This window comes from Calliopsis andreniformis, unplaced genomic scaffold (genome assembly GCF_051401765.1).
Source record: "Calliopsis andreniformis isolate RMS-2024a unplaced genomic scaffold, iyCalAndr_principal scaffold0240, whole genome shotgun sequence".
NCBI classification, from domain to species: domain Eukaryota; kingdom Metazoa; phylum Arthropoda; class Insecta; order Hymenoptera; family Andrenidae; genus Calliopsis; species Calliopsis andreniformis.
The window spans coordinates 524,082-596,170 of record NW_027480649.1 but is presented as its reverse complement, the minus strand read 5'-3'; positions in this window follow the sequence as shown (position 1 = coordinate 596,170).

The window sequence follows — 72,089 nt, the reverse complement described above, 5'->3', positions numbered from 1 at the left end:
TTGAGGACTGGGGATTGAGGATTGAGGATTGAGGATTGAGGACTGAGGATTGAAGATTGAGGATTGGGTATTGAGGATTGAACATTGAGGATTGAGGTATGAGGATTGAGGATTGAGGATTGAGGATTGAAGATAGAATATTGATGATTGAAGATTGAGGATTGAGGATTGAGGGTTGTGGATTGATTAATGAAGATTGAGTATTGAGGATTTAAGGTTGAGGATTGAGGATTGAGGATTCAGGATTGAGGGTTGAGGACTGAGGACGAGGACTGACGTTTGAGGATTGAGGTTTGAGGATTGAGAATTGAGGATTGAGGATTGAGGATTGAAGATTCAGTATTGAGTATTGAAGATTGAGAGTTGAGGATTGAGGATTGAACATTGAGGACTGAGTGTAGAGGGTTGAGTGATGAGAATTGATGTCTGTGGATAGAGGTTTGAAGGTTGCAGATTGAGTATTGAGTATTGAAAACTGTGAATTGAGGATATTCTATTGAGGATTGAGGATTGACAACGGATTGTTGAGGACTGAGGGCTGAAGATTGAGGATTCAGGATTGAGGATTCAGAATTGAGGTTTGAGGACTCAGGATTGAGGATTGAAGATTGAGTATTGATCATTGAAGGTTGAGGATTGAGGATTGAGAGATGAGGATCGAGGATGAGGGCTGAGAGTTGAGGACTGACGTTAGAGGACTGAGGACTGTGGATTGAGGGTTGAGAATTGAGGATTGAGGAATGAGGATTGAAGATTGAGGATTGTGTATTGAGGATTGAAGAATGAGGATTGGGGATTGAGGATTGAGTATTAAGGATTGAGGATTGAAGGTTGTGTATTGAGGATGAAGATTGACGATTGAGGATTGACAATTGAGGATTGAGGATTGAGGATTAAGCACTGAATACTGAGTATTGAGGATTCAAGGTTGAGGATTGTGGATTGAGGATTGAGAATTGAGGATTGAATATTGAGGAATGGGGACTGAGTGTTGAGGGTTGAGTGATGAGAATTGATGTTTGTGGATAGAGATTTGAAGATTGCAGATTGAGTATTGAGTAATGAAAACTGTGAATTGATGATATTCTAATGAGGATTGATGATTGACAACTTATTGTTGAGGAGTGAAGGCTGAAGATTGAGGATTCAGGATTGAGGATTAAGGATTGAGGTTTGAGGACCGAGGATTGAGGATTGAGGACAGAGTATTGAGGATTGAGAATTGAGGATTGAGGATTGAGGGTTGAAGATTGAGGATTGGGTATTGAGGGTTGAAGAATGAGGATTGAGGATTTGGGACTGAGGATCGAAGATTGAGGATTGAAGATTGAGGACTGAGGATTGAGGATTGAGGATTGAGGATTGAAGGTTGAGGATTGGGTATTGAGGATTGAAGAATGAGGATTGAGGATTGAGGATTGAGGATTGGGGATTGAAGATTGAGTATTGAGGATTGAAGGTTGACGGTTGAGGATTGAGGATTGAGGATTGAGGATTGAAGATTGATGATTGGGGATTGAGGATTGACGATTGAGGATTGAGGGTTGAGGATACAAGATTGAGTATTGAGGATTGAAGATTGAGGACTGAGGATTGAGGATTGAGGATTGAGGATTGAAGATTGAGGGTTTGGGATTGAGGATTGACGATTGAGGATTGAGTATTGAGGATTGAGAATTGAGGATTGATTATTGAAGATTGAGTATTGAGGATTTAAGGTTGAGGATTGAGGATTGAGGATTGAGGGTTGAGGGTTGAGGACTGAGGACGAGGACTGACGGTTGGGGATTGAGGTTTGAGGATTGAGGATTGAGGGTTGTGGATTGAGGACGAGTACTGAGTGTTGAGTATTGATGATTGAGGTCTGAGGATCGAGGATTGAGGATTGAGGATTGAAGGTTGAGTATTGAGGATTGAAGGTTGACGATTGAATATTGAGGATTGAGGTTTGAAGATTGAGGATTGGGGACTGAGTATTGAGTGTTGAGTGATGAGAATTGATGTTTGTGGATAGAGATCTCAAGATTGCAGATTGAGTAGTCAGTAATGAAAACTGTGAATTGAGGATATACTATTGAGAATTGAGGATTGACAACTGATTGTTGAGGACTGAGGTCCGTATATTGAGAATTCAGGATTGAGGATTCAGAATTGGGGTTTGAGGACTGAGGATTGAGGATTGAGGATTGGGTATTGAGGATTGAAGAATGAGGATTGAGGATTGAGGATTGAGGACTGAGGATTGAAGATTGCGTATTGAGGATTGAAGATTGAGTGTTGAGGATTGAAGATTCAGGATTGAGGATTGAGGATTGAGGATTGAGGATGAGGGCTGAGGGTTGATGATTGAGGTTCGAGGATTGAGAATTGAGGATTGAGGATTGAGGATTGAAGATTGAGAATTGGGTATTGAGGATTGAGGAATGAGGATTGCGGATTGAGGATTGAGAATTGAGGATTGAAGATTGCGCATTGAGGATTGAAGATTGACGATTGAGGATTGAGGATTGAGGATTGATGATTGAATATTGAGGACTGAGTGTTGAGGGTTGAGAACTGATGTTTGTGGATAGAGATTTGAGGATTGCAGATTGAGTATTGCGTATTGAAAACTCTGAAGTGAGGATATTCTATTGAGGATTGAGGATTGACAATTGATTGTTGAGGACTGAGGGCCGAAGATTGAGGATTCAGGATTGAGGATTCAGGATTGAGGTTTGAGGACTGAGGACTGAGGATTGAGGATTGAGAATTGAGGATTGAGTATTGAAGATTGAGTATTGAGGATTGAATGCTGACGATTGAGGATTGAGGATTGAGGATTGAGTATTGAGGATTGAGGATTGAGGATTGAAGATTGAGTATTGAGGATTGAAGATTGAGGATTGAGGTTTGGGGACTGAGGATTGAGGATTGAGGATTGTAGATTGAGGATTGAGGTTTGAGGATTGAGGACTGAAGATTGTATATTGATGATTGAATATTGAGGATTGAGGATTGAGGGTTGAGGATTGAGGACGAGGACTGAGGGTTGAGTATTGATGTTTGAGGTCTGAGGATCGAGGATTGAGGATTGAGGATTGAGGATTGAAGGTTGAAAATTGAGGATTGAAGATTAAGGATTGAAGATTGAGGATTGAGGTTTGAAGATTGAGGATTGGGGACTGAGTATTGAGGGTTGAGTGATGAGAATTGATGTTTGTGGTTAGAGATCTCAAGATTGCAGATTGAGTATTGAGTATTGAATGCTGTGAATTGAGGATATTCTATTGAGGATTGAGGATTGACAACTGATCGCTGAGGACTCTGGCTGAAGGTTGAGGATTCAGGATTGAGGATTCAGGATTGAGGTTTGAGGACTGAGGACTGAGCATTGAGGATTGAGGATTGAGAATTGAGGATTGAGGATTGAGGATTGAAGATTGAGTATTGGGTATTGAGGATTCAAGAATGAGGATTGAAGATTGAGGATTGAGGATTGAGAATTGAGGATTGAGGATTGATGATTGAAGATTGAGGATTGGGTATTGAGGATTGAAGAATGAGGATTGAGGATTGAGGATTGAGGACTGAGGATTGAAGATTGCGTATTGAGGATTGAAGATTGACGATTGAGGATTGAGGATTGAGGATTGAGGATTGAATATTGATTACCGAGTGTGGAGGGTTGAGTGATGAGAATTGATGTTTGTGGATAGAGGTTTGAAGATTGCAGATTGAGTATTGAGTATTGAAAACTGTGAATTGAGGATATTCTATTGATGATTGAGGATTGACATGTGATTATTGAGGGCTGAGGGCCGTAGACTGAGAATTCAGGATTGAGGATTCAGAATTGAGGTTTGAGGACTGAGGATTGAAGATTGAGGATTGAGGATTGAGGATTGAGGATTGAGGATAAGGGCTGAGGGTTGAGGATTCAGGTTTGAGGACTGAGGACTGAGGATTGAGGATTGGGAATTGAGAATTGAGGATTGAGGATTGAAGATTGAGGATTGGGTATTGAGGATTGAAGAATGTGGATTGAAGATTGAGGATTGAGGACTGAGGAATGAAGATTGAGGGTTGAGGATTGAGGATTAAGGATTGAACATTGAGTATTGAGGATTGAAGATTGAGGATTGAGGATTGAGGATCGAGGATTGACGATTGAAGATTGAGGATTCGGGACTGAGTGTTGAGGGTTGAGTGATGAGAATTGATGTTTGTGGATAGAGATTTGAGTATTGCAGATTGAGTATTGCGTATTGAAAACTCTGAACTGAGAATATTCTATTGAGGATTGAGGGTTGACAATTGATTGTTGAGGACTGAGGGCCGAGGATTGAGGATTCAGGATTGAGGATTCAGGATTGAGGTTGGTGGACTGAGTATTGAGGATTGAGGATTGAGAATTGAGGATTGAGTATTGAGGATTGAGTATTGAGGATTGAAGATTGAGTATTGGGGATTGAAGAATGAGGATTGGGTATTGAGGATTGAAGAATGAGGAATGAAGATTCAGGATTGAGGATTGAGGAATGAAGATTGAGGGTTGAGGATTGAGGATTGAGGATTGAACATTGAGTATTGAGGATTGAAGATTGAGGATTGAGGATTGAGGATCGAGTATTGACGATTGAAGATTGAGGATTCGGGACTGAGTGTTGAGGGTTGAGTGATGAGAATTGATGTTTGTGGATAGAGATTTGAGTATTGCAGATTGAGTATTGCGTATTGAAAACTCTGAACTGAGAATATTCTATTGAGGATGGAGGGTTGACAATTAATTGTTGAGGACTGAGGGCCGAGGATTGAGGATTCAGGATTGAGGATTCAGGATTGAGGTTGGTGGACTGAGTATTGAGGATTGAGGATTGAGAATTGAGGATTGAGTATTGAGGATTGAGTATTGAGGATTGAAGATTGAGGATTGAGCACTGAGGATTGAGGATTGAAGAATGAGGATTGATGATTGAGGATCGAGGATTGGGTATTGAGGATTGAAGAATGAGGATTGCGGATTGAGGATTGAGGATTGAGGATTGAAGATTGCGCATTGAGGATTGAAGATTGACGATTGAGGATTGAGGATTGATGATTGATGATTGAATATTGAGGACTGAGCGTTGAGGGTTGAGTGATGAGAACTGATGTTTGTGGATAGAGGTTTGAAGATTGCAGATTGAGTATTGAGTATTGAAAACTGTGATTTGAGGGTATTCTATTGAGGATTGAGTATTGTCAACTGATTGTTGAGGACTTAGGGCCGGAGATTGAGGATTCAGGATTGAGGATTCAGAATTGAGGCTTGAGAACTGAGGATTGAGGATTGAAGATTGAGTATTGAGGATTGAAGATTGAGGATTGAGGATTGAAGATTGAGGATTGGGTATTGAGGATTGAAGAATGAGGATTGGGTATTGAGGATTGAAGAATGAGGAATGAAGATTCAGGATTGAGGATTGAGGAATGCAGATTGAGGGTTGAGGATTGAGGATTGAGGATTGAACATTGAGTATTGTGGATTGAAGATTGAGGATTGAGGATTGAGGATCGAGGATTGACGATTGAAGATTGAGGATTCGGGACTGAGTGTTGAGGGTTGAGTGATGAGAATTGATGTTTGTGGATAGAGATTTGAGGATTGCAGATTGAGTATTGCGTATTGAAAACTCTGAACTGAGAATATTCTATTGAGGATTGTGGATTGACAATTGATTGTTGAGGACTGAGGGCCGAAGATTGAGGATTCAGGATTGAGGATTCAGGATTGAGGTTTGAGGACTGAGTATTGAGGATTGAGGATTGAGAATTGAGGATTGAGTATTGAAGATTGAGTATTGAGGATTGAAGATTGAGGATTGAGGACTGAGGATTGAGGATTGACGATGAGGTCTGAGGGTTGAGGATTGAGGTTTGAGGACTGTGGACTGAGGATTGAGGATTGAGAATTGAGGATTGAGGATTGAGGATTGAAGATTGAGTATTGGGTACTGAGGATTGAAGATTGCGTATTGCGGATTGAAGATTGACGATTGAGGATTGAGGATTGAGGGTTGAATATTGACGACTGAGTGTTGAGGGTTGAGTGATGAGAATCGATGTTTGTGGATAAAGGTTTGAAGATTGCAGAATGAGTATTGAGTATTGAAAACTGTGAATTGAGGATATTCTATTGAGGATTGAGGATTGACAACTGATTGTTCAGGACTGAGGGCCGTAGATTGAGAATTCGGCATTGAGGATTCAGAATTGGGGTTTGAGGACTGAGGATTGAGGATTGAAGATTGAGTATTGAGGATTGAAGATTGAGGATTGAGGATTGAGGATTGAGGATTGAGGATGAGGGCTGAGGGTTGATGATTGAAGTTTGAGGACTGAGGACTGAGGATTGAGGGTCGAGAATTGAGAATTGAGGATTGAGGATTGAAGATTGAGGATTGGGTATTGAGGATTGAAGGATGAGGATTGAGGATTGACGATTGAGGATTGAGGATTGAAGATTGAGTATTGAGGATTGAAGACTGGCGATTGAGGATTGAGGATTGAGGATTGAGTATTGAGGATTGAGGATTGAAGATTGAGTATTGAGGATTGAAGACTGAGGATTGAAGTTTGGGGACTGGGGATTGAGGATTGAGGATTGAGGATTGAGGATTGAGGATTGAAGATTGAGGATTGGGTATTGAGGATTGAACATTGAGGATTGAGGTATGAGGATTGAGGATTGAGGATTGAGGATTGAAGATAGAATATTGATGATTGAAGATTGAGGATTGAGGATTGAGTGTTGTGGATTGAGGACTGACGATTGAGTATTGAAGATTGAGGATTGGGGATTGAGGATTGAAGATTGATGATTGAGGATTGATGGTTGTGGATTGAGGACGAGGACTGAGGGTTGAGTATTGATGTTTGAAGTATGAGGATTGTGGATTCAGGACTGACAATTGAGGATTGAGGATTGAGGATTGAAGATTGAGGGTTCGGTATTGAGGATTGAAGAATGAGGATTGAGGATTGAGGATTGAGGATTGCAGATTGAGGATTGAAGATTGAGCGTTGAGGATTGAGAATTGAGGATTGAAGATTGACTATTGAGGATTGAGGATGATGGCTGAGGGTTGAGGATTCAGGTTTGAGGTCTGAGGACTGAGGATTGAGGATTGAGAATTGAGGATTGAGGATTGAGGATTGAGGATTGAGGATTGGGTATTGAGGATTGAAGAATGAGGATTGAGGATTGAGAATGGAGGATTGAGGATTGAGGATTGAAGATTGAGTATTGAGGATTGAAGACTGACGGTTGAGGATTGAGGATTGAGGATTGAGGATTCAGAATTGAGGATTGAGGATTGAAGATTGAGTATTGAGGATTGAAGATTGAGGATTGAGGACTGAGGATTGACGATGAGGGCTGAGGGTTGAGGATTGAAGTTTGAGGACTGAGGACTGAGGATTGAAGATTGAGGTTTGAGGCTTGAGAATTGAGGATTGAGGATTGAGGATTGAAGATTGAGTATTGGGTATTGAGGATTGAAGAATGAGGATTGAAGATTGAGGATTGAGGATTGAGAATTGAGGATTGAGGATCGAGATTTGAAGATTGAGGACTGGGGACTGAGTGTTGAGGGTTGAGTGATGAGAATTGATGTTTGTGGATAGAGATTTGAAGATTGCAGGTTGAGTATTGAGTATTGAAAACTGTGAATTGATGATATTCTATTGAGGATTGGGGATTGACAACTGATTGTTGAGGACTGTGGGCTGAAGATTGAGGATTCAGGATTGAGGATTCAGGATTGAGGTTTGATGTCTGAGGATTGAGGATTGAGGATTGAGGATTGAGGATTGAGGATTGAAGATTGAGGATTGGGTATTGCGGATTGAACATTGAGGGTTGAGGTATGAGGATTGAGGATTGAGGATTGAGGATTGAAGATTGAATGTTGATGATTGAAGATTGAGGACTGAGGATTGAAGGTTGTGGATTGAGGACGAGTACTGAGGGTTGAGTGTTGATGTTTGAGGTCTGAGGATTGAGCATTGAGGATTGAGAATTGAGGATTGAGGATTCAGGATTGAAGATTGAGGATTGGGTATTGATGATTGAAGAATGAGTATTGAGGATTGAGGACTGAGTGTTGAGGGTTGTGTGATGAGAACTGATGATTGTGGATAGAGGTTTGAAGATTGCAGATTGAGTATTGAGTATCAAAAACAGTGATTTGAGGATATTCTATTGAGGATTGAGTATTGACAACTGATTGTTGAGGATTTAGGGCCGGAGATTGGGGATTCAGGATTGAGGATTCAGAATTGAGGTTTGAGAACTCAGGATTGAGGATTGAAGATTGAGTATTGAGGATTGAAGATTGAGGATTGAGGATTGAAGATTGAGGATTGAGGATTGAAGATTGAGGATTGGGTATAGAGGATTGAAGAATGAGGATTGAGCAATGAGGATTGAGGATTGAGGATTGAGTATTGAAGATTGAGTATTGAGGATTGAATGCTGACGATTGAGGATTGAGGATTGAGGATTGAGGATTGAGGATTGGGGATTGAGGATTGAGGATTGAGGATTGAGGATTGAGGATTGAGGATTGGGTATCGCGGATTCAACATTGAGGATTGAGGATTGAGGATTGAGTATTGAGGGTTGAGGACTGAAGATTGTATATTGATGATTGAAGATTGAGGATTGAGGATTGAGGGTTGTGGATTGAGGACGAGGACTGAGGATTGAGTATTGACGATTGAGGTTTGAGGACTGGGGATTGAGGATTGAGGATTGAGGATTGAGGACTGAGGATTGAAGATTGAGGATTGGGTATTGAGGATTGAACATTGAGGATTGAGGTATGAGGATTGAGGATTGAGGATTGAGGATTGAAGATAGAATATTGATGATTGAAGATTGAGGATTGAGGATTGAGGGTTGTGGATTGAGGACTGAGGATTGAGGATTGAAGATTGAGGATTGGGGATTGAGGATTGAAGATTGATGATTGAGGATTGATGGTTGTGGATTGAGGACGAGGACTGAGGGTTGAGTATTGATGTTTGAAGTATGAGGATTGTGGATTCAGGACTGATAATTGAGGATTGAGGATTGAGGATTGAAGATTGAGGATTCGGTATTGAGGATTGAAGAATGAGTATTGAGGATTGAGGATTGAGGATTGAGGATTGCAGATTGAGGATTGAAGATTGAGCGTTGAGGATTGAGAATTGAGGATTGAAGATTGAGTTTTGAGGGTTGAGGATGAGGGCTGAGGGTTGAGGATTGAGGTTTGAGGTCTGAGGACTGAGGATTGATGATTGAGAATTGAGGATTGAGGATTGAGGATTGAGGATTGAGGATTGGGCATTGAGGATTGAAGAATGAGGATTGAGGATTGAGAATGGAGGATTGAGGATTTAGGATTGAAGATTGAGTATTGAGGATTGAAGACTGACGATTGAGGATTGAGGATTGAGGATTGAGGATTGAGGATTCAGAATTGAGGATTGAGGATTGAAGATTGAGGCTTGAGAATTGAGGATTGAGGACTGAGGATTGAAGATTGAGTATTGGGTATTGAGGATTGAAGAATGAGGATTGAAGATTGAGGATTGAGGATTGAGAATTGAGGATTGAGGATCGAGATTTGAAGATTGAGGACTGGGGACTGAGTGTTGAGGGTTGAGTGATGAGAATTGATGTTTGTGGATAGAGATTTGAAGATTGCAGGTTGAGTATTGAGTATTGAAAACTGTGAATTGATGATATTCTATTGAGGATTGGGGATTGACAACTGATTGTTGAGGACTGTGGGCTGAAGATTGAGGATTCAGGATTGAGGATTCAGGATTGAGGTTAGATGTCCGAGGATTGAGGTTTGAGGATTGAGTATTGAGGATTGAGGATTGAGGATTGAGGATTGGGTATTGAGGATTGGAGAATGAGGATTGAGGTTTGAGGATTGAAGATTGAGGATTGAAGATAGAGTATTTAGGATTGAGGATTGATGGTTGAGGATTGAGGGTTGAAGATTGAAGAATGAGGATTGGGGCTTGAGGATTGAGGATTGAGGATTGAAGATTGAGTATTGAGGATTGAAGATTGACGATTGAGGATTGACGATTGAGGATTGAGAATTGATGATTGAGGACTGAGGATTGAGGGTTGAGGTTTGAAGATTGAGGATTGGGGACTGTGTATTGAGGGTTGAGTGATGAGAATTGATGTTTGTGGATAGAGATCTGAAGATTGCAGGTTGAGTATTGAGTATTGAAAACTGTGAATTGAGGATATTCTATTGAGGATTGAGGATTGACAACTGATCGCTGAGGGCTCAGGCTGAAGGTTGAGGATTCAGGTTTGAGGATTCACGATTGAGGTTTGAGGACTGAGGATTGAGGATTGAGGATTGAGGCTTGAGGACCGAGGATTGAAGATTGAGGATTGGGTATTGAGGATTGAACATTGAGGATTGAGGTATGAGGATTGAGGATTGAGGTTTGAGAATTGAGAATTGAGGATTGAGGATTGAAGATTGAGGATTGGGTATTGAGGATTGAAGAATGAGGATTGAGGATTGAGGATTGAGGATTGAGGATTGAGGACTGAACATTGTATATTGATGATTGAAGATTGAGGATTGAGGATTGAGGGTTGTGGATTGAGGACGAGGACTGAGGGTTGACAATTGATGTTTGAGATATGAGGATCGAGGATTGAGGATTGAGAATTGGGGATTAAGGATTGATGATTGAAGATTGAAGATTGGGTATTGAGGATTGAAGAATGAGGATTGAAGATTGAGGATTGAGGATTGAGGAATGAAGATTGAGGGTTGAGGATTGAGGATTGAGGATTGAACTTTGAGTATTGAGGATTGAAGATTGAGTATTGAGGATTGAGTATTGAGGATTGAGGATTGAAGATTGGGGGTTGGGCACTGAGTGTTGAGGGTTGAGTGATGAGAATTGATGTTTGTGGATAGAGATTTGAAGATTGCAGATTGAGCATTGCGTATTGAAAACTCTGAACTGAGGATATTCTATTGAGGATTGAGGATTGACAATTGATTTTTGAGGACTGAGGGTCGAAGATTGAGGATTCAGGATTGAGGATTCAGGATTGAGGTTTGAGGACTGAGGATTGAGGATTGAGGATTGAGGATTGAGGATTGGGGATTGAAGATTGAGGATTGGGTATTGAGTATTGAACATTGAGGATTGAGGGATGAGGATTGAGTATTGAGGATTGAGGATTGAAGATTGAATATTGATGACTGAAGTCTGAGTATTGAGGATTGAGGGTTGTGGATTGAGGACGAGGACTGGGGGTTGAGTATTGACGTTTGAAGTATGAGGATTCAGGATTCAGGATTGAGAATTGAGGATTGAGGATTGAGTATTGAAGATTGAGGATTCGGTATTGAGGATTGAAGAATGAGGATTGAGGATTGAGGATAGAGGATTGAGGATTGCAGATAGAGTATTGAGGATTGAGGATTGAGGATTGAGGATTGGGGATTCAGGATTGAGGATTGAGAATTGGGGATTGAGGATTGAAGATTGATTATTGGGGATTGAAGGTTGAGGATTGAGGATTGAGGACTGAGGATTGACGATGAGGGCTGAGGGTTGAGGACTGATGTTTGAGGACTATGGACTGAGGATTGAGGATTGAGAATTGGGGATTGAGGGTTGAGGATTGAAGACTGAGTATTGGCTATTGAAGATTGAAGAATGAGGATTGCAGATTGAGGATTGAGGATTGAGAATTGAGGATTGAGGATTGAGGATTGGGTATTGAGTATTGAAGAATGAGGATTGAGGATTGAGGATTGAGGATTGAGGATTGGAGATTGAGTATTGAGGATTGAAGATTTTCGATTGAGGATTGAGGATTGAGGATTGAGGACTGAACATTGAGGACTGAGTGTTGAGGGTTGAGTGATGAGAATTGATGTTTGTGGATAGAGGTTTGAAGATTGCAGATTGAGTATTGAGCATTGAAAACTGTGAATTGAGGATATTCTATTGAGGATTGAGGATTGACAACTGATTGTTGAGGAGTGAGGGCCGAAGATTGAGGATTCAGGATTGAGGATTCAGAATTGAGGTTTGAGGACTGAGGATTGAGGATTCAAGATTGAGCATTGAGGATTGAAGATTGAGGATTGAGGATTGTGTATTGAGGATTCAGGATGAGGGCTGAAGGTTGAGGATTGAGGTTTGAGGACTGAGGACTGAGGATTGAGGATTGAGAATTGAGGAGTGAGGATTGAGGATTGAAGATTGAGGATTGGGTATTGAGGATTGAAGAATGAGGATTGAGGATTGAGGATTGAGGATTGAGGAATGAAGATTGAGTATTGAGGATTGAGTATTGATGATTGAGTGTTGAGAATTGAGGATTGAAGATAGATGATTGAGGTTTGGGGACTAAGGATTGAGGATTGAGGATTGAGGATTGCGGATTGAGGATTGAGGATTGAGGATTGAGGATTGAGGATTGAACATTGAGGATTGGGTATCGCGGATTGAACATTGAGGATTGAGGATTGAGGATCGAGGATTGAGGATTGAGGACTGAAGATTGTATATTGATGATTGAAGGTTGAGGATTGAGGATTGAGCGTTGTGGATTGAGGACGAGGGCTGAGGGTTGAGTATTGATGTTTGAGGTCTGAGGATCGATGATTGAGGATTGAGGATTGAGGACTGAAGATTGAGTATTGAGGATTGAAGGTTGACGATTGAGGATTGAGGATTGAGGATTGAGGATTGATGTTTGAGGATTGAGGATTGAGGGTTGAGGATTGAAGATTGAGTATTGAGGATTGAATGTTGAGGATTGAGGATTGAGGATTGAGGATTGAGGTTTGAATATTGAGGATTGGTGACTGAGTATTGAGGGTTGATTGATGAGAATTGATGTTTGTGGATAGAGGTTTGAAGATTGCAGATTGAGTATTGAGCATTGAAAACTGTGAATTGAGGATATTCTATTGAGGATTGAGGATTGACAACTGATTGTTGAGGACTGAGGGCCGAAGATTGAGGATTCAGGATTGAGGATTCAGAATTGAGGTTTGAGGACTGAGGATTGAGGATTCAAGATTGAGCATTGAGGATTGAAGATTGAGGATTGAGGATTGTGTATTGAGGATTCAGGATGAGGGCTGAGGGTTGAGGATTGAGGTTTGAGGACTGAGGACTGAGGATTGAGGATTGAGAATTGAGGAGTGAGGATTGAGGATTGAAGATTGAGGATTGGGTATTGAGGATTGAAGAATGAGGATTGAGGATTGAGGATTGAGGATTGAGGAATGAAGATTGAGTATTGAGGATTGAGTATTGATGATTGAGTGTTGAGAATTGAGGATTGAAGATAGATGATTGAGGTTTGGGGACCAAGGATTGAGGATTGAGGATTGAGGATTGCGGATTGAGGATTGAGGATTGAGGATTGAGGATTGAGGATTGAACATTGAGGATTGGGTATCGCGGATTGAACATTGAGGATTGAGGATTGAGGATCGAGGATTGAGGATTGAGGACTGAAGATTGTATATTGATGATTGAAGGTTGAGGATTGAGGATTGAGCGTTGTGGATTGAGGACGAGGGCTGAGGGTTGAGTATTGATGTTTGAGGTCTGAGGATCGATGATTGAGGATTGAGGATTGAGGACTGAAGATTGAGTATTGAGGATTGAAGATTGACGATTGAGGATTGAGGATTGAGGATTGAGGATTGATGTTTGAGGATTGAGGATTGAGGGTTGAGGATTGAAGATTGAGTATTGAGGATTGAAGGTTGAGGATTGAGGATTGAGGATTGAGGATTGAGGTTTGAATATTGAGGATTGGTGACTGAGTATTGAGGGTTGATTGATGAGAATTGATGTTTGTGTATAGAGATCTGAAGATTGCAGATTGAGTATTGAGTATTGAAAACTGTGAATTGAGGATATTCTATTGAGGATTGGGGATTGACAACTGATTGTTGAGGACTGAGGGCTGATGATTGAGGATTCTGGATTGAGGATTCGGGATTGAGGTTTGAGGACTGAGGATTGAGGATTGAAGATTGAGTATTGAGGATTGAAGGTTGTGGATTGAGGATTGAGGATTGAGGATTGAGGATTGAAGATTGAGGATTGAGGATTGAGGATTGAGGGTTGAGGGTTGAGGATTGATGATTGAGGATTGGGTATTGCGGATTGAACATTGAGGTTTGAGGATTGAGGATTGAGGATTGAGGATTGAGGATTGAAGATTGAATATTGATGATTGAAGATTGAGGATTGAGGATTGACGGTTGTGGATAGAGGACGAGGACTGAGGGTTGAGTATTGAGGATTGAGAATTGAGGATTGAGGATTGAGGATTGAAGATTGAGGATTGGGTATTGAGGATTGGGGAATGTGGATTGAGGATTGAGGATTGAGGATTGAGGATTGAAGATTGAGTATTGAGGATTGAAGATTGAGGGTTGAGGATTGAGGATTGAAGATTGAGGATTTGGGACTGAGTATTGAAGATTGAGGATCGAGGATTGAGGATTGAGGATTGAGGATTGAGGATTGAGGAACGAGGATTGAAGATTGAGGATTGGGTATTGAGGATTGAAGAATGAGGATTGGGGCTTGAGGATTGAGGGTTGAGGACTGAAGATTGATTATTGAGGATTGAAGATAGACGATTGAGGATTGAGGATTGAGGATTGAGGATAGATGATTGAGGATTGAGGATTGAGGGTTGAGGTTTGAAGATTGAGGATTGGTGACTGAGTATTGAGGGTTGAGTGATGAGAATTGATGTTTGTGTATAGAGATCTGAATATTGCAGATTGAGTATTGAGAATTGAAAGCTGTGAATTGAGGATATTCGATTGAGGATTCAGGATTGACAACTGATTGTTGAGGTCTCAGGGTTGAAGGTTGAGGATACAGGATTGAGGATTCAGGATTGAGGACTCAGGATTGAGGTCTGAGGACTGAGGATTGGGGATTGAGGATTGAGGATTAAAGATTGAGGATTGAAGATTGAGGATTGGGTATTGAGGAATGAACATTGAGGATTGAGGGATGATGATTGAGGATTGAGGATTGACGATTGATTAATGAATATTGATGATTGAAGATTGAGGATTGAGGACTGAGGGTTCTGGATTGAGGACGAGGACTGAGGGTTGAGTATTGATGTTTGAAGTATGAGGATTGAGGATTCAGGATTGAGAATTGAGGATTGAGGATTGAGGATTGAAGATTGAGGATTCGGTATTGAGGATTGAACAATGTGGATTGAGGATTGAGGATTGAGGATTGAGGATTGCAGATTGAGTATTGAGGATTGAAGATTGAGGATTGAGGATTGAGGATTGAGGATTGAGGATGAGGGCTGAGGGTTGAGGATTGAGGTTTGAGGACTGAGGACTGAGGTTTGAGGATTGAGGATTGAGGAGTGAGGATTGAGGATTGAAGATTGAGGATTGGGTATTGAGGATTGAAGAATGAGTATTGAGGGTTGAGGATTGAGGATTGAGAATTGAGGAATGAAGATTGAGTATTGAGGATTGAGTATTGAGGATTGAGAGTTGAGGATTGAGTATTGAAGGTAGAGGATTGAGGTTTGGGGACTAAGGATTGAGGATTGGGTATTGAGGATTGAAGAATGAGGATTGAGGATTGAGGATTGAAGGTTGAGGATTGGGTATTGAGGATTGAAGAATGAGGATTGCGGATTGAGGATTGAGGATTGAGGATTGAAGATTGCGCATTGAGGATTGAAGATTGACGATTGAGGATTGAGGATTGAGGATCGAGGATTGAGAATTGAGGATTGAGGATTGAAGATTGAGTATTGAGGATTGAAGATTGAGGATTGAGGACTGAGGATTGACGATGAGGGCTGAGGGTTGAGGATTGAAGTTTGAGGACTGAGGACAGAGGATTGAAGATTGAGGTTTGAGGCTTGAGAATTGAGGATTGAGGATTGAGGATTGAAGATTGAGTATTGGGTATTGAGGATTGAAGAATGAGGATTGAAGATTGAGGATTGAGGATTGAGAATTGAGGATTGAGGATCGAGATTTGAAGATTGAGGACTGGGGACTGAGTGTTGAGGGTTGAGTGATGAGAATTGATGTTTGTGGATAGAGATTTGAAGATTGCAGGTTGAGTATTGAGTAATGAAAACTGTGAATTGATGATATTCTATTGAGGATTGGGGATTGACAACTGATTGTTGAGGACTGTGGGCTGAAGATTGAGGATTCAGGATTGAGGATTCAGGATTGAGGTTTGATGTCTGAGGATTGAGGATTGAGGATTGAGGATTGAGGATTGCGGATTGAAGATTGAGGATTGGGTATTGCGGATTGAACATTGAGGGTTGAGGTATGAGGATTGAGGATTGAGGATTGAGGATTGAAGATTGAATGTTGATGATTGAAGATTGAGGACTGAGGATTGAAGGTTGTGGATTGAGGACGAGTACTGAGGGTTGAGTGTTGATGTTTGAGGTCTGAGGATTGAGCATTGAGGATTGAGAATTGAGGATTGAGGATTCAGGATTGAAGATTGAGGATTGGGTATTGAGGATTGAAGAATGAGTATTGAGGATTGAGGACTGAGTGTTGAGGGTTGTGTGATGAGAACTGATGTTTGTGGATAGAGGTTTGAAGATTGCAGATTGAGTATTGAGTATCAAAAACAGTGATTTGAGGATATTCTATTGAGGATTGAGTATTGACAACTGATTGTTGAGGATTTAGGGCCGGAGATTGAGGATTCAGGATTGAGGATTCAGAATTGAGGTTTGAGAACTCAGGATTGAGGATTGAAGATTGAGTATTGAGGATTGAAGATTGAGGATTGAGGATTGAAGATTGAGGATTGAGGATTGAAGATTGAGGATTGGGTATAGAGGATTGAAGAATGAGGATTGAGCAATGAGGATTGAGGATTGAGGATTGAGTATTGAAGATTGAGTATTGAGGATTGAATGCTGACGATTGAGGATTGAGGATTGAGGATTGAGGATTGAGGATTGGGGATTGAGGATTGAGGATTGAGTAATTGAGGATTGAGGATTGGGTATCGCGGATTCAACATTGAGGATTGAGGATTGAGGATTGAGTATTGAGGGTTGAGGACTGAAGATTGTATATTGATGATTGAAGATTGAGGATTGAGGATTGAGGGTTGTGGATTGAGGACGAGGACTGAGGGTTGAGTATTGACGATTGAGGTTTGAGGACTGGGGATTGAGGATTGAGGATTGAGGATTGAGCACTGAGGATTGAAGATTGAGGATTGCGTATTGAGGATTGAACATTGAGGATTGAGGTATGAGGATTGAGGATTGAGGATTGAGGATTGAAGATAGAATATTGATGATTGAAGATTGAGGATTGAGGATTGAGGGTTGTGGATTGAGGACTGAGGATTGAGGATTGAAGATTGAGGATTGGGGATTGAGGATTGAATATTGATGATTGAGGATTGATGGTTGTGGATTGAGGACGAGGACTGAGGGTTGAGTATTGATGTTTGAAGTATGAGGATTGTGGATTCAGGACTGATAATTGAGCATTGAGGATTGAGGATTGAAGATTGAGGATTCGGTATTGAGGATTGAAGAATGAGTATTGAGGATTGAGGATTGAGGATTGAGGATTGCAGATTGAGGATTGAAGATTGAGCGTTGAGGATTGAGAATTGAGGATTGAAGATTGAGCTTTGAGGGTTGAGGATGAGGGCTGAGGGTTGAGGATTGAGGTTTGAGGTCTGAGGACTGAGGATTGATGATTGAGAATTGAGGATTGAGGATTGAGGATTGAGGATTGAGGATTGGGCATTGAGGATTGAAGAATGAGGATTGAGGATTGAGAATGGAGGATTGAGGATTTAGGATTGAAGATTGAGTATTGAGGATTGAAGACTGACGATTGAGGATTGAGGATTGAGGATTGAGGATTGAGGATTCAGAATTGAGGATTGAGGATTGAAGATTGAGGCTTGAGAATTGAGGATTGAGGACTGAGGATTGAAGATTGAGTATTGGGTATTGAGGATTGAAGAATGAGGATTGAAGATTGAGGATTGAGGATTGAGAATTGAGGATTGAGGATCGAGATTTGAAGATTGAGGACTGGGGACTGAGTGTTGAGGGTTGAGTGATGAGAATTGATGTTTGTGGATAGAGATTTGAAGATTGCAGGTTGAGTATTGAGTATTGAAAACTGTGAATTGATGATATTCTATTGAGGATTGGGGATGACAACTGATTGTTGAGGACTGTGGGCTGAAGATTGAGGATTCAGGATTGAGGATTCAGGATTGAGGTTAGATGTCCGAGGATTGAGGTTTGAGGATTGAGTATTGAGGATTGAGGATTGAGGATTGAGGATTGGGTATTGAGGATTGGAGAATGAGGATTGATGTTTGAGGATTGAAGATTGAGGATTGAAGATAGAGTATTTAGGATTGAGGATTGATGGTTGAGGATTGAGGGTTGAAGATTGAAGAATGAGGATTGGGGCTTGAGGATTGAGGATTGAGGATTGAAGATTGAGTATTGAGGATTGAAGATTGACGATTGAGGATTGAGGATTGAGGATTGAGAATTGATGATTGAGGACTGAGGATTGAGGGTTGAGGTTTGAAGATTGAGGATTGGGGACTGTGTATTGAGGGTTGAGTGATGAGAATTGATGTTTGTGGATAGAGATCTGAAGATTGCAGGTTGAGTATTGAGTATTGAAAACTGTGAATTGAGGATATTCTATTGAGGATTGAGGATTGACAACTGATCGCTGAGGGCTCAGGCTGAAGGTTGAGGATTCAGGTTTGAGGATTCACGATTGAGGTTTGAGGACTGAGGATTGAGGATTGAGGATTGAGGCTTGAGGACCGAGGATTGAAGATTGAGGATTGGGTATTGAGGATTGAACATTGAGGATTGAGGTATGAGGATTGAGGATTGAGGTTTGAGGATTGAAGATAGAATACTGATGATTGAAGATTGAGGATTGAGGATTGAGGATTGAGGATTGAGGATGAGGGCTGAGGGTTGAGGATTGAGGTTTGAGGACTGAGGACTGAGGATTGAGGATTGAGAATTGAGAATTGAGGATTGAGGATTGAAGATTGAGGATTGGGTATTGAGGATTGAAGAATGAGGATTGAGGATTGAGGATTGAGGATTGAGGATTGAGGACTGAACATTGTATATTGATGATTGAAGATTGAGGATTGAGGATTGAGGGTTGTGGATTGAGGACGAGGACTGAGGGTTGACTATTGATGTTTGAGATATGAGGATCGAGGATTGAGGATTGAGAATTGGGGATTAAGGATTGATGATTGAAGATTGAAGATTGGGTATTGAGGATTGAAGAATGAGGATTGAAGATTGAGGATTGAGGATTGAGGAATGAAGATTGAGGGTTGAGGATTGAGGATTGAGGATTGAACTTTGAGTATTGAGGATTGAAGATTGAGTATTGAGGATTGAGTATTGAGGATTGAGGATTGAAGATTGGGGGTTGGGCACTGAGTGTTGAGGGTTGAGTGATGAGAATTGATGTTTGTGGATAGAGATTTGAAGATTGCAGATTGAGCATTGCGTATTGAAAACTCTGAACTGAGGATATTCTATTGAGGATTGAGGATTGACAATTGATTTTTGAGGACTGAGGGTCGAAGATTGAGGATTCAGGATTGAGGATTCAGGATTGAGGTTTGAGGACTGAGGATTGAGGATTGAGGATTGAGGATTGAGGATTGGGGATTGAAGATTGAGGATTGGGTATTGAGTATTGAACATTGAGGATTGAGGGATGAGGATTGAGGATTGAGGATTGAGGATTGAAGATTGAATATTGATGACTGAAGTCTGAGTATTGAGGATTGAGGGTTGTGGATTGAGGACGAGGACTGGGGGTTGAGTATTGACGTTTGAAGTATGAGGATTCAGGATTCAGGATTGAGAATTGAGGATTGAGGATTGAGTATTGAAGATTGAGGATTCGGTATTGAGGATTGAAGAATGAGGATTGAGGATTGAGGATAGAGGATTGAGGATTGCAGATAGAGTATTGAGGATTGAGGATTGAGGATTGAGGATTGGGGATTGAGGATTGAGGATTGAGGATTGAGGATTGAGGATTGAGGATTAAGAATTGGGGATTGAGGATTGAAGATTGATTATTGGGGATTGAAGGTTGAGGATTGAGGATTGAGGACTGAGGATTGACGATGAGGGCTGAGGGTTGAGGATTGATGTTTGAGGACTATGGACTGAGGATTGAGGATTGAGAATTGGGGATTGAGGGTTGAGGATTGAAGACTGAGTATTGGCTATTGAAGATTGAAGAATGAGGATTGCAGATTGAGGATTGAGGATTGAGAATTGAGGATTGAGGATTGAGGATTGGGTATTGAGTATTGAAGAATGAGGATTGAGGATTGAGGATTGAGGATTGAGGATTGGAGATTGAGTATTGAGGATTGAAGATTTTCGATTGAGGATTGAGGATTGAGGACTGAGGACTGAACATTGAGGACTGAGTGTTGAGGGTTGAGTGATGAGAATTGATGTTTGTGGATAGAGGTTTGAAGATTGCAGATTGAGAATTGAGCATTGAAAACTGTGAATTGAGGATATTCTATTGAGGATTGAGGATTGACAACTGATTGTTGAGGACTGAGGGCCGAAGATTGAGGATTCAGGATTGAGGATTCAGAATTGAGGTTTGAGGACTGAGGATTGAGGATTCAAGATTGAGCATTGAGGATTGAAGATTGAGGATTGAGGATTGTGTATTGAGGATTCAGGATGAGGGCTGAGGGTTGAGGATTGAGGTTTGAGGACTGAGGACTGAGGATTGAGGATTGAGAATTGAGGAGTGAGGAATGAGGATTGAAGATTGAGGATTGGGTATTGAGGATTGAAGAATGAGGATTGAGGATTGAGGATTGAGGATTGAGGATTGAGGAATGAAGATTGAGTATTGAGGATTGAGTATTGATGATTGAGTGTTGAGAATTGAGGATTGAAGATAGATGATTGAGGTTTGGGGACTAAGGATTGAGGATTGAGGATTGAGGATTGCGGATTGAGGATTGAGGATTGAGGATTGAGGATTGAGGATTGAACATTGAGGATTGGGTATCGCGGATTGAACATTGAGGATTGAGGATTGAGGATCGAGGATTGAGGATTGAGGACTGAAGATTGTATATTGATGATTGAAGGTTGAGGATTGAGGATTGAGCGTTGTGGATTGAGGACGAGGGCTGAGGGTTGAGTATTGATGTTTGAGGTCTGAGGATCGATGATTGAGGATTGAGGATTGAGGACTGAAGATTGAGTATTGAGGATTGAAGGTTGACGATTGAGGATTGAGGATTGAGGATTGAGGATTGATGTTTGAGGATTGAGGATTGAGGGTTGAGGATTGAAGATTGAGTATTGAGGATTGAAGGTTGAGGATTGAGGATTGAGGATTGAGGATTGAAGTTTGAATATTGAGGATTGGTGACTGAGTATTGAGGGTTGATTGATGAGAATTGATGTTTGTGGATAGAGGTTTGAAGATTGCAGATTGAGTATTGAGCATTGAAAACTGTGAATTGAGGATATTCTATTGAGGATTGAGGATTGACAACTGATTGTTGAGGACTGAGGGCCGAAGATTGAGGATTCAGGATTGAGGATTCAGAATTGAGGTTTGAGGACTGAGGATTGAGGATTCAAGATTGAGCATTGAGGATTGAAGATTGAGGATTGAGGATTGTGTATTGAGGATTCAGGATGAGGGCTGAGGGTTGAGGATTGAGGTTTGAGGACTGAGGACTGAGGATTGAGGATTGAGAATTGAGGAGTGAGGATTGAGGATTGAAGATTGAGGATTGGGTATTGAGGATTGAAGAATGAGGATTGAGGATTGAGGATTGAGGATTGAGGAATGAAGATTGAGTATTGAGGATTGAGTATTGATGATTGAGTGTTGAGAATTGAGGATTGAAGATAGATGATTGAGGTTTGGGGACTAAGGATTGAGGATTGAGGATTGAGGATTGCGGATTGAGGATTGAGGATTGAGGATTGAGGATTGAGGATTGAACATTGAGGATTGGGTATCGCGGATTGAACATTGAGGATTGAGGATTGAGGATCGAGGATTGAGGATTGAGGACTGAAGATTGTATATTGATGATTGAAGGTTGAGGATTGAGGATTGAGCGTTGTGGATTGAGGACGAGGGCTGAGGGTTGAGTATCGATGTTTGAGGTCTGAGGATCGATGATTGAGGATTGAGGATTGAAGATTGGGGATTGGGTATCGCGGATTGAACATTGAGGATTGAGGATTGAGGATCGAGGATTGAGGATTGAGGACTGAAGATTGTATATTGATGATTGAAGATTGAGTATTGAGGATTGAAGGTTGTGGATTGAGGATTGAGGATTGAGGATTGAGGATTGAAGATTGAGGATTGAGGATTGAGGATTGAGGGTTGAGGGTTGAGGATTGATGATTGAGGATTGGGTATTGCGGATTGAACATTGAGGTTTGAGGATTGAGGATTGAGGATTGAGGATTGAGGATTGAAGATTGAATATTGATGATTGAAGATTGAGGATTGAGGATTGACGGTTGTGGATAGAGGACGAGGACTGAGGGTTGAGTATTGATGTTTGAGGTCTGTGGATTGAGGATTGAGGATTGAGAATTGAGGATTGAGGATTGAGGATTGAAGATTGAGGATTGGGTATTGAGGATTGGGGAATGTGGATTGAGGATTGAGGATTGAGGATTGAGGATTGAAGATTGAGTATTGAGGATTGAAGATTGAGGGTTGAGGATTGAGGATTGAAGATTGAGGATTTGGGACTGAGTATTGAAGATTGAGGATCGAGGATTGAGGATTGAGGATTGAGGATTGAGGATTGAGGAACGAGGATTGAAGATTGAGGATTGGGTATTGAGGATTGAAGAATGAGGATTGGGGCTTGAGGATTGAGGGTTGAGGACTGAAGATTGATTATTGAGGATTGAAGATAGACGATTGAGGATTGAGGATTGAGGATTGAGGATAGATGATTGAGGATTGAGGATTGAGGGTTGAGGTTTGAAGATTGAGGATTGGTGACTGAGTATTGAGGGTTGAGTGATGAGAATTGATGTTTGTGTATAGAGATCTGAATATTGCAGATTGAGTATTGAGAATTGAAAGCTGAGAATTGAGGATATTCGATTGAGGATTCAGGATTGACAACTGATTGTTGAGGTCTCAGGGTTGAAGGTTGAGGATACAGGATTGAGGATTCAGGATTGAGGACTCAGGATTGAGGTCTGAGGACTGAGGATTGGGGATTGAGGATTGAGGATTAAAGATTGAGGATTGAAGATTGAGGATTGGGTATTGAGGAATGAACATTGAGGATTGAGGGATGATGATTGAGGATTGAGGATTGACGATTGATTAATGAATATTGATGATTGAAGATTGAGGATTGAGGACTGAGGGTTCTGGATTGAGGACGAGGACTGAGGGTTCTGGATTGAGGACGAGGACTGAGGGTTGAGTATTGATGTTTGAAGTATGAGGATTGAGGATTCAGGATTGAGAATTGAGGATTGAGGATTGAGGATTGAAGATTGAGGATTCGGTATTGAGGATTGAAGAATGTGGATGGAGGATTGAGGATTGAGGATTGAGGATTGCAGATTGAGTATTGAGGATTGAAGATTGAGGATTGAGGATTGAGGATTGAGGATTGAGGATGAGGGCTGAGGGTTGAGGATTGAGGTTTGAGGACTGAGGACTGAGGTTTGAGGATTGAGGATTGAGGAGTGAGGATTGAGGATTGAAGATTGAGGATTGGGTATTGAGGATTGAAGAATGAGGATTGAGGATTGAGGATTGAGGATTGAGAATTGAGGAATGAAGATTGAGTATTGAGGATTGAGTATTGAGGATTGAGAGTTGAGGATTGAGTATTGAAGGTAGAGGATTGAGGTTTGGGGACTAAGGATTGAGGATTGGGTATTGAGGATTGAAGAATGAGGATTGAGGATTGAGGATTAAGGATTGAGGATTGAAGATTGAGTATTGAGGATTGAAGATTGAGGGTTGAGGATTGAGGATTGAAGATTGACGATTCGGGACTGAGTATTGAAGATTGAGGATCGAGGATTGAGTATTGAGGATTGAGGATTGAGGAACGGGGATAGAAGATTGAGGATTGGGTATTGAGGATTGAAGAATGAGCATTGGGGCTTGAGGATTGAGGATTGAGGATTGAAGATTGATTATTGAGGATTGAAGATTGACGGTTGAGGATTGAGGATTGAGGATTGAGGATAGATGATTGAGGATTGAGGACTGAGGGTTGAGGTTTGAAGATTGAGGATTGGGGACTGAGTATTGAGGGTTGAGCGATGAGAATTAATGTTTGTGGATACAGGTTTGAAGATTGCAGATTGAGTATTGAGTATTGAAAACTGTGAATTGCGGATATTCTATTGAGGATTGAGGATTGACAACAGATTGTTGAGGACTGAGGGCCGAAGATTGAGGATTCAGGTTTGAGTATTCAGAATTGAGGTTTGAGGACTGTGGATTGAGGATTGAAGATTGAGGATTGGGGATTGTGTATTGAGGATTCAGGATGAGGGCTGAGGGTTGAGGATTGAGGTTTGAGGACTGAGGACTGAGGATTGAGGATCGAGAATTGAGGAGTGAGGATTGAGGATTGAGTATTGAGGGTAGAGGATTGCAGATTTAGTATTGAGGATTGAAGGTTGAGGATTGAGGATTGAGGATTGAGGATTGAGGTTTGAATATTGAGGATTGGTGACTGAGTATTGAGGGTTGATTGATGAGAATTGATGTTTGTGGATAGAGATCTGAAGATTGCAGAATGAGTATTGAGTGTTGAAAACTGTGAATTGAGGATGTTCTATTGAGGATTGGGGATTGACATCTGATTGTTGAGGACTGAGGGCTGAAGGTTGAGGATTCAGGATTGAGGATTCCGGAATGAGGTTTGAGGACTGAGGATTGAGGATTGAAGATTGAGTATTGAGGATTGAAGATTGAGGATTGTGGATTGAGGATTGAGAATTGAGGATTGTAGCTAGAGGATTGAGGTAAGGGGACTGACGATTGAGGACTGAGGATTGAGGATTGAGGGTTGAGGTTTGAAGATTGAGGATTGGGGACTGAGTATTGAGGGTTGAGCGATGAGAATTGATGTTTGTGTATAGAGATCTGAAGATTGCAGATTGAGTATTGAGTATTGAAAACTGTGAATTGAGGATATTCTATTGAGGATTGAGGATTGACAACTGATTGTTGAGGTCTCAGGGCTGAAGGTTGAGGATTCAGGATTGAGGATTCAGGATTGAGGTCTGAGGACTGAGGATTCGGGATTGAGGATTGAGGATTGAGGATAGAGGATTGAAGATTGAGAATTGGGTATTGAGGATTGAACATTGAGGTTTGAGGGATGATGATTGAGGATTGAGGATTGACGATTGATGATTGAATATAGATGATTGAAGATTGAGGATTGAGGATTGAGGGTTGTGGATTGAGGACGATGACTGAGGGTTGAGTATTGATGTTTGAAGTATGAGGATTGAGGATTCAGGGTTGAGAATTGAGGATTGAGGATTGAGGATTGAAGATTGAGGATTCGGTAATGAGGATTGAAGAATGAGGATCGAGGATTGAGGATTGAGGATTGAGGATGGCAGATTGAGTACTGAGGATTGATGATTGAGGATTGAGGATTGAGGATTGAGGATTGAGGATTGAGGGTTGAGGATTCAGCATTGAGGACTGAGTGCTGAGGGTTGAGTGATGAGAATTGATGTTTGTGGATAGAGGTTTGAAGATTGCAGATTGAGTATTGAGTATTGAAAGCTGTGAATTGAGGATATTCTATTGAGGATTGAGGATTGACAACTGATTGTTGAGGACTGAGGGCCGAAGATTGAGGATTCAGGATTGAGGATTCAGAATTGAGGTTTGAGGACTGAGGATTGAGGATTGAAGATTGAGTATTGAGGATTGAAGATTGAGGATTGAGGATTGTGTATTGAGGATTCAGGATGAGGGCTGAGGGTTGAGGATTGAGGTTTGAGGGCTGAGGAATGAGGATTGAGGATTGAGAGTTGAGGATTGAGGATTGAGGATTGAAGATTGAGGATTGGGTGTTGAGTATTGAAGAATGAGGATTGAGGGTTGAGGATTGAGGATTGAGGATTGAAGATTGAGTATTGAGGATTGAAAACTGAGGATTGAGAATTGAGGATTGAGGATTGAGTATTGAGGCTTGAGGATTGAAGATTGAGTATTGGGAATTGAGGATTGAAGAATGAGGATTGAAGATTGAGGATTGAGGATTGAGAATCGAGGATTGAGGAATGAGGATTGAGGATTGAAGATTGAGGATTGGGTATTGAGGATTGAAGGATGAGGATTGAGGATTGAGGATTGAGGATTGAGGTTTGAAGATTGAGTATTGAGGATTGAAGATTGACGATTGAGGATTGAGGATGGAGGATTGAGGGTTGAACGCTGAGGACTGAGTGTTGCGGGTTGAGTGATGAGAATTGATGTTTGTGGATAGAGGTTTGAAGATTGCAGATTGAGCATTGAGTATTGAAAACTGTGAATTGAGGATATTCTATTGAGGAATGAGGATTGACAACTGATTGTTGAGGACTGAGGGCCGAAGATTGAGGGTTCAGGATTGAGGACTCAGAATTGGGGTTTGAGGACTGAGGATTGAGGATTGAAGATTGAGTATTGAGGATTGAAGATTGAGGGTTGAGGATTGAGGATTGAGGATTGAGGATGTGGGCTGAGGGTTGAGGATTGAGGTTTGGGGACTGAGGACTGAGGATTGAGGATTGAGAACTGAGGAGTGGGGATTGAGGATTGAAGATTGAGGATTGGGTATTGAGGATTGAAGAATGAGGATAGAGGATTGAGGATTGAGGATTGAGGAATGAAGATTGATTATTGAGGATTGAGTATTTAGGATTGAGGGTTGAGAATTGAGGATTGAAGGTAGAGGATTGAGGTTTGGGGACTAAGGATTGAGGATTGAGTATTGAGGATTGAGGATTGAGGATTGAGGTTTGAGGATTGAGGATTGAACATTGAGGGTTGGGTATCGCGGACTGAACACTGAGGATTGAGGATTGAGGATCGAGGATTGAGGATTGAGGACTGAAGATTGTATATTGATGATTGAAGATTGAGGATTGAGGATTGAGGGTTGTGGATTGAGGACGAGGGCTGAGGGTTGAGTATTGATGTTTGAGGTCTGAGGATCGAGGATTGAGGATTGAGGATTGAGGATTGAAGATTGAGTATTGAGGATTGAAGATTGACGATTGAGGATCGAGGATTGAGGATTGAGGTTTGATGTTTGAGGATTGAGGATTGAGAGCTGAGGTTTGAAGATTGAGGATTGGGGACTGGGTATTGAGGGTTGAGTGATGAGAATTGATGTTTGTGTATAGAGATCTGAAGATTGCAGATTGCGAATTGAGTATTGATAACTGTGAATTGAGGATATTCTATTGAGGTTTGAGGATTGGCAACTGATTGTTGAGGACTGAGGGCTGAAGATTGAGGATTCAGGGTTGAGGATTCCGGAATGAGGTTTGAGGACAGAGGATTGAGGACTGAAGATTGAGTATTGATGATTGAAGATTGAGGATTGTGTATTGAGGATTGAGGATTGAGGATTGAAGATTGAGGATTGAGGATTGAGGATTGAGGTTTGAGTATTGAGGATTGAAGATTGAGGATTGGGTATTGCGGATTGAACATTGAGGGTTGAGGATTGAGGATTGAGGATTGAGGATTGAGGATTGAAGATTGAATATTGATGATTGAACATTGAGGATTGAGGATTGGTGGTTCTGGACTGAGGACGAGGACTGAGGGTTGAGTATTGATGTATGAGGTCTGTGGATTGAGGATTGAGGATTGAGAATTGAGGATTGAGGATTGAGGATTGAAGATTGAGGATTGGGTATTGAGGATTGAAGAATGAGGATTGAGGATTGAGGATTGAGGATTGAAGATTGAGGATTGGGTATTGAGGATTGAAGAATGAGGATAGAAGATTGAGGATTGAGGATTGAGGAATGAAGATTGATTATTGAGGATTGAGTATTGAGGATTGAGGGTTGAGAATAGAGGATTGAAGGTAGAGGATTGAGGTTTGGGGACTAAGGATTGAGGATTGAGTATTGAGGATTGAGGATTGAGGATTGAGGATTGAGGATTGAGTATTGAGGATTGAGGATTGAGGAATGAGGATTGAGGATTGAGGATTGAACATTGAGGATTGGGTATCGCGGATTGAACATTGAGGATTGAGGATTGAGGATCGAGGATTGAGGATTGAGGACTGAAGATTGTATGTTGATGATTGAAGATTGAGGATTGAGGATTGAGGGTTGTGGATTGAGGACGAGGGCTGAGGGTTGAGTATTGATGTTTGAGGTCTGAGGATCGAGGATTGAGGATTGAGGATTGAGGATTGAAGATTGAGGATTGGGTCTTGAGGATTGAAGAATGAGGATTGAGGATTGAGGATTGAGGATTGAAGATTGAGGATTGAGTATTGAGGATTGAAGATTGAGGATTGGGTATTGCGGATTGAACATTGAGGGTTGAGGATTGAGGATTCAGGATTGAGGATTGAGGATTGAAGATTGAATATTGATGATTGAACATTGAGGATTGAGGATTGGTGGTTCTGGACTGAGGACGAGGACTGAGGGTTGAGTATTGATGTATGAGGTCTGTGGATTGAGGATTGAGGATTGAGGATTGAGGATTCAGGATTGAGGATTGAACATTAAGGATTGGGTATCGCGGATTGAACATTGAGGATTGAGGATTGAGGATAGAGGATTGAGGATTGAGGACTGAAGATTGTATATTGATGATTGAAGATTGAGGATTGAGGGTTGAGGGTTGTGGATTCAGGACGAGGACTGAGGGTTGAGTATTGATGTTTGAGGTCTGAGGATTGAGGATTGAGGATTGAGGACTGAGGATTGAAGATTGAGTATTGAGGATTGAATATTGACGATTGAGGATTGAGGATTGAGGATTGAGTATTGATGATTGAGGATTGAGGATTGAAGATTGAGGATTGGGTATTGAGGATTGATGAATGAGGATTGAGGATTGAGGATTGAGGATTGAGGACTGAAGATTGAGTATTGAGGATTGAAGATTGACGATTGACGATTGAGGATTGAGGATTGAGGATTGAGGATCGAGGATTGAGGATTGAGGATTGAAGATTGAGTATTGAGGATTGAAGATTGACGATTGACGATTGGGGATTGAGGATTGAGGATCGAGGATTGAGGATTGAGGATTGAAGATTGAGTATTGAGGATTGAAGATTGAGGATTGAGGATTGAGGATCGAGAATTGAGGATTGAGGATTGAAGATTGAGTATTGAGGATTGAAGGTTGAGTATTGAGGATTGAGGATTGAGGATTGAGGATTGAAGATTGAGGATTGGGTATTGAGGATTGAAGATTGAGGATTGAGGTTTGAGGATTCAGAATTGAGGTTTGAGGACTGAGGATTGAGGATTGAAGACTGAGTTTTGAGGAATGAGGATTGAGGATTGAAGATTGAGGATTGACGATTGAGGATGAGGGCTGAGGGTTGAGGATTGAGGTTTGAGGACTGAGGATTGAGGATTGAGGATTGAAGATTGAGTATTGGGTATTGAGGGTTGAAGAATGAGGATTGAAAATTGAGGATTGAGGATTGAGTATTGAGGATTGAGGATTGAGGATTGAAGATTGAGGATTGGGTATTGAGTATTGAAGAATGAGGATTGAGGATTGAGGATTGAGGATTGAGGATTGAGTATTGGGTATTGAGGGTTGAAGAATGAGGACTGACGATTGAGGATTGAGGATTGAGGATTGATGATTGAGGATTGAGGATTGAAGATTGAGGATTGGGTATTGAGGATTGAAGATTGAGTATTGAGGATTGAGTATTGAGGATTGAGGGTTGAGAATTGAGGATTGAAGATTGAGGATTGAGGATTGAGGATGAGGGCTGAGGGTTGAGGATTGAGGTTTGAGGACCGAGGACTGAGGATTGAGGATTGAGAATTCAGGACTGAGGATTGAGGATTGAAGATTGAGGAATGGGTATTGAGGATTGAAGGATGAGGATTGAGGATTGACGATTGAGGATTGAGGATTGAGGATTGAGGATTGAAGATTGAGGATTCAGGATTGGAGATTGATGATTGAGGATTGAGGATTGAGGATTGAGGATCGAGAATTGAGGATTGAGGATTGAAGATTGAGTATTGAGGATTGAAGTTTGAGGATTGAGGATTGAGGATTGAGAATTGAGGATTGAGAATTGAGGATTGAAGATTGAGGATTCGGTATTGAGGATTGAAGAACGAGGATTGAGTATTGAGGATTGAGGGTTGAGAATTGAGGATTGAAGATTGAGGATTGAGGATTGAGGATGAGGGCTGAGGGTTGAGGATTGAGGTTTGAGGACTGAGGACTGAGGATTGAGGATTGAGAATTCAGGATTGAGGATTGAGGATTGAAGATTGAGGATTGGGTATTGAGGATTGAAGGATGAGGATTGAGGATTGGGGATTGAGGATTGAGGATCGAGGATTGAGGATTGAGGATTGAAGATTGAGTATTGAGGATTGAAGATTGAGGATTGAGAATTGAGGATCGAGAATTGAGGATTGAGGATTGAAGATTCAGTATTGAGGATTGAAGGTTGAGGATTGAGGATTGAGGGTTGAGGATTGAGGATTGAAGATTGATGATTGGGGATTGTGGATTGAAGATTGAGGATTCAGGTTTGAGGACTCAGAATTGAGGTTTGAGGACTGAGGATTGAGGATTGAAGACTGAGTTTTGAGGAATGAGGATTGAGGATTGAAGATTGAGGATTGACGATTGAGGATGAGGGCTGGGGTTTAAGGATTGAGGTTTGAGGACTGAGGATTGAGGATTGAGGATTGAAGATTGAGTATTGGGTATTGAGGGTTGAAGAATGAGGATTGAAAATTGAGGATTGAGGATATTCTATTGAGGATTGGGTATTGACAACTGATTGTTGATGACTGAGGGCTGAAGATTGAGGATTCAGGATTGAGGATTCGGGTTTGTGGTTTGAGGACTGAGGAGTGAGAATTGAAGATTGAGTATTGAGGATTGAAGATTGAGGATTGAGGATTGAGGATGAGGGCTGAGGGTTGAGGATTGAGGTTTGAGGACCGAGGACTGAGGATTGAGGATTGAGAATTCAGGACTGAGGATTGAGGATTGAAGATTGAGGATTGGGTATTGAGGATTGAAGGATGAGGATTGAGGATTGAGGATTGAGGATTGAGGATTGAGGATTGAGGATTGAAGATTGAGTATTCAGGATTGGAGATTGATGATTGAGGATTGAGGATTGGGTATTGAGGATTGAATATTGAGGATTGAGGGATGATGATTGAGGATTGAGGATTGACGAATGAAGATTGAATATTGATGATTCAAGATTGAGGATTGTGGATTGAGGGTTGTGGATTGAGGACGAGGACTGAGGGTTGAATATTGATGTTTGAAGTATGAGGATTGAGGATTCAGGATTGAGAATTGAGGATTGAGAATTGAGGATTGAAGATTGAGGATTCGGTATTGAGGATTGAAGAATGAGGATTGAGGATTGAGGATTGAGGATTGAGGATTGAGGATTGCAGATTGAGTATTGAGGATTGAAGATTGAGGATTGAGGATTGAGGATTGAGGATTGAGGATTGAGGGTTGAGGATTGAACATTGAGGACTGAATGTTGAGGTTAGAGTAATGAGAATTGATGTTTGTGGATAGAGGTTTGAAGATTGCAGATTGAGTATTGAGTATTGAATACTGTGAATTGAGGATATTCTATTGAGGATTGAGGATTGACAACTGATTGTTGAGGACTGAGGGCCGAAGATCGAGGATTCAGGATTGAGGATTCAGAATTGAGGTTTGAAGACTGAGGATTGAGGATTGAAGATTGAGTATTGAGGATTGAAGATTGAGGATTGAGGATTGAGGATTGAGGATTGAGGATGAGGGCTGAGGGTTGAGGATTGAGGTTTGAGAACTGAGGACTGAGGATTGAGGATTGAGCATTGAGGATGAGGGCTGAGGGTTGAGGATTGATGTTTGAGAACTGAGGACTGAGTGTTGAGGATTGAGTATTGAGGATTGAGGGTTGAGAATTGAGGATTGAAGATAGAGGATTGAGGTAAGGGGACTGAGGATTGAGGATTGAGGATTGAGGATTGAGGATTGAGGATTGAGGATTGAGGATTGAGGATTGAGGATTGAGGATTGAGGATTGAGGATTGAGGATTGGGTATCGCGGATTGAACATTGAGGATTGAGGATTGAGTCTCGAGGATTGAGGATTGAGGGCTGAAGATTGTATATTGATGATTGAAGATTGAGGATTGAGGATTGAAGGTTGTGGATTGAGGACGAGGACTGAGGGTTGAGTATTGATGTTTGAGGTCTGAGGATCGAGGATTGAGGATTGAGGATTGAGGATTGAAGATTGAGTATTGAGGATTGAAGATTGACGATTGAGGATTGAGGATTGAGGATTGAGGATTGATGTTTGAGGATTGAGGATTGAGGGTTGAGGATTGAAGATTGAGTATTGAGGATTGAAGGTTGAGGACTGAGGATTGAGTATTGAGGATTGAGGTTTGAATATTGAGGATTGGTGACTGAGTATTGAGGGTTGAGTGATGAGAATTGATGCTTGTGAATAGAGATCTGAAAATTGCAGGTTGAGTATTGAGTATTGAAAACTGTGAATTGAGGATATTCTATTTAGGCTTGGGGATTGACAACTGATTGTTGAGGACTGAGGGCTGAAGATTGAGGATTCAGGATAGAGGATTCGGGATTGTGGTTTGAGGACTGAGGAGTGAGAATTGAAGATTGAGTATTGAGGATTGAAGATTGAGGATTGAGGATTGAGGATTGAGGATTGAGGACGAGGGCTGAGGGTTGAGGATTGAGGTTTGAGGACTGAGGACTGAGGATTGAGGATTGAGAATTCAGGATTGAGGATTGAGGATTGAAGATTGAGGATTGGGTAGTGAGGATTGAAGGATGAGGATTGAGCATTGAGGATTGAGGATTGAGGATTGAGGATTGAGGATTGGGGATTGAGGATTGAAGATTGAGGATTCAGGTTTGAGGATTCAGAATTGAGGTTTGAGGACTGAGGATTGAGGATTGAAGACTGAGTTTTGAGGAATGAGGATTGAGGATTGAAGATTGAGGATTGACGATTGAGGATGAGGCCTGAGGGTTGACGATTGAGGTTTGAGGACTGAGGATTGAGGATTAAGGACTGAAGATTGAGTATTGGGTATTGAGGGTTGAAGAATGAGGATTGAAAATTGAGGATTGAGGATTGAGAATTGATGATTGAGGATTGAGGATTGAAGATTGAGGATTGGGTATTGAGGATTGAAGATTCAGTATTGAGCATTGAGTATTGAGGATTGAGGGTTGAGAATGAGGATTGAAGATTGAGGATTGAGGTTTGGGGACTGAAGACTGAGGACTGAGGATTGAGGATTGAGGATTGAGGATTGAGGATTGAGGATTGAGCATTGAGGATTGAGGATTGAACATTGAGGATTGGGTATCGCGGATTGAACATTGAGGATTGAGGATTGAGGATAGAGGATTGAGGATTGAGGACTGAAGATTGTATATTGATGATTGAAGATTGAGGATTGAGGGTTGAGGGTTGTGGATTCAGGACGAGGACTGAGGGTTGAGTATTGATGTTTGAGGTCTGAGGATTGAGGATTGAGGATTGAGGACTGAGGATTGAAGATTGAGTATTGAGGATTGAATATTGACGATTGAGGATTGAGGATTGAGGATTGAGTATTGATGATTGAGGATTGAGGATTGAAGATTGAGGATTGGGTATTGAGGATTGATGAATGAGGATTGAGGATTGAGGATTGAGGACTGAAGATTGAGTATTGAGGATTGAAGGTTGACGATTGACGATTGAGGATTGAGGATTGAGGATCGAGGATTGAGGATTGAGGATTGAAGATTGAGGATTGGGTATTGAGGATTGAAGATTGAGGATTGAGGTTTGAGGATTCAGAATTGAGGTTTGAGGACTGAGGATTGAGGATTGAAGACTGAGTTTTGAGGAATGAGGATTGAGGATTGAAGATTGAGGATTGACGATTGAGGATGAGGGCTGAGGGTTGAGGATTGAGGTTTGAGGACTGAGGATTGAGGATTGAGGATTGAAGATTGAGTATTGGGTATTGAGGGTTGAAGAATGAGGATTGAAAATTGAGGATTGAGGATTGAGTATTGAGGATTGAGGATTGAGGATTGAAGATTGAGGATTGGGTATTGAGGATTGAAGAATGAGGATTGAGGATTGAGGATTGAGGATTGAGGATTGAGTATTGGGTATTGAGGGTTGAAGAATGAGGACTGAAAATTGAGGATTGAGGATTGAGAATTGATGATTGAGGATTGAGGATTGAAGATTGAGGATTGGGTATTGAGGATTGAAGATTGAGTATTGAGGATTGAGTATTGAGGATTGAGGGTTGAGAATTGAGGATTGAAGATTGAGGATAGAGGATTGAGGATGAGGGCTGAGGGTTGAGGATTGAGGTTTGAGGACCGAGGACTGAGGATTGAGGATTGAGAATTCAGGACTGAGGATTGAGGATTGAAGATTGAGGAATGGGTATTGAGGATTGAAGGATGAGGATTGAGGATTGACGATTGAGGATTGAGGATTGAGGATTGAGGATTGAAGATTGAGGATTCAGGATTGGAGATTGATGATTGAGGATTGAGGATTGAGGATCGAGAATTGAGGATTGAGGATTGAAGATTGAGTATTGAGGATTGAAGTTTGAGGATTGAGGATTGAGGATTGAGGATTTAGGTTTGAATATTGAGGATTGGGGATTGAGGATTGAAGATTGAGGATTCAGGTTTGAGGATTCAGAATTGAGGTTTGAGGACTGAGGAATGAGGATTGAGGATTGAAGATTGAGGATTGACGATCGAGGATGAGGGCTGAGGGTTGAGGATTGAGGTTTGAGGACGGAGGATTGAGGATTGAGGATTGAAGATTGAGTATTGGGTATTGAGGGTTGAAGAATGAGAATTGAAAATTGAGGATTGAGGATTGAGAATTGATGATTGAGGATTGAGGATTGAAGATTGAGGATTGGGTATTGAGGATTGATGAATGAGGATTGAGGATTGAGGATTGAGGATTGAGGACTGAAGATTGAGTATTGAGGATTGAAGGTTGACGATTGACGATCGAGGATTGAGGATTGAGGATTGAGGATCGAGGATTGAGGATTGAGGATTGAAGATTGAGTATTGAGGATTGAAGATTGACGATTGACGATTGAGGATTAAGGATTGAGGATCGAGGATTGAGGATTGAGGATTGAAGATTGAGTATTGAGGATTGAAGATTGAGTATTGAGGATTGAGGATCGAGAATTGAGGATTGAGGATTGAAGATTGAGTATTGAGGATTGAAGGTTGAGGATTGAGGATTGAGGATTGAGGATTGAAGATTGAAGATTGAGGATTGGGGATTGAGGATTGAAGATTGAGGATTCAGGATTGAGGATTCAGAATTGATGTTTGAGGACTGAGGATTGAGGATTGAAGACTCAGTATTGAGGAATGAGGATTGAGGACTGAAGATTGAGGATTGAGGATTGAGGATGAGGGCTGAGTGTTGAGGATTGAGGTTTGAGGACTGAGGATTGAGGATTGAAGATTGAAGATTGAGTATTGGGTATTGAGGATTGAAGAATGAGGATTGAAAATTGAGGATTGAGGATTGAGAATTGAGGATTGAGGATTGAGGATTGAAGATTGAGGATTGGGCATTGAGGATTGAAGAATGAGGATTGAGGATTGAGGAACGAGGATTGAAGATTGAGGATTGGGAATTGAGGATTGAAGAATGAGGATTGGGGCTTGAGGATTGATGATTGAGGATTGAAGATTGATTATTGAGGATTGAAGATTGACGATTGAGGATTGAGGATGGAGGATTGAGGATAGATGATTGAGGATTGAGGATTGAGTGTTGAGGAATGAAGATTGAGGATTGCGGACTGAGTATTGAGGGTTGAGTGACGAGAATTGATGTTTGTGTATAGAGATCTGAAGATTGCAGATCGAGTATTGAGTATTGAAAACTGTTAATTGAGGATATTCTATTGAGGATTGAGGATTGACAACTGACTGTTGAGGTCTCTGGGCTGAAGGTTGATGACTCAGGATTGAGGATTCAGGATTGAGGCCTGAGGCCTGAGGACTGAGGATTGGGGATTGAGGATTGAGGATTGAGTATTGAGGATTGATGGTTGAGAATTGAGGATTGAAGGTAGAGGATTGAGGTTTGGGGCCTAAGGATTGAGGATTGAGTATTGAGGATTGAGGATTGAAGATTGAGTATTGGGAATTGAGGATTGAAGAATGAGGATTGAAGATTGAGGATTGAGGATTGAGAATTGAGTATTGACGATTGAGGATTGAAGATTGAGCATTGGGTATTGAGTATTGAGGATTGAGAATTGAGGATTGAAGTTTGAGGATTGAGGTTTGGGGACTGAGGATTGAGGATTGAGGATTGAGGATTGAGGATTGAGGATTGAGTATTGAGGATTGAGCATTGAGGATTGGGTATCGCGGATTGAACATTGAGGATTGAGGATTGAGGACTGAGGATTGAGGATTGAGGACTGAATATTGTATATTGATTATTGAAGATTGAGGATTGAGGATTGAGGTTTGTGGACTGAGGACGAGGACTGAGGGTTGAGTATTGATGTTTGAGGCCTGAGAATTGAGGATTGAGGATTGAGGATTGAGGATTGAGGATTGAAGATTGAGTATTGAGGATTGAAGATTGACGATTGAGGATTGAGGATTGAGGATTGAGGATTGATGATTGAGGATTGAGGATTGAGGGTTGAGGATTGAAAGTTGAGTATTGAGCATTGAGGGTTGAGGATTGAGGATTGAGTATTGAGGATTGAGGTTTGAATATTGAGGATTGGTGACTGAGAATTGAGGGTTGAGTGATGAGAATTGATGTTTGTGGATAGAGATCTGAAGATTGCAGATTGGGTATTGAGTATTGAAAACTGTGAATTGAGGATATTCTATTGAGGATTGAGGATTGACAACTGATTGTTGAAGACTGAGGGCCGAAGATTGAGGATTCAGGTTTGAGGACTCAGAATTCAGGTTTGAGGACTGAGGATTGAGGATTTAATATTGAGTATTGAGGACTGAGGACTGAGGATTGAGGATTGAGGATTGAAGATTGAGTATTGAGGATTGAAGATTGACGATCGAGGATTGAGGATTGAGGATTGAGTATTGAACATTGAGGACTGAGTGTTGAGGGTTGAGTGATGAGAATTGATGTCTGTGGTTAGATGTTTGAAGATTGCAGATTGAGTATTGGGTATTGAAAACTGTGAATTGCGGATATTCTATTGAGGATTGAGGACTGACAACTGATTGTTGAGGTCTGAGGGCCGAAGATTGATGATTCAGGATTGAGGATTCAGAATTGAGGTTTGAGGACTGAGGATTGAGGATTGAAGATTGAGTATTGAGGATTGAAGATTGAGGATTGAGGATTGAGGATTGAGGATTGAGGATGAGGGCTGAGGGTTGAGGATTGAGGTTTGAGACCTGAGGACTGAGGATTGAGGATTGAGAATTGAGGAGTGAGGGTTGAGGATTGAAGATTGAGGATTGTGTATTGAGGATTCAGAATGAGGATTGAGGGTTTAGGATTGAACGTTGAGGATTGAGGATTGAGGATTGAGGATTGAGGATTGATGATGAGGGCTGAGGGTTGAGGATTGAGGTTTGAGAACTGAGAACTGAGTTTTGAGGATTGAGTACTGAGGATTCAGGGTCGAGAATTGAGGATTGAAGATAGAGGATTGAGGTAAGGGGACTGAGGATTGAGGATTGAGGATTGAGGATTGAGGATTGAGGATTGAGGATTGAGGATTGAGGATTGAGGATTGAACATTGAGGATTGGGTATCGCGGATTGAACATTGAGGATTGAGGATTGAGGCTCGAGGATTGAGGATTGAGGGCTGAAGATTGTATATTGATGTTTGAAGGATGAGGATTGCAGATTGAAGGTTGTGGATTAAGGACGAGTACTGAGGGTTTAGTATTGATGTTTGAGGTCTGAGGATCGAGGATTGAGGATTGAGGATTGAGGATTGAAGATTGAGTATTCAGGATTGAAGATTGACGATTGAGGATTGAGGATTGAGGATTGAGGATTGAGGTTTGAGGATTGAGGATTGAGTATTGAAGATTGAGTATTGAGGATTGAAGATTGAGGATGAGGGCTGAGGGTTGAGGATTGAGGTTTGAGGACTGAGGACTGAGGATTGAGGATTGAGGATTGAAGATTGAGGATTGGGTATTGAGGATTGAAGAATGGGGATTGAGGATTGAGGATTGAGGATTGAGGATTGAAGATTGAGTATTCAGGATTGGAGATTGATGATTGAGGATTGAGGATTGAGGATCGAGAATTGAGGATTGAGGATTGAAGATTGAGTATTGAGGATTGAAGGTTGAGGATTGAGGATTGAGGATTGAGGATTGAAGATTGAGGATTGGGGATTGAGGATTGAAGGTTGAGGATTCAGGATTGAGGATTCAGAATTGAGGATTGAGGACTGAGGATTGAGGATTGAAGACTGAGTATTGAGGATTGAGGATTGAGGATTGAAGATTGAGGATTGAGGATTGAGGATGAGGGCTGAGGGTTGAGGATTGAGGTTTGAGGACTGAGGATTGAGGATTGAGGATTGAAGATTGAGTATTGGGTGTTGAGGATTGAAGAATGAGGATTGAAAATTGAGGATTGAGGATTGAGGATTGAGTATTGAGGATTGAGGTTTGAATATTGAGGATTGGTGACTGAGAATTGAGGGTTGAGTGATGAGAATTGATGTTTGTGGATAGAGATCTGAAGATTGCAGATTGGGTATTGAGTATTGAAAACTGTGAGTTGAGGATATTCTATTGAGGATTGAGGATTGACAACTGATTGTTGAAGACTGAGGGCCGAAGATTGAGGATTCAGGTTTGAGGACTCAGAATTGAGGTTTGAGGACTGAGGATTGAGGATTGAAGATTGAGTATTGAGGATTGAAGATTGAGGATTGAGGATTGAGGATTGAGGATTGAGGATTGAAGATTGAGTATTGAGGATTGAAGATTGACGATTGAGGATTGAGGATTGAGGATTGAGTATTGAACATTGAGGACTGAGTGTTGAGGGTTGAGTGATGAGAATTGATGTCTGTGGTTAGATGTTTGAAGATTGCAGATTGAGTATTGAGTATTGAAAACTGTGAATTGCGGATATTCTATTGAGGATTGAGGACTGACAACTGATTGTTGAGGTCTGAGGGCCGAAGATTGATGATTCAGGATTGAGGATTCAGAATTGAGGTTTGAGGACTGAGGATTGAGGATTGAGGATTGGGTATCGCGGATTGAACATTGAGGATTGAGGATTGAGGCTCGAGGATTGAGGATTGAGGGCTGAAGATTGTATATTGATGATTGAAGGATGAGGATTGAAGATTGAAGGTTGTGGATTGAGGACGAGTACTGAGGGTTTAGTATTGATGTTTGAGGTCTGAGGATCGAGGATTGAGGATTGAGGATTGAAGATTGAGGATTGGGTATTGAGGATTGAAGGATGAGGATTGAGGATTGAGGATTGAGGATTGAGGACTGAGGGTTGAGGATTGAGGATTGAAGATTGAGTATTCAGGATTGGAGATTGATGATTGAGGATTGAGGATTGAGGATCGAGAATTGAGGATTGAGGATTGAGGATTGAGGATTGATGTTTGAGGATTGAGGATTGAGTGTTGAGGATTGAAGATTGAGTATTGAGGATTGAAGATTGAGGATTGAGGATTGAGGATTGAGTATTGAGGATTGAGGTTTGAATATTGAGGATTGGTGACTGAGTATTGAGGGTTGAGTGATGAGAATTGATGTTTGTGGATAGCGATCTGAAGATTGCAGGTTGAGTATTGAGTATTGAAAACTGTGAATTGTGGATATTCTATTTAGGATTGGGGATTGACAACTGATTGTTGAGGACTGAGGGCTGAAGATTGAGGATTCAGGATTGAGGATTCGGGATTGAGGTTCGAGGACTGAGGAGTGAGGGTTGAAGATTGAGAATTCAGGATTGAGGATTGAGGATTGAAGATTCAGGATTGGCTATTGAGGATTGAAGAATGAGGACTGAGGATTGAGGATTGAGGATTGAGTATTGAAGATTGAGTATTGAGGATTGAAGGTTGAGGATGAGGGCTGAGGGTTGAGGATTGAGGTTTGAGGACTGAGGACTGAGGATTGAGGATTGAGGATTGAAGATTGAGTATTCAGGATTGAAGATTGACGATTGAGGATTGAGGATTGAGGCTTGAGGATTGAGGTTTGAGGACTGAGGACTGAGGATTGAGGATTGAGAATTCAGGATTGAGGATTGAGGATTGAAGATTCAGGATTGGCTATTGAGGATTGAAGAATGAGGATTGAGGATTGAGGATTGAGGATTGAGTATTGAAGATTGAGTATTGAGGATTGAAGGTTGAGGATGAGGGCTGAGGGTTGAGGATTGAGGTTTGAGGACTGAGGACTGAGGATTGAGGATTGAGGATTGAGGATTGAGGATTGAGGATTGAAGATTGAGTATTGAGGATTGAAGATTGACGATTGAGGATTGAGGATTGAGGATTGAGGATTGATGATTGAGGATTGAGGATTGAGGGTTGAGGATTGAAGGTTCAGTATTGAGGATTGAAGGTTGAGGATTGAGGATTGAGGATTGAGGATTGAGGTTTGAATATTGAGGATTGGTGACTGAGAATTGAGGGTTGAGTGATGAGAATTGATGTTTGTGGATAGAGATTTGAAGATTGCAGATAGAGTATTCCGTATTGAAAGCTCTGAACTGAGGATATTCTATAGAGGATTGAGGATTGTAAACTAATTGTTGATGAGTGAGGGCCGAAGATTGAGGATTCAGAATTGAGTACTCAGGATTGGGGTTTGGGGACTGAAGATTGAGGATTGTAGATTGAGGATTGAGGATTGAGGATTGAAGATTGAGGATTGGGTATTGACGATTGAACATTGAGGATTGAGGGATGAGGATTGCGGATTGAGGATTGAGGATTGAGGATTGAAGATTGAATATTGATGATTGAAGATTGAGGATTGAGGATTGAGGGTTGAGGATTGAGGACGAGGACTGAGGGTTGAGTATTGACGTTTGAAGTATGAGGATTGAGGATTCAGGATTGAGAATAGAGGATTGAGGATTGAGGATTGAAGATTGAGGATTCGGTATTGAGGATTGAAGAATGAGGATTGAGGATTGAGGATTGAGGATTGAGGATTGCAGATTGAGTATTGAGGATTGACGATTGAGGATTGAGGATTGAGGATTGAGGATTGAGGACTGAAGATTGTATATTGATGATTGAGGATTGAGGATTGAAGATTGAGGATTGGGTATTGAGGATTGAAGATTGAGGATTGAGGATTGAGGATTGAGGATTGGGTATTGAGGATTGAAGTATGGGGATTGAGGATTGAGGACTGAGGATTGAGCAATGAAGACTGAGGATTGAGGATTGAGGATTGAGGATTGAACATTGCGTATTGAGGATTGAAGATTGTGGATTGAGGATCGAGGATTGAGGATTGAGGATCGAAGATTGAGGATTGGGGACTGATTGTTGAGGGCTGAGTGATGAGAATTGATGTTTGTGGATAGAGATTTGAAGATTGCAGATTGAGCATTGCGTATTGAAAACTGTGAATTGATGATATTCTATTGAGGATTGAGGATTGACAGCTGATTGTTGAGGACTGAGGGCTGAAGATTGAGGATTCAGGATTGAGGATACAGGATTGAGGTTTGAGGTCTGAGGATTGAGGATTGAGGATTGAGGATTGATGATTGAGGATTGAGGATTGAGGGTTGAGGATTGAAGGTTCAGTATTGAGGATTGAAGATTGACGATTGAGGAATGAGGATTGAGGATTGAGGATTGATGATTGAGGATTGAGGATTGAGGGTTGAGGATTGAAGGTTCAGTATTGAGGATTGAAGGTTGAGGATTGAGGATTGAGGATTGAGGATTGAGGTTTGAATATTGAGGATTGGTGACTGAGAATTGAGGGTTGAGTGATGAGAATTGATGTTTGTGGATAGAGATTTGAAGATTGCAGATAGAGTATTGCGTATTGAAAACTCTGAACTGAGGATATTCTATAGAGGATTGAGGATTGTAAACTGATTGTTGATGACTGAGGGCCGAAGATTGAGGATTCAGAATTGAGGACTCAGGATTGAGGTTTGAGGACTGAAGATTGAGGATTGTGGATTGAGGATTGTGGATTGAGGATTGAAGATTGAGGATTGGGTATTGAGGGTTGAACATTGAGGATTGAGGGATGAGGATTGCGGATTGAGGATTGAGGATTGAAGATTGAATATTGATGATTGAAGATTGAGGATTGAGGATTGAGGGTTGAGGATAGAGGACGAGGACTGAGGGTTGAGTATTGATGTTTGAAGTATGAGGATAGAGGATACAGGATTGAGAATAGAGGATTGAGGATTGAGGATTGAGGATTGAGGATTGAAGATTGAGGATTGGGTATTGCGGATTGAACATTGAGGGTTGAGGATCGAGGATTGATGATTGTGTATTGAGGATTGAATATTGAGGATTGAGGATTGGGGTCTGAGGATCGAGGATTGAGGATTGAGGATTGAGGATTGACGATTGACCATTGAGGGTTGAATATTGAGTATTGGGTATCGCGGATTGAACATTGAGGATTGAGGATTGAGGATTGAGTATTGAGGATTGAGGACTGAAGATTGTATATTGATGATTGAATATTGAGGATTGAGGACTGTGGGTTGTGGATTGAGGACGAGGACTGAGTGTTGAGTATTGATGTTTGAGGGTTGAGAATTCAGGATTGAGGATTGAGGATTGAGGATTGAAGATTGAGGATTGGCTATTGAGGATTGAACATTGAGGGTTGAGGGATGAGGATTGCGGATTGAGTATTGAGGATTGAAGATTGAATATTGATGATTGAAGATTGAGGATTGAGGATTGAGGGTTGAGGATTGAGGACGAGGACTGAGGCTTGAGTGTTGATGTTTGAAGTATGAGGATTGAGGATTCAGGATTGAGAATAGAGGATTGAGGATTGAGGATTGAAGATTGAGGATTCGGTATTGAGGATTGAAGAATGAGGATTGAGGATTGAGGATTGAGGATTGAGGATTGCAGATTGAGTATTGAGGATTGAAGATTGAGGAATGAGGATTGAGGACTGAGGATTGAGGATTGAAGGTTGAGTATTGAGGATTGAGGATTCAGGTTTGAGGATTGAGGGTTGAGGATTGAGGATTGAGGATTGAGGATTGAAGACTTAGTATTGAGGATTGAAGATTGAGGATTGAGGATTGTGGATTGAGCATTGAGGATTGAAGATTGAGGATTGGGGATTGAGGTTTGAAGATTGAGGATTAAGGATTGAGGATTCAGAATTGAGGTTTGAGGACTGAGGATTGAGGACTGAAGATTGAGTATTGAGGATTGAGGATGGAGGACTGAAGATTGAGGATTGAGGATTGAGGATTGAAGATTGAGGATTGGGGACTGAGTGTTGAGGGTTGAGTGATGAGAATTGACGTTTGTGGATAGAGGTTTGAAGATTGCAGGTTGAGTACTGAGTATTGAAATCTGTCAACTCATGATATTCTATTGAGGATTGAGGATTGACAGCTGATTGTTGAGGACAGAGGGCTGAAGATTGAGGATTCAGGATTGAGGATACAGGATTGAGGTTTGAGGTCTGAGGATTGAGGATTGAGGATTGAGGACTGAGGATTGAGGATTGTGTATTGAGGGTTGAGGATTGAGTATTGAGGATTGAAGATTGAGGATTGACGTTTGGGGACTGAGGATTGAGGATTGAGGATTGAGTATTGAGGATTGAGGATTGAGTATTGAGGATTGAACATTGGGGATTGGGTATCGCGGATTGAACATTGAGGACTGAGGATTGAGGACTGAGGATTGAGGATTGAGGACTGAATATTGTATATTGATTAATGAAGATTGAGGATTGAGGATTGAGGTTTGTGGACTGAGGACGAGGACTGAGGGTTGGGTATTGATGCTTGAGGTCTGAGGATCGAGGATTCGGGATTGAGGATTGAGGATTGAGGATTGAAGATTGAGTATTGAGGATTGAAGATTGGCGATTGAGGATTGAGGATTGAGGATTGAGGATTGAAGATTGAGGATTGAGGATTGAGGATTTAGGATTGAGGATGAGGGCTGAGGGTTGAGGATTGAGGTTTGAGGTTTGAGGACTGAGGACTGAGGATTGAGGATTGAGGATTCAGGATTGAGGGTTGAGGATTGTGGATTGAGGATTGGGTATTGAGGATTGAAGAATGAGGATTGAGGATTGAGGATTGAGGATTGAGGATCGAGGATTGAGGATCGAGAATTGAAGATTGAGTATTGAGGATTGAAGATTGAGGATTGGGGACTGAGTGTCGAGGATTGAGGATTGAAGATTGAGGATTGGGGACTGATTGTTGAGGGTTGAGTGATGAGAATTGTTGTTTGTGGATAGAGATTTGAAGATTGCAGGTTGAGTATTGAGTATTGAAAACTGTGAATTGAGGATATACTATTGAGGATTTGGTATTGACGACTGATTGGTGTGGACTGAGGGCTGAAGGTTGAGGATTCAGGATTGAGGATTCGGGATTGAGGTTTGAGGACTGAGGATTGAGGATTGAATATTTAGTATTGAGGATTGAAGATTGAGGATTGAGGATTGAGGATTTAGGATTGAGGATGAGGGCTGAGGGTTGAGTATTGAGGTTTGAGGACTGAGGACTGAGGATTGAGGATTGAGAATTCAGGATTGAGGGTTGAGGATTGAGGATTGAGGATTGGGTATTGAGGATAGAAGAATGAGGATTGAGGATTTAAGATTGGGGATTGAGGTTCGAGGATTGATGATCGAGAATTGAAGATTGAGTATTGAGGATTGAAGATTGAGGATTGGGGACAGAGTGTCGAGGATTGCTGATTGAAGATTGAGGATTGGGGATTGAGGATTGAAGATTGAGGATTGAGGATTGAAGATGAGGGCTGAGGGTTGAGGATTGAGGTTTGAGGACTGAGGACTGAGGATTGAGGATTGAAGATTGAGTATTGGGTATTGAGTATAGAAGAATGAGGATTGAAAATTGAGGATAGAGTATTGAGAATTGAGGATTGAGGATTGAGGATTGAAGGTTGAGGATTGGGTATTGAGGATTGAAGAATGAGGATTGAGGATTGAGGATTGAGGACTGAGGATTGAGGATTGAAGATTGAGTATTGAGGATTGAGTATTGAGGATTGAGGGTTGAGAATTGAGGATTGCAGATTGAGGATTCAGGTTTGGGGACTGAGGATTGAGGATTGAGAATTGAGGATTGAGGATTGAGGATTGAGGATTGAGGATTGAGGATTGAGGATTGAGGATTGAGGATTGAGGATTGAGGATTGAGGATTGGGTATCGCGGATTGAACATTGAGGATTGAGGATTGAGGATCGAGGATTGAGGATTGAGGACTGAAGATTGTATATTGATGATTGAAGATTGAGGATTGAGGATTGAGGGTTGTGGATTGAGGACGAGGACTCAGGGTTGAGTATTGATGTTTGAGGTCTGAGGATTGATGATTGAGGATTGAGGAGTGAGGATTGAAGATTGAGTATTGGGGATTGAATATTGACGATTGAGGATTGAGGATTGAGGATTGAGGATTGATGTTTGAGGATTGAGGATTGAGGGTTGAGGATTAAAGATTGAGTATTGAGGATTGAAGGTTGAGGATTGAGGATTGAGGATTGAGGTTTGAATACTGAGGATTGGTGACTGAGTATTGAGGGTTGAGTGATGAGAATTGATGTTTGTGGATAGAGATCTGAAGATTGCGGATTGAGTATTGAGTATTGAAAACAGTGAATTATGGATATTCTATTGAGGATTGTGGATTGACAACTGATTGTTGAGGACTGAGAGCTGAAGATTGAGGATTCAGGATTAAGGATTCGGGATTGAGGTTTGAGGACTGAGGATTGAGGATTGAAGATTGAGTATTGAGGATTGAAGATTGAGGATTGAGGATTGAGGATTGAGGATTGAGGATGAGGGCTGAGGGTTGAGGATTGAGGTTTGAGAACTGAGGACTGAGGATTGAGGATTGAGAATTCAGGATTGAGGATTGAGGATTGAAGATTGAGGATTGGGTATTGAGGATTGAAGAATGAGGATTGAGGATTGAGGATTGAGGATTGAGAATTGAAGATTGAGTATTCATGATTGGAGATTGACGATTGAGGATTGAGGATTGAGGATCGAGCATTGAGGATAGAGGATTGAAGATTGAGTATTGAGGATTGAAGATTGAGGATTGGGGACTGAGTGTTGAGGATTGAGGTTTGAAGATTGAGGATTGGGGACTGAGTGTTGAGGGTTGAGGATTGAGGATTGAGGATTGAGGATTGAGGATTGAGGATTGAGGATTGAGGATTGCGTATCGCGGATTGAACATTGAGGATTGAGGATTGAGGATCGAGGATTGAGGACGGAGTGCTGAAGTTTGAGGATTGAGGATTGAGGATTTAGGATTGAGGATGAGGGCTGAGGGTTGAGGATTGAGGTTTGAGGTTTGAGGACTGAGGACTGAGGATTGAGGATTGAGGATTCAGGATTGAGGGTTGAGGATTGAGGATTGATGATTGGGTATTGAGGATTGAAGAATGAGGATAGAGGATTGAGGATTGAAGATTGAGGATTGGGGACTGAGTGTTAAGTGTTGAGTGATGAGAATTGTTGTTTGTGTATAGAGATTTTAAGATTGCAGGTTGAGTATTGAGTACTGAAAACTGTGAATTGAGGATATTCTATTGAGGATTGGGGATTGACAACTGATTGTTGAGGACTGAGGGTTGAAGATTGCGGATTCAGGATTGAGGATACAGGATTGAGGTTTGAGGTCTGAGGATTGAGGATTGAGGATTCAGGATTGAGGATTGAGGATTGAGGATTGAGGATTGGACATTGAGGACTGGGTATCGCGGATTGAACATTGAGGACTGAGGATTGAGGACTGAGGATTGAGGATTGAGGACTGAAGATTGTATATAGATGATTGAAGACTGAGGATCGAGGATTGAGGATTGAGGATTGAGGATTGAAGATTGTGTATTGAGGATTGAAGATTGACGATTGAGGATTGAGGATTGAGGATTGAGGATTGATGATTGAGTATTCAGGATTGAGGGTTGAGGATTGAAGATTGAATATTGGGTATTGAGGATAGAAGAATGAGGATTGAAAATTGAGGATAGAGGATTGAGAATTGAGGATTGAGGATTGAGGATTGAAGATTGAGGATTGGGTATTGAGGATTGAAGAATGAGGATTGAGGATTGAGGATTGAGGACTGAGGATTGAGGATTGAAGATTGAGTATTGAGGATTGAGTATTGAGGATTGAGGGTTGAGAATTGAGGATTGGAGATTGAGGATTCAGGTTTGGGGACTGAGGATTGAGGATTGAGAATTGAGGATTGAGGACTGAAGATTGTATATTGATGATTGAAGATTGAGGATTGAGGATTGAGGGTTGTGGATTGAGGACGAGGACTGAGGGTTGAGTATTGATGTTTGAGGTCTGAGGATTGATGATTGAGGATTGAGGAGTGACGATTGAAGATTGAGTATTGGCGATTGAATATTGACGATTGAGGATTGAGGATTGAGGATTGAGGATTGATGTTTGAGGATTGAGGACTGAGGATTGAGGATTGAAGATTGAGTATTGAGGATTGAAGATTGAGGATTGAGGATTGAGGATTGAGGATTGAGGATGAGGGCTGAGGGTTGAGGATTGAGGTTTGAGAACTGAGGACTGAGGATTGAGGATTGAGAATTCAGGATTGAGGATTGAGGATTGAAGATTGAGGATTGGGTATGGAGGATTGAAGAATGAGGATTGAGGATTGAGGATTGAGGATTGAGAATTGAAGATTGAGTATTCAGGATTGGAGATTGACGATTGAGGATTGAGGATTGAGGATCGAGCATTGAGGATAGAGGATTGAAGATTGAGTATTGAGGATTGAAGATTGAGGATTGGGGACTGAGTGTTGAGGATTGAGGTTTGAAGATAGAGGATTGGGGACTGAGTGTTGAGGGTTGAGGATTGAGGATTGAGGATTGAGGATTGAGGATTGAGGATTGAGGATTGAGGATTGGGTATCGCGGATTGAACATTGAGGATTGAGGATTGAGGATCGAGGATTGAGGACGGAGTGCTGAAGTTTGAGGATTGAGGATTGAGGATTTAGGATTGAGGATGAGGGCTGAGGGTTGAGGATTGAGGTTTGAGGTTTGAGGACTGAGGACTGAGGATTGAGGATTGAGGATTCAGGATTGAGGGTTGAGGATTGAGGATTGATGATTGGGTATTGAGGATTGAAGAATGAGGATAAAGGATTGAGGATTGAAGATTGAGGATTGGGGACTGAGTGTTAAGGGTTGAGTGATGAGAATTGTTGTTTGTGTAAAGAGATTTTATGATTGCAGGTTGAGTATTGAGTACTGAAAACTGTGAATTGAGGATATTCTATTGAGGATTGGGGATTGACAACTGATTGTTGAGGACTGAGGGTTGAAGATTGCGGATTCAGGATTGAGGATACAGGATTGAGGTTTGAGGTCTGAGGATTGAGGATTGAGGATTCAGGATTGAGGATTGAGGATTGAGGATTGAGGATTGAGGATTGAGGACTGGGTATCGCGGATTGAACATTGAGGACTGAGGATTGCGGACTGAGGATTGAGGATTGAGGACTGAAGATTGTATATAGATGATTGAAGATTGAGGATCGAGGATTGAGGATTGAGGATTGAGGATTGAAGATTGTGTATTGAGGATTGAAGATTGACGATTGAGGATTGAGGATTGAGGATTGAGGATTGATGATTGAGTATTCAGGATTGAGGGTTGAGGATTGAAGATTGAATATTGAGGATTGAAGGTTGAGGATTGAGGATTGAAGATTCAGGATTGAGGATTGAGGATTGAGGATTAGGGACTGAGTGTTGAGGATTGAGGTTTGAAGATTGAGGAATGGGGACTGAGTGTTGAGGGTTGAGTGATGAGAATTGATGTTTGTGGATAGAGATTTGAAGATTGCAGGTTGAGGATTAAGTATTGAAAACTGTGAATTGATGATGTTCTATTGAGGATTGAGGATTGACAACTGATTGTTGAGGACTGAGGGCTGAAGATTGAGGATTCAGGATTGAGGATACAGGATTGAGGATTGAGGATTGAAGATTGAGGATTGGGTATTGCGGATTGAACATTGAGGGTTGAGGATTGAGGATTGAGGATTGAGTATTGAGGGTTGAATATTGAGTATTGGGTATCGCGGATTGAACGTTGAGGACTGAGGATTGAGGATTGAGTATTGAGGATTGAGGACTGAAGATTGTATATTGATGATTGAATATTGAGGATTGAGGATTGAGTGTTGTGGATTGAGGACGAGGACTGAGGGTTGAGTATTGATGTTTGAGGGATGTGGATCGAGGATTGAGGATTGAGGATTGAGGATTGAGGATTGAGGATTGAATATTGAGTATTCAGGATTGGAGCTTGACGATTGAGGATTGAGGATTGAAGATTGAGGATTGGGTATTGAGGATTGAAGGATGAGGATTGAGGATTGAGGATTGAGGGTTGAGGATTGAAGATTGAGTATTCAGGATTGGAGATTGATGATTGAGGATTGAGGATTGAGGATCGAGAATTGAGGATTGAGGATTGAAGATTGAGTATTGAGGATTGAAGGTTGAGGATTGAGGATTGAGGATTGAGGATTGAGGATTGAAGATTGAGGATAGGGGATTGAGGATTGCGGTTTGAGGACTGAGGATTGAGGATTGAAGACTGAGTTTTGAGGAATGAGGATTGAGGATTGAAGATTGAGGACTGACGAATGAGGATGAGGGCTGAGGGTTGAGGATTCAGGTTTGAGGACTGAGGATTGAGTATTGAGGATTGAAGATTGAGGATTGGGGACTGAGTGTCGAGGATAGAGGATTGAAGATTGAGGATTGGGGACTGAGTGTTGAGGGTTGAGTGATGAGAATTGTTGTTTGTGGATAGAGATTTGAAGATTGCAGGTTGAGTATTGAGTATTGAAAACTGTGAATTGAGGATATTCTATTGAGGATTTGGAATTGACGACTGATTGTTGTGGACTGAGGGCTGAAGGTTGAGGATTCAGAATTGAGGATTCGGGATTGAGGTTTGAGGACTGAGGATTGAGGATTGAATATTGAGTATTGAGGATTGATGATTGAGGATTGAGGATTGAGGATTTAGGATTGAGGATGAGGGCTGAGGGTTGAGTATTCAGGTTTGAGGACTGAGGACTGAGGATTGAGGATTGAGAATTCAGGATTGAGGGTTGAGGATTGAGGGTTGAGGATGAGGTCTGAGGGTTGAGGAGTGAGGTTTGAGGTCTGAGGACTGAGGATTGAGGATTGAGAATTGAGGATTGAGGATTGAATATTGAGGATTGGGTATTGAGGGTTGAACACTGAGGATTGAGGGATGATGATTGAGGTTTGAGGACTGAGAATGGAGGATTCAGGATTGAGGATTGAGGATTGAGGATTGAATATTGAGGATTGGACATTGAGGATTGAACATTGAGGATTGAGGGATGATGATTGAGGATTGAGGATTGAGGATTGAAGGTTGAATATTGATGATTGAAGATTGAGGATTGAGTATTGAGGGTTGTGGATTGAGGACGAGGACTGAGGGTTGAGTATTGATGTTTGAGGTCTGAGGATAGAGGATTGAGGATTGGGGACTGAGAATTGAAGATTGAGGATTGAGTATTGGGTATTGAGGATTGAAGGATGAGGATTGAAAATTGAGGATTGAGGATTGAGAATTGAGGAATGAGGATTGAGGATTGAAGATTGAGGGTTGGGTATTGAGTATTGAAAACTGTGATTTGAGGATATTCTATTCAGGATTGAGGATTGACAACTGATTGCTGAGGGCTGAGGGCCGAAGGTTGAGGATTCAGGATTGAGGATTCAGAATTGAGGTTTGAGGACTGAGGATTGAGGATTGAATATTGAGTATTGAGGATTGAAGATTGAGGATTGAGGATTGTGGATGAGGGCTGAGGGCTGAGGATTGAGGTTTGAGGACTGAGGACCGAGGATTGAGGATTGAGAATTGAGGATTGAGGATAGAGGATTGAAGATTGAGGATTGGGTATTGAGGATTGAAGAATGAGGATTGATGATTGAGGATTGAGAATTCACTATTGAGGTTTGAGGACTGAGGATTGAGGATTGAGGATTGAGGATTGAGGATTGAGGATTGAAGGTTGAGGATTGGTCATTGGGGATTGAACATTGAGGATTGAGGGATGAGGATTGAGGATTGAGGATTGAGGATTGAAGATTGAGGATTCGGTATTGAGGATTGAAGAATGAGGATTGAGGATTGAGGATTGAGGATTGAGGGTTGAGGATTGAATATTGAGTATTGAGGATTGAAGGCTGAGGATTGAGGATTGAGGAATGAGGATTGAGGTTTGAAGATTGAGGATTGGTGACTGAGTATTGAGGGTTGAGTGATGAGAATGGAGGTTTGTGGGTAGAGATCTGAAGATTGCAGGTTGAGTATTGAGTATTGAAAACTGTGAATTGAGGATATTCTATTGAGGATTGTGGATTGACAAGTGATTGTTGAGGACTGATGGCTGAAGATTGAGGATTCAGGATTGAGGATTCGGGATTGAAGTTTGAGGACTGAGGATTGAGGGTTGAAGATTGAATGTTGAGGATTCGGTATTGAGGATTGAAGAATGAGGATTGAGGATTGAGGATTGAGGGTTGATGATTGAGGATTGAGGATTGAGGATTGAGTATTGCAGATTGAGTATTGAGGATTGAAGGTTCAGGATTGAGGATTGAGGGTTGAGGATTAAGGATTGAAGATTGAGTATTGAGGATTGAAAGTTGAGGATTGAGGATTGAGGATTGAGTATTCAGGATTGAAGATTGAGGATTGGGGATTGAGGATTGAAGATAGAGGATTCAGGATTGTGGATTCAGAATTGAGGTTTGAGGACTGTGGATTGAGGATTGAAGATTGAGTATTGAGGATTGAGGGTTGAGGATTGAGGATTGAGGATTGAGGATTGAGGATTGAAGATTGAGGATTGGGGACTGAGTGTTGAGTGTTGAGTAATGAGAATTGATGTCCGTGGATAGAGATTTGAGGATTGCAGGTTGGGTATTGAGTATTGAACGCTGTGAATTGATGATGTTCTATTGAGGATTGAGGATTGACTACTGATTGTTGAGGACTGAGGGCTGAAGATTGAGGATTCAGGATTGAGGATTCAGGATTGAGGTTTGAGGGCTGAGGATTGAGGATTGAGGGTTGAGGATTGAGGATTGAGGATTGGGGTTTGAAGATTGAGGATTGGGTATTGGTGACTGAGTATTGAGGGTTGAGTGATGAGAATGGAGGTTTGTGGGTAGAGATCTGAAGATTGCAGGTTGAGTATTGAGTATTGAAAACTGTGAATTGAGGATATTCTATTGAGGATTGTGGATTGACAAGTGATTGTTGAGGACTGAGGGCCGAAGATTGAGGATTCAGGATTGAGGATTCAGAATTGAGGTTTGAGGACTGAGGATTGAGGATTGAAGATTGAGTATTGAGGATTGAAGATTGAGGATTGAGGATTGAGGATTGAGTATGAGGGCTGAGGGTTGAGGATTGAGGTTTGAGGAATGAGGACTGAGGATTGAGGATTGAGAATTGAGGACTGAGGATTGAGGATTGAAGATTGAGGATTGGGTATTGAGGATTTAAGAATGCGGATTGAGGATTGAGGATTGAGGATTGAGGATTGAACATTGAGTATTGAGGATTGAGTATTGAGGGTTGAGGGTTGAGAATAGAGGATTGAAGATTGAGGATTGAGGTTTGGGGACTGAGGATTGAGCATTGAGTATTGAGGATTGAGGATCGAGGATTGAGGATTGAGGATTGAGGATTGAGGATTGAGGATTGAGGATTGAGGATTGGGTATCGCGGATTGAACATTGAGGATTGAGGATTGAGGATCGAGGATTGAGGATTGATTACTGAAGATTGTATATTGATGATTGAAGATTGAGGATTGAGGATTGAGGGTTGTGGATTGAGAACGAGGACTGAGGGTTGTGTATTGATGTTTGAGGTCTGCGGATTGAGGATTGAGGATTGAGGTTTGAGGATTGAAGATTGAGTATTGAGGATTGAATATTGACGACTGAGGATTGAGGATTGAGGATTGAGGATTGATGTTTGAGGATTGAGAATTGAGGGTTGAGGATTAAAGATTGAGTATTGAGGATCGAGAATTGAAGATTGAGTATTGAGGATTGAAGATTGAGGATTGGAGATTGAGGATTGGGGACTGAGTGTTGAGGGTTGAGTGATGAGAATTGTTGTTTGTGGATAGAGATTTGAAGATTGCAGGTTGTGTATTGAGTACTGAAAACTGTGAATTGAGGATATTCTATTGAGGATTGGGGATTGACAACTGATTGTTCAGGACTGAGGGCTGAAGGTTGAGGATTCAGGATTGAGGATTCGGGATTGAGGTTTGAGGACTGAGGATAGCGGATTGAATATTGAGTATTGAGGATTGAAGATTGAGGATTGAGGACTGAGGATTGAGGATTGAGGATGAGGGCTGAGGGCTGAGGATTGAGGTTTGAGGACTGAGGACTGAGGATTGAGGATTGAGAATTGAGGATTGAGGTTTGAGGATAGATGATTGAGGATTGGGTATTGAGGATTGAAGAATGAGGATGGAGGATTGAGGATTGAGGATTGAGGATTGAGGATTGAATATTGAGTATTCAGGATTGGAGCTTGACGATTGAGGATTGAGGATTGAGGATTGAGAATTGAGGATTGAGGATTGAAGATTGAGGATTGGGGATTGAGGATTGAAGATTGAGGCTTCAGGATTGAGGATTCAGAATTGAGGTTTGAGGACTAAGGATTGAGGATTGAAGATTGAGTATTGAGGATTGAGGATTGAGGATTGAAGATTGCGGATTGAGGGTTGAGGATGAGGGCTGAGGGTTGAGGAGTGAGGTTTGAGGTCTGAGGACTGAGGATTGAGGATTGAGAATTGAGGATTGAGGATTGAATATTCAGGATTGGGTATTGAGGGTTGAACACTGAGGATTGAGGGATGATGATTGAGGTTTGAGGACTGAGAATTGAGGATTCAGGACTGAGGATTGAGGATTGAGGATTGAATATTGAGGATTGGACATTGAGGATTGAACATTGAGGATTGAGGGATGATGATGGAGGATTGAGGATTGAGGATTGAAGGTTGAATATTGATGATTGAAGTTTGAGGATTGAGGATTGAGGGTTGTGGATTGAGGACGAGGACTGAGGGTTGAGTATTGATGTTTGAAGTATGAGGATTGAGGATTCAGGATTGAGAATTGAGGATTGAGGGTTGAGGATTGAAGATTGAGGATTCGGTATTGAGGATTGAAGAATGAGGATTGAGTATTGAGGATTGAGGATTGAGGATTGCAGATTGAGTATTGAGGATTGAAGATTGAGGATTGAGGATTGAGCGTTGAGGATTGAGGATTGAGGATTGAGGATGGAAGATTGAGTATTGAGGATTCAAGATTGAGGATTGAGGATTGTGGATTGAGCATTGAGGATTGAAGATTGAGGATTGGGGATTGAGGTTTGAAGATTGAGGATTCAGCATTGAGGGTTCAGAATTGAGGTTTAAGGACTGAGGATTGAGGATTGAAGATTGAGTATTGAGGATTGAGGATTGAGGACTGAAGATTGAGGATTGAGGATTGAGGATTGAAGATTGAGGATTGGGGACTGAGTGTTGAGGGTTGAGTGATGAGAATTGATGTTTGTTGATAGAGATTTGAAGAATGCAGGTTGAGTACTGAGTATTGAAAACTGTGAATTGAGGATATTCTATTGAGGATTGGGGATTGACAACTGATTGTTGAGGACTGAGGGCTGAAGGTTGAGGATTCAGGATTGAGGATTCGGGATTGAGGTTTGAGGACTGAGGATAGCGGATTGAAGATTGAGTATTGAGGATTGAAGATTGAGGATTGAGGATTGAATATTGAGTTTTCAGGATTGGAGCTTGACGATTGAGGATTGAGGATTGAGGATTGAGAATTGAGGATTGAGGATTGAAGATTGAGGAGTGGGGATTGAGGATTGAAGATTGAGGCTTCAGGATCGAGGATTCAGAATTGAGGTTTGAGGACTAAGGATTGAGGATTGAAGATTGAGTATTGAGGATTGAGGATTGATGATTGAAGATTGCGGATTGAGGGTTGAGGATGAGGGCTGAGGGTTGAGGAGTGAGGTTTGAGGTCTGAGGACTGAGGATTGAGGATTGAGAATTGAGGATTGAGGATTGAATATTGAGGATTGGGTATTGAGGGTTGAACACTGAGGATTGAGGGATGATGATTGAGGTTTGAGGACTGAGAATTGAGGATTCAGGATTGAGGATTGAGGATTGAGGATTGAATATTGAGGATTGGACATTGAGGATTGAACATTGAGGATTGAGGGATGATGATTGAGGATTGAGGATTGAGGATTGAAGGTTGAATATTGATGATTGAAGATTGAGGATTGAGGATTGAGGGTTGTGGATTGAGGACGAGGACTGAGGGTTGAGTATTGATGTTTGAGGTCTGAGGATAGAGGATTGAGGATTGGGGACTGAGAATTGAAGATTGAGGATTGAGTATTGGGTATTGAGGATTGAAGGATGAGGATTGAAAATTGAGGATTGAGGATTGAGAATTGAGGAATGAGGATTGAGGATTGAAGATTGAGTGTTGGGTATTGAGTATTGAAAACTGTGAATTGAGGATATACTATTGAGGATTTGGTATTGACGACTGATTGGTGTGGACTGAGGGCTGAAGGTTGAGGATTCAGGATTGAGGATTCGGGATTGAGGTTTGAGGACTGAGGATTGAGGATTGAATATTTAGTATTGAGGATTGAAGATTGAGGATTGAGGATTGAGGATTTAGGATTGAGGATGAGGGCTGAGGGTTGAGTATTGAGGTTTGAGGACTGAGGACTGAGGATTGAGGATTGAGAATTCAGGATTGAGGGTTGAGGATTGAGGATTGAGGATTGGGTATTGAGGATAGAAGAATGAGGATTGAGGATTTAAGATTGGGGATTGAGGTTCGAGGATTGATGATCGAGAATTGAAGATTGAGTATTGAGGATTGAAGATTGAGGATTGGGGACAGAGTGTCGAGGATTGCTGATTGAAGATTGAGGATTGGGGATTGAGGATTGAAGATTGAGGATTGAGGATTGAAGATGAGGGCTGAGGGTTGAGGATTGAGGTTTGAGGACTGAGGACTGAGGATTGAGGATTGAAGATTGAGTATTGGGTATTGAGTATAGAAGAATGAGGATTGAAAATTGAGGATAGAGTATTGAGAATTGAGGATTGAGGATTGAGGATTGAAGGTTGAGGATTGGGTATTGAGGATTGAAGAATGAGGATTGAGGATTGAGGATTGAGGACTGAGGATTGAGGATTGAAGATTGAGTATTGAGGATTGAGTATTGAGGATTGAGGGTTGAGAATTGAGGATTGCAGATTGAGGATTCAGGTTTGGGGACTGAGGATTGAGGATTGAGAATTGAGGATTGAGGATTGAGGATTGAGGATTGAGGATTGAGGATTGAGGATTGAGGATTGAGGATTGAGGATTGAGGATTGGGTATCGCGGATTGAACATTGAGGATTGAGGATTGAGGATCGAGGATTGAGGATTGAGGACTGAAGATTGTATATTGATGATTGAAGATTGAGGATTGAGGATTGAGGGTTGTGGATTGAGGACGAGGACTCAGGGTTGAGTATTGATGTTTGAGGTCTGAGGATTGATGATTGAGGATTGAGGAGTGAGGATTGAAGATTGAGTATTGGGGATTGAATATTGACGATTGAGGATTGAGGATTGAGGATTGAGGATTGATGTTTGAGGATTGAGGATTGAGGGTTGAGGATTAAAGATTGAGTATTGAGGATTGAAGGTTGAGGATTGAGGATTGAGGATTGAGGTTTGAATACTGAGGATTGGTGACTGAGTATTGAGGGTTGAGTGATGAGAATTGATGTTTGTGGATAGAGATCTGAAGATTGCGGATTGAGTATTGAGTATTGAAAACAGTGAATTATGGATATTCTATTGAGGATTGTGGATTGACAACTGATTGTTGAGGACTGAGAGCTGAAGATTGAGGATTCAGGATTAAGGATTCGGGATTGAGGTTTGAGGACTGAGGATTGAGGATTGAAGATTGAGTATTGAGGATTGAAGATTGAGGATTGAGGATTGAGGATTGAGGATTGAGGATGAGGGCTGAGGGCCGAGGATTGAGGTTTGAGAACTGAGGACTGAGGATTGAGGATTGAGAATTCAGGATTGAGGATTGAGGATTGAAGATTGAGGATTGGGTATTGAGGATTGAAGAATGAGGATTGAGGATTGAGGATTGAGGATTGAGAATTGAAGATTGAGTATTCATGATTGGAGATTGACGATTGAGGATTGAGGATTGAGGATCGAGCATTGAGGATAGAGGATTGAAGATTGAGTATTGAGGATTGAAGATTGAGGATTGGGGACTGAGTGTTGAGGATTGAGGTTTGAAGATTGAGGATTGGGGACTGAGTGTTGAGGGTTGAGGATTGAGGATTGAGGATTGAGGATTGAGGATTGAGGATTGAGGATTGAGGATTGCGTATCGCGGATTGAACATTGAGGATTGAGGATTGAGGATCGAGGATTGAGGACGGAGTGCTGAAGTTTGAGGATTGAGGATTGAGGATTTAGGATTGAGGATGAGGGCTGAGGGTTGAGGATTGAGGTTTGAGGTTTGAGGACTGAGGACTGAGGATTGAGGATTGAGGATTCAGGATTGAGGGTTGAGGATTGAGGATTGATGATTGGGTATTGAGGATTGAAGAATGAGGATAGAGGATTGAGGATTGAAGATTGAGGATTGGGGACTGAGTGTTAAGTGTTGAGTGATGAGAATTGTTGTTTGTGTATAGAGATTTTAAGATTGCAGGTTGAGTATTGAGTACTGAAAACTGTGAATTGAGGATATTCTATTGAGGATTGGGGATTGACAACTGATTGTTGAGGACTGAGGGTTGAAGATTGCGGATTCAGGATTGAGGATACAGGATTGAGGTTTGAGGTCTGAGGATTGAGGATTGAGGATTCAGGATTGAGGATTGAGGATTGAGGATTGAGGATTGGACATTGAGGACTGGGTATCGCGGATTGAACATTGAGGACTGAGGATTGAGGACTGAGGATTGAGGATTGAGGACTGAAGATTGTATATAGATGATTGAAGACTGAGGATCGAGGATTGAGGATTGAGGATTGAGGATTGAAGATTGTGTATTGAGGATTGAAGATTGACGATTGAGGATTGAGGATTGAGGATTGAGGATTGATGATTGAGTATTCAGGATTGAGGGTTGAGGATTGAAGATTGAATATTGGGTATTGAGGATAGAAGAATGAGGATTGAAAATTGAGGATAGAGGATTGAGAATTGAGGATTGAGGATTGAGGATTGAAGATTGAGGATTGGGTATTGAGGATTGAAGAATGAGGATTGAGGATTGAGGATTGAGGACTGAGGATTGAGGATTGAAGATTGAGTATTGAGGATTGAGTATTGAGGATTGAGGGTTGAGAATTGAGGATTGGAGATTGAGGATTCAGGTTTGGGGACTGAGGATTGAGGATTGAGAATTGAGGATTGAGGACTGAAGATTGTATATTGATGATTGAAGATTGAGGATTGAGGATTGAGGGTTGTGGATTGAGGACGAGGACTGAGGGTTGAGTATTGATGTTTGAGGTCTGAGGATTGATGATTGAGGATTGAGGAGTGACGATTGAAGATTGAGTATTGGCGATTGAATATTGACGATTGAGGATTGAGGATTGAGGATTGAGGATTGATGTTTGAGGATTGAGGACTGAGGATTGAGGATTGAAGATTGAGTATTGAGGATTGAAGATTGAGGATTGAGGATTGAGGATTGAGGATTGAGGATGAGGGCTGAGGGTTGAGGATTGAGGTTTGAGAACTGAGGACTGAGGATTGAGGATTGAGAATTCAGGATTGAGGATTGAGGATTGAAGATTGAGGATTGGGTATGGAGGATTGAAGAATGAGGATTGAGGATTGAGGATTGAGGATTGAGAATTGAAGATTGAGTATTCAGGATTGGAGATTGACGATTGAGGATTGAGGATTGAGGATCGAGCATTGAGGATAGAGGATTGAAGATTGAGTATTGAGGATTGAAGATTGAGGATTGGGGACTGAGTGTTGAGGATTGAGGTTTGAAGATAGAGGATTGGGGACTGAGTGTTGAGGGTTGAGGATTGAGGATTGAGGATTGAGGATTGAGGATTGAGGATTGAGGATTGAGGATTGGGTATCGCGGATTGAACATTGAGGATTGAGGATTGAGGATCGAGGATTGAGGACGGAGTGCTGAAGTTTGAGGATTGAGGATTGAGGATTTAGGATTGAGGATGAGGGCTGAGGGTTGAGGATTGAGGTTTGAGGTTTGAGGACTGAGGACTGAGGATTGAGGATTGAGGATTCAGGATTGAGGGTTGAGGATTGAGGATTGATGATTGGGTATTGAGGATTGAAGAATGAGGATAAAGGATTGAGGATTGAAGATTGAGGATTGGGGACTGAGTGTTAAGGGTTGAGTGATGAGAATTGTTGTTTGTGTAAAGAGATTTTATGATTGCAGGTTGAGTATTGAGTACTGAAAACTGTGAATTGAGGATATTCTATTGAGGATTGGGGATTGACAACTGATTGTTGAGGACTGAGGGTTGAAGATTGCGGATTCAGGATTGAGGATACAGGATTGAGGTTTGAGGTCTGAGGATTGAGGATTGAGGATTCAGGATTGAGGATTGAGGATTGAGGATTGAGGATTGAGGATTGAGGACTGGGTATCGCGGATTGAACATTGAGGACTGAGGATTGCGGACTGAGGATTGAGGATTGAGGACTGAAGATTGTATATAGATGATTGAAGATTGAGGATCGAGGATTGAGGATTGAGGATTGAGGATTGAAGATTGTGTATTGAGGATTGAAGATTGACGATTGAGGATTGAGGATTGAGGATTGAGGATTGATGATTGAGTATTCAGGATTGAGGGTTGAGGATTGAAGATTGAATATTGAGGATTGAAGGTTGAGGATTGAGGATTGAAGATTCAGGATTGAGGATTGAGGATTGAGGATTAGGGACTGAGTGTTGAGGATTGAGGTTTGAAGATTGAGGAATGGGGACTGAGTGTTGAGGGTTGAGTGATGAGAATTGATGTTTGTGGATAGAGATTTGAAGATTGCAGGTTGAGGATTAAGTATTGAAAACTGTGAATTGATGATGTTCTATTGAGGATTGAGGATTGACAACTGATTGTTGAGGACTGAGGGCTGAAGATTGAGGATTCAGGATTGAGGATACAGGATTGAGGATTGAGGATTGAAGATTGAGGATTGGGTATTGCGGATTGAACATTGAGGGTTGAGGATTGAGGATTGAGGATTGAGTATTGAGGGTTGAATATTGAGTATTGGGTATCGCGGATTGAACGTTGAGGACTGAGGATTGAGGATTGAGTATTGAGGATTGAGGACTGAAGATTGTATATTGATGATTGAATATTGAGGATTGAGGATTGAGTGTTGTGGATTGAGGACGAGGACTGAGGGTTGAGTATTGATGTTTGAGGGATGTGGATCGAGGATTGAGGATTGAGGATTGAGGATTGAGGATTGAGGATTGAATATTGAGTATTCAGGATTGGAGCTTGACGATTGAGGATTGAGGATTGAAGATTGAGGATTGGGTATTGAGGATTGAAGGATGAGGATTGAGGATTGAGGATTGAGGGTTGAGGATTGAAGATTGAGTATTCAGGATTGGAGATTGATGATTGAGGATTGAGGATTGAGGATCGAGAATTGAGGATTGAGGATTGAAGATTGAGTATTGAGGATTGAAGGTTGAGGATTGAGGATTGAGGATTGAGGATTGAGGATTGAAGATTGAGGATAGGGGATTGAGGATTGCGGTTTGAGGACTGAGGATTGAGGATTGAAGACTGAGTTTTGAGGAATGAGGATTGAGGATTGAAGATTGAGGACTGACGAATGAGGATGAGGGCTGAGGGTTGAGGATTCAGGTTTGAGGACTGAGGATTGAGTATTGAGGATTGAAGATTGAGGATTGGGGACTGAGTGTCGAGGATAGAGGATTGAAGATTGAGGATTGGGGACTGAGTGTTGAGGGTTGAGTGATGAGAATTGTTGTTTGTGGATAGAGATTTGAAGATTGCAGGTTGAGTATTGAGTATTGAAAACTGTGAATTGAGGATATTCTATTGAGGATTTGGAATTGACGACTGATTGTTGTGGACTGAGGGCTGAAGGTTGAGGATTTAGAATTGAGGATTCGGGATTGAGGTTTGAGGACTGAGGATTGAGGATTGAATATTGAGTATTGAGGATTGATGATTGAGGATTGAGGATTGAGGATTTAGGATTGAGGATGAGGGCTGAGGGTTGAGTATTCAGGTTTGAGGACTGAGGACTGAGGATTGAGGATTGAGAATTCAGGATTGAGGGTTGAGGATTGAGGGTTGAGGATGAGGTCTGAGGGTTGAGGAGTGAGGTTTGAGGTCTGAGGACTGAGGATTGAGGATTGAGAATTGAGGATTGAGGATTGAATATTGAGGATTGGGTATTGAGGGTTGAACACTGAGGATTGAGGGATGATGATTGAGGTTTGAGGACTGAGAATGGAGGATTCAGGATTGAGGATTGAGGATTGAGGATTGAATATTGAGGATTGGACATTGAGGATTGAACATTGAGGATTGAGGGATGATGATTGAGGATTGAGGATTGAGGATTGAAGGTTGAATATTGATGATTGAAGATTGAGGATTGAGTATTGAGGGTTGTGGATTGAGGACGAGGACTGAGGGTTGAGTATTGATGTTTGAGGTCTGAGGATAGAGGATTGAGGATTGGGGACTGAGAATTGAAGATTGAGGATTGAGTATTGGGTATTGAGGATTGAAGGATGAGGATTGAAAATTGAGGATTGAGGATTGAGAATTGAGGAATGAGGATTGAGGATTGAAGATTGAGGGTTGGGTATTGAGTATTGAAAACTGTGATTTGAGGATATTCTATTCAGGATTGAGGATTGACAACTGATTGCTGAGGGCTGAGGGCCGAAGGTTGAGGATTCAGGATTGAGGATTCAGAATTGAGGTTTGAGGACTGAGGATTGAGGATTGAATATTGAGTATTGAGGATTGAAGATTGAGGATTGAGGATTGTGGATGAGGGCTGAGGGCTGAGGATTGAGGTTTGAGGACTGAGGACCGAGGATTGAGGATTGAGAATTGAGGATTGAGGATAGAGGATTGAAGATTGAGGATTGGGTATTGAGGATTGAAGAATGAGGATTGATGATTGAGGATTGAGAATTCACTATTGAGGTTTGAGGACTGAGGATTGAGGATTGAGGATTGAGGATTGAGGATTGAGGATTGAAGGTTGAGGATTGGTCATTGGGGATTGAACATTGAGGATTGAGGGATGAGGATTGAGGATTGAGGATTGAGGATTGAAGATTGAGGATTCGGTATTGAGGATTGAAGAATGAGGATTGAGGATTGAGGATTGAGGATTGAGGGTTGAGGATTGAATATTGAGTATTGAGGATTGAAGGCTGAGGATTGAGGATTGAGGAATGAGGATTGAGGTTTGAAGATTGAGGATTGGTGACTGAGTATTGAGGGTTGAGTGATGAGAATGGAGGTTTGTGGGTAGAGATCTGAAGATTGCAGGTTGAGTATTGAGTATTGAAAACTGTGAATTGAGGATATTCTATTGAGGATTGTGGATTGACAAGTGATTGTTGAGGACTGATGGCTGAAGATTGAGGATTCAGGATTGAGGATTCGGGATTGAAGTTTGAGGACTGAGGATTGAGGGTTGAAGATTGAATGTTGAGGATTCGGTATTGAGGATTGAAGAATGAGGATTGAGGATTGAGGATTGAGGGTTGATGATTGAGGATTGAGGATTGAGGATTGAGTATTGCAGATTGAGTATTGAGGATTGAAGGTTCAGGATTGAGGATTGAGGGTTGAGGATTAAGGATTGAAGATTGAGTATTGAGGATTGAAAGTTGAGGATTGAGGATTGAGGATTGAGTATTCAGGATTGAAGATTGAGGATTGGGGATTGAGGATTGAAGATAGAGGATTCAGGATTGTGGATTCAGAATTGAGGTTTGAGGACTGTGGATTGAGGATTGAAGATTGAGTATTGAGGATTGAGGGTTGAGGATTGAGGATTGAGGATTGAGGATTGAGGATTGAAGATTGAGGATTGGGGACTGAGTGTTGAGTGTTGAGTAATGAGAATTGATGTCCGTGGATAGAGATTTGAGGATTGCAGGTTGGGTATTGAGTATTGAACGCTGTGAATTGATGATGTTCTATTGAGGATTGAGGATTGACTACTGATTGTTGAGGACTGAGGGCTGAAGATTGAGGATTCAGGATTGAGGATTCAGGATTGAGGTTTGAGGGCTGAGGATTGAGGATTGAGGGTTGAGGATTGAGGATTGAGGATTGGGGTTTGAAGATTGAGGATTGGGTATTGGTGACTGAGTATTGAGGGTTGAGTGATGAGAATGGAGGTTTGTGGGTAGAGATCTGAAGATTGCAGGTTGAGTATTGAGTATTGAAAACTGTGAATTGAGGATATTCTATTGAGGATTGTGGATTGACAAGTGATTGTTGAGGACTGAGGGCCGAAGATTGAGGATTCAGGATTGAGGATTCAGAATTGAGGTTTGAGGACTGAGGATTGAGGATTGAAGATTGAGTATTGAGGATTGAAGATTGAGGATTGAGGATTGAGGATTGAGGATTGAGGATTGAGTATGAGGGCTGAGGGTTGAGGATTGAGGTTTGAGGAATGAGGACTGAGGATTGAGGATTGAGAATTGAGGACTGAGGATTGAGGATTGAAGATTGAGGATTGGGTATTGAGGATTTAAGAATGCGGATTGAGGATTGAGGATTGAGGATTGAGGATTGAACATTGAGTATTGAGGATTGAGTATTGAGGGTTGAGGGTTGAGAATAGAGGATTGAAGATTGAGGATTGAGGTTTGGGGACTGAGGATTGAGCATTGAGTATTGAGGATTGAGGATCGAGGATTGAGGATTGAGGATTGAGGATTGAGGATTGAGGATTGAGGATTGAGGATTGGGTATCGCGGATTGAACATTGAGGATTGAGGATTGAGGATCGAGGATTGAGGATTGATTACTGAAGATTGTATATTGATGATTGAAGATTGAGGATTGAGGATTGAGGGTTGTGGATTGAGAACGAGGACTGAGGGTTGTGTATTGATGTTTGAGGTCTGCGGATTGAGGATTGAGGATTGAGGTTTGAGGATTGAAGATTGAGTATTGAGGATTGAATATTGACGACTGAGGATTGAGGATTGAGGATTGAGGATTGATGTTTGAGGATTGAGAATTGAGGGTTGAGGATTAAAGATTGAGTATTGAGGATCGAGAATTGAAGATTGAGTATTGAGGATTGAAGATTGAGGATTGGAGATTGAGGATTGGGGACTGAGTGTTGAGGGTTGAGTGATGAGAATTGTTGTTTGTGGATAGAGATTTGAAGATTGCAGGTTGTGTATTGAGTACTGAAAACTGTGAATTGAGGATATTCTATTGAGGATTGGGGATTGACAACTGATTGTTCAGGACTGAGGGCTGAAGGTTGAGGATTCAGGATTGAGGATTCGGGATTGAGGTTTGAGGACTGAGGATAGCGGATTGAATATTGAGTATTGAGGATTGAAGATTGAGGATTGAGGACTGAGGATTGAGGATTGAGGATGAGGGCTGAGGGCTGAGGATTGAGGTTTGAGGACTGAGGACTGAGGATTGAGGATTGAGAATTGAGGATTGAGGTTTGAGGATAGATGATTGAGGATTGGGTATTGAGGATTGAAGAATGAGGATGGAGGATTGAGGATTGAGGATTGAGGATTGAGGATTGAATATTGAGTATTCAGGATTGGAGCTTGACGATTGAGGATTGAGGATTGAGGATTGAGAATTGAGGATTGAGGATTGAAGATTGAGGATTGGGGATTGAGGATTGAAGATTGAGGCTTCAGGATTGAGGATTCAGAATTGAGGTTTGAGGACTAAGGATTGAGGATTGAAGATTGAGTATTGAGGATTGAGGATTGAGGATTGAAGATTGCGGATTGAGGGTTGAGGATGAGGGCTGAGGGTTGAGGAGTGAGGTTTGAGGTCTGAGGACTGAGGATTGAGGATTGAGAATTGAGGATTGAGGATTGAATATTCAGGATTGGGTATTGAGGGTTGAACACTGAGGATTGAGGGATGATGATTGAGGTTTGAGGACTGAGAATTGAGGATTCAGGACTGAGGATTGAGGATTGAGGATTGAATATTGAGGATTGGACATTGAGGATTGAACATTGAGGATTGAGGGATGATGATGGAGGATTGAGGATTGAGGATTGAAGGTTGAATATTGATGATTGAAGTTTGAGGATTGAGGATTGAGGGTTGTGGATTGAGGACGAGGACTGAGGGTTGAGTATTGATGTTTGAAGTATGAGGATTGAGGATTCAGGATTGAGAATTGAGGATTGAGGGTTGAGGATTGAAGATTGAGGATTCGGTATTGAGGATTGAAGAATGAGGATTGAGTATTGAGGATTGAGGATTGAGGATTGCAGATTGAGTATTGAGGATTGAAGATTGAGGATTGAGGATTGAGCGTTGAGGATTGAGGATTGAGGATTGAGGATGGAAGATTGAGTATTGAGGATTCAAGATTGAGGATTGAGGATTGTGGATTGAGCATTGAGGATTGAAGATTGAGGATTGGGGATTGAGGTTTGAAGATTGAGGATTCAGCATTGAGGGTTCAGAATTGAGGTTTAAGGACTGAGGATTGAGGATTGAAGATTGAGTATTGAGGATTGAGGATTGAGGACTGAAGATTGAGGATTGAGGATTGAGGATTGAAGATTGAGGATTGGGGACTGAGTGTTGAGGGTTGAGTGATGAGAATTGATGTTTGTTGATAGAGATTTGAAGAATGCAGGTTGAGTACTGAGTATTGAAAACTGTGAATTGAGGATATTCTATTGAGGATTGGGGATTGACAACTGATTGTTGAGGACTGAGGGCTGAAGGTTGAGGATTCAGGATTGAGGATTCGGGATTGAGGTTTGAGGACTGAGGATAGCGGATTGAAGATTGAGTATTGAGGATTGAAGATTGAGGATTGAGGATTGAATATTGAGTTTTCAGGATTGGAGCTTGACGATTGAGGATTGAGGATTGAGGATTGAGAATTGAGGATTGAGGATTGAAGATTGAGGAGTGGGGATTGAGGATTGAAGATTGAGGCTTCAGGATCGAGGATTCAGAATTGAGGTTTGAGGACTAAGGATTGAGGATTGAAGATTGAGTATTGAGGATTGAGGATTGATGATTGAAGACTGCGGATTGAGGGTTGAGGATGAGGGCTGAGGGTTGAGGAGTGAGGTTTGAGGTCTGAGGACTGAGGATTGAGGATTGAGAATTGAGGATTGAGGATTGAATATTGAGGATTGGGTATTGAGGGTTGAACACTGAGGATTGAGGGATGATGATTGAGGTTTGAGGACTGAGAATTGAGGATTCAGGATTGAGGATTGAGGATTGAGGATTGAATATTGAGGATTGGACATTGAGGATTGAACATTGAGGATTGAGGGATGATGATTGAGGATTGAGGATTGAGGATTGAAGGTTGAATATTGATGATTGAAGATTGAGGATTGAGGATTGAGGGTTGTGGATTGAGGACGAGGACTGAGGGTTGAGTATTGATGTTTGAGGTCTGAGGATAGAGGATTGAGGATTGGGGACTGAGAATTGAAGATTGAGGATTGAGTATTGGGTATTGAGGATTGAAGGATGAGGATTGAAAATTGAGGATTGAGGATTGAGAATTGAGGAATGAGGATTGAGGATTGAAGATTGAGTGTTGGGTATTGAGTATTGAAAACTGTGATTTGAGGATATTCTATTCAGGATTGAGGATTGACAACTGATTGCTGAGGGCTGAGGGCCGAAGGTTGAGGATTCAGGATTGAGGATTCAGAATTGAGGTTTGAGGACTGAGGATTGAGGATTGAAGATTGAGTATTGAGGATTGAAGATTGAGGATTGAGGATTGTGGATGAGGGCTGAGGGCTGAGGATTGAGGTTTGAGGACTGAGGACCGAGGATTGAGGATTGAGAATTGAGGATTGAGGATAGAGGATTGAAGATTGAGGATTGGGTATTGAGGATTGAAGAATGAGGATTGATGATTGAGGATTGAGGATTCACTATTGAGGTTTGAGGACTGAGGATTGAGGATTGAGGATTGAGGATTGAGGATTGAGGATTGAAGGTTGAGGATTGGTTATTGGGGATTGAACATTGAGGATTGAGGGATGAGGATTGAGGATTGAGGATTGAGGATTGAAGATTGAGGATTCGGTATTGAGGATTGAAGAATGAGGATTGAGGATTGAGGATTGAGGATTGAGGGTTGAGGATTGAATATTGAGTATTGAGGATTGAAGGCTGAGGATTGAGGATTGAGGAATGAGGATTGAGGTTTGAAGATTGAGGATTGGTGACTGAGTATTGAGGGTTGAGCGATGAGAATGGAGGTTTGTGGGTAGAGATCTGAAGATTGCAGGTTGAGTATTGAGTATTGAAAACTGTGAATTGAGGATATTCTATTGAGGATTGTGGATTGACAAGTGATTGTTGAGGACTGATGGCTGAAGATTGAGGATTCAGGATTGAGGATTCGGGATTGAAGTTTGAGGACTGAGGATTGAGGATTGAAGATTGAATGTTGAGGATTCGGTATTGAGGATTGAAGAATGAGGATTGAGGATTGAGGATTGAGGGTTGATGATTGAGGATTGAGGATTGAGGATTGAGTATTGCAGATTGAGTATTGAGGATTGAAGGTTCAGGATTGAGGATTGAGGGTTGAGGATTAAGGATTGAAGATTGAGTATTGAGGATTGAAAGTTGAGGATTGAGGATTGAGGATTGAGTATTCAGGATTGAAGATTGAGGATTGGGGATTGAGGATTGAAGATAGAGGATTCAGGATTGTGGATTCAGAATTGAGGTTTGAGGACTGTGGATTGAGGATTGAAGATTGAGTATTGAGGATTGAGGGTTGAGGATTGAGGATTGAGGATTGAGGATTGAGGATTGAAGATTGAGGATTGGGGACTGAGTGTTGAGTGTTGAGTAATGAGAATTGATGTCCGTGGATAGAGATTTGAGGATTGCAGGTTGGGTATTGAGTATTGAACGCTGTGAATTGATGATGTTCTATTGAGGATTGAGGATTGACTACTGATTGTTGAGGACTGAGGGCTGAAGATTGAGGATTCAGGATTGAGGATTCAGGATTGAGGTTTGAGGGCTGAGGATTGAGGATTGAGGGTTGAGGATTGAGGATTGAGGATTGGGGTTTGATGATTGAGGATTGGGTATTGCGGATTGAGCATTGAGGGTTGAGGATTGAGGATTGAGGATTGAGGATTTAGGATTGAAGATTGAATATTGATGATTGAAGATTGAGGATTGAGGATTGAGGGTTGTGGATTGAGGACGAGGACTGAGCGTTGAGTATTGATGTTTGAGGTCTGAGGGTCGAGGATTGAGGATTGAGGATTGAGAATTGAGGATTGACGATTGAGTATTGGGTATTGAGGATTGAAGGATGAGGATTGAAAATTGAGGATTGAGGATTGAGTATTGAGGAATGAGGATTGAGGATTGAAGGTTGAGGATTGGGTATTGAGTATTGAAAACTGTGAATTGAGGATATTCTATTCAGGATTGAGGATTGACAACTGAATGCTGAGGGCTGAGGGCCGAAGATTGAGGATTCAGGATTGAGGATTCAGAATTGAGGTTTGAGGACTGAGGATTGAGGATTGAAGATTGAGTATTGAGGATTGAAGATTGAGGATTGAGGATTGTGGATGAGGGCTGAGGGCTGAGGATTGAGGTTTGAGGACTGAGGACCGAGGATTGAGGATTGAGAATTGAGGATTGAGGATAGAGGATTGAAGATTGAGGATTGGGTATTGAGGATTGAAGAATGAGGATTGATGATTGAGGATTGAGAATTGAGGATTGAATCATTGAGTATTGAGGATTGAGTATTGAGTATTGAGGATTGGGAATTGAGGGCTGAAGATTGAGGATTGAAGATTGAGGATTGAGGATGAGGGCTGATGGTTGAGGATTGAGGTTTGAGGACTGAGGACTGAGGATTGAGTATTGAGAATTGTGGATTGAGTATTGAGGATTGAAGACTGACGATTGGGGATTGAGGATTGAGGATTGAGTATTGAGGATTGAGGATTGAATGTTAAGGATTGAGTATTGAGGATTGAGGATTGACGATGAGGGCTGAGGGTTGAGGATTGAGGTTTGAGGGCTGAGGACTGAGGATTGAGCATTGAGAATTGAGGATTGAGGATTGAGGATTGAAGATTGAGCATTGGGTATAGAGGATTGAAGAACGAGGATTGAAAATTGAGGATTGAGGATTGAGAATTGAGGATTGAGTATTGAGGATTGAAGATTGAGGATTGGGTATTGAGGATTGAAGAATGAGGATTGAGGATTGAGGATTGAGGATTGAGGATTGAGGATTGAAGATTGAGTATTGAGGATTGAAGATTGACGATTGAGGATTGAGGATTGAGTATTGAAGATTGAACATTGAGCGCTGAGTGTTGATGGTTGACTGATGAGAATTGATGTTTGTGGATAGAGGACTGAAGATTGCAGATTGAGTATTGAGTATTGAAAACTGTGAGTTGTGGATATTCTATTGAGGATAGAGGATTGACAACTGATTGTTGAGGACTGTGGGCCGAAGATTGAGGATTCAGGATTGAGGATTAAGAATAGTGGTTTGAGGACTGAGGATTGAGGATTGAAGATTGAGGATTCAGGATTGAGGATTCAGAATTGAGGTTTGAGGACTGAGGGTTGATGATTGAAGACTGAGTATTGAGGATTGAGGATAGAAGGCTGACGATTGTGGATTGAGGATTGAGGATTGAGGATTGTGGATTGAGGATTGAGGATTGAGGATTGAGTGTTCAGGATTGAAGATTGAGTATCGTGGATTGAAGGTTGAGGATTGAGGATTGAGGATTGAGGATTGAGGTTTGAAGATTGAGGATTGGGGACTGAGTGTTGAGGGTTGAGTGATGAGAATTGATGTTTATGGATAGAGATCTGAGGATTGCAGATTGAGTATTGAGTATTGAAAACTGTGCATTGAGGATACTCTTTTGAGGATTGGGGATTGACAACTGATTCTTGAAGACTGAGGGCTGAAGATTGAGGATTCAGGATTGAGGATTCAGAATTGAGGTTTGAGGACTGAGGATTGAGGATTGAAGATTGAGTATTGAGGATTGAAGATTGAGGATTGAGGATTGTGGATTGAGGATTGAGGATGAGGGCTGAGGGTTGAGGATTGAGGTTTGAGGACTGAGGACTGAGGATTGAGGATTGAGAATTGAGGATTGAGGATTGAGGATTGAAGATTGAGTATTGGGTATTGAGGATTGAAGAATCAGGATTGAGGATTGAGGATTGAGTATTGAGGATTGAAGATTGAGTATTGAGGATTGAAGACTGACGATTGAGGATTGAGGATTGAGGATTGAGTACTGAGGATTGAGGATTGAAGATTGAGTATTGAGGATTGAAGATTGGGGCTTGAGGATTGAGGATTGAGGACTGAGGATTGAGGATTGAAGATTGAGGATTGGGGATTGAGGATTGAAGATTGAGGATTCAGGATTGAGGATTCAGAATTGAGGTTTGAGGACTGAGGATTGAGGATTGTAGATTGAGTATTGAGGATTGAGGATAGAAGACTGACGATTGAGGATTGAGGATTGAGGATTGAGGATTGAGGATTGAGGATTGAGGATTGAGAATTGAGGATTGAGGATTGAAGATTGAGTATTGAGGATTGAAGGTTGAGGATTGAGTATTGAGGATTGAGGATTGACGATGAGGGCTGAGGGTTGAGGATTGAGGTTTGAGGGCTGAGGACTGAGGATTGAGCATTGAGAATTGAGGATTGAGGATTGAGGATTGAAGATTGAGCATTGGGTATAGAGGATTGAAGAACGAGGATTGAAAATTGAGGATTGAGGATTGAGAATTGAGGATTGAGGATTGACGATTGAAGATTGAGGATTGGGTATTGAGGATTGAAGAATGAGGATTGAGGATTGAGGATTGAGGATTGAGGATTGAGGATTGAAGATTGAGTATTGAGGATTGAAGGTTGACGATTGAGGATTGAGGATTGAGGATTGAAGATTGAACA